Source organism: Vombatus ursinus, unplaced genomic scaffold (genome assembly GCF_900497805.2).
Source record: "Vombatus ursinus unplaced genomic scaffold, bare-nosed wombat genome assembly UNPS02014770.1, whole genome shotgun sequence".
Lineage (NCBI taxonomy): Eukaryota > Metazoa > Chordata > Mammalia > Diprotodontia > Vombatidae > Vombatus > Vombatus ursinus.
The window spans coordinates 25,671,363-25,728,500 of NW_020954548.1; the positions used below are offsets into that span (position 1 = coordinate 25,671,363).

At 38.1% G+C, this 57,138-nt stretch overlaps 1 long non-coding RNA gene across 1 annotated transcript; it reads left to right on the forward strand.

The window, feature by feature from the left end:
* Positions 1 to 17,099: 17,099 nt before the first annotated feature.
* LOC114043989 lies at positions 17,100 to 45,159 on the forward strand. Its single transcript, XR_003569159.1, has 4 exons — positions 17,100 to 17,405; positions 39,861 to 39,927; positions 40,812 to 40,951; positions 44,909 to 45,159. It is a non-coding gene; the product is annotated as an uncharacterized LOC114043989 (long non-coding RNA).
* The last annotated feature ends 11,979 nt before the right edge of the window (positions 45,160 to 57,138 follow it).

Sequence of the window (57,138 nt, forward strand, 5' to 3'; positions counted from 1 at the left end):
GCATTCAAGAGCCTTCACAATCTGGCACCTTCTTATTTTTCCAGTCATATCTCAGGTTTCTTCTCCCCATGCTTTTACCAAAATGATCTCTTCCTCTTGAATGCAAAATTTACCCTCCAATTTTCATGGTTTTGTTCACCCAGTTCCCTCAACTTAGATTATTCCTCCCTCCTCTTTATCTTTTGAATTTCTTGGTTGCCTCTGGCCAAACTAACATGCCCCCCACCTAGGCAATGACTTCTCAGGGGGATTAGCTAGAACTCCCTCTTGCTACTTGCTAGAATCTGAATCTTTCCAATAAGTTGGGTTCCAAAATAATCTTTTTTATAGAAGACCTACAAGCCATAACTATTTCCTCAGACAATCCAAACACTCTACTTGTCAATGTCATTCTATTTCATCCAAGGCACAAACCCCAGAGAGAACAGGCAGAAAACATCTACAAGCAAAGCCTCAAAGAAAAATACAGTTTGGCCATAAGATAAACTAGAATGACCTGAAGAAATGAAGTAAGATTAAAAATAAAACCTTAGAAATGATATAAATTAAATGAGATGAAAAAATTGGAAAATAAATGAGGGAACTGGAAAAAATTTTTAATCAATACTCAGTCAGTAAACATTTACTAAATACCTATTCTGTAATAGGCACCATGATTAAGTACTAGGGATACAAAGAAAGGCAAAAGATGGTCTTTGCCCTTGTGGAGCTCACTATCTAATGGAGTCAACAACAAGTAAACAAATATGTACAAAAAAGCTATGTACAGGATAAATAGGAAACAACTTACAGTGAAGGCACTAGAATTAGAAGGAATTAGAAAAAGTCTTCTGTAGAAGAGATTTTAGCTGGGATTTGAAGGAAGTCAGGGTAGCCAGGAGGAGGAAATAAGGAGGGAGAGCATTCCATGAGAGACATGGTGGATGGAGGATGGCCTGGAGTAGGGAGAGACTTGTGGCTGGTAGACTAACCAGCAGGTTATGTAGTAGTCCAGAAGTGAGATGATGAAGGCTTTCACCAGAATAGCAGCAGTATCAAAGGAGAGAAGAGGGCTTATCAAGAGATATTAGAAAGGTGAAGTTGACAGGCCTTGGAAATAGATTAGATATAGGGGGTGAGAGATAGTGAGAAATCTAGGATGACACTTAGGTTGGGAGGTTGGGAGCCTGGGAGCCTGAGGAAATGGTGGTGTTCTCAACAGTAATTGCTTTGTATATATTGTATTCACTTGTCTGTGACCATGTTTTATTGTCCTAATAAAATGGGAGCTCCTTGAAGGCAGAAATTGTCCTGGTTTTGTATTTGTACCTGCAGCCTGTTATGAATTAGACATTTAACAAATGCTTCTCAATTCACTGATGGATTGAAAAAATGAGCTGCACCAGAAGTGAGTTTTCTTTTTCTTTTTTTTTGCAGATAAAGTGTATAATAGAGGTTACTTCCTTTACACAAATTGAAAATCCAAATAAATAATAGAACATTAATGCTACTGATTACTCTAGCAACTGTTTACTGCAACAGTTTTCCTAAATGAAGTTTGACTACAAAGTCATTTTGTTGTCCTGTACTGAAAAATACTAAAATTAAAACTGTCCTAGACAAAGTAAGTGAGAAGGTAGTTGTTTTTGTTGCTGGGTTTTGTTGTTATTATTTATCTGTTTTTTTTCTAACAGCAATAGCTTTGCAGATCATAATATCTTTATCTTCACACACAAAGCTCAGAATTTGGCAATTTCTTATCAGTAGTTCAAACTGATGGGGTTTAATTATGTAACTGTCATTTTTATAGCTATGCTTCAAGAGCGTTTGATTATAAGATAGTCTTATCTTAATGAGAGGGAAGAATTGCCAGATGAATCCTCTCAAATTGGCTCATTTCCTTATTTTGAAATGCATTTTCTCTTTTGAGGTCATTGTCATAAAAATTCCTGGTCCATATTAAATTGAAAAGTAAGAGGTAAGGACCCAACACTAAATCTGAGTCCTATACACCAATTACCTTAGCTCTATTCAGGACCAAGGACAGCTAAGTGGTACAGCTATAGAAAGTGGGGCCTGGAGTCAGGATGACTGAATTCAAATCTGGCCTCAGATACTCATTAGCTGTGTGACCCTGGGCAAGTCACTTAGGCCTGTTTGCTTCAGTTTCCTTTACTGTAAAATGAGCTGGAGAAGGAAATGGCAAATGACTTTAAGTATCTTTGCCAAGAAAACCCCAAATGGGGTCATGAAGAGTTGGACCCTCCTGAAAAATGAACAAATTTGCAGCCAACCTTTCAGGAAGACAGAATAGGCAGATGAAGAAGTCAACTAAGAAAAGTCAATCTGAGGCCCATGACACCATTGTCCCCTTAAACCAGATCTGAAACTTAGTCACTCTTTTGTACTAGGCTGGGACATTATTTCTAGAATAATCCCTTTTATCCCTAAATCCCATGATACCCAAACATACTCTTAGGAAAGGTTTTGATGATTTTGTTTACACTGATGTACAACTGAATTAAAATTATCTGACTCAGAATTACAAAATGCTAGAGCCAGAAGGGAAATTAGATATCATATAGTCTAACCTTCTAATTTTACAGATCAGAAAACTGAAGGACAGTGACTTGTCCAAGGTCACACAGGTAGTAAGTACCAAAGCCAGGGCTGAAGTGAAACCTTTTAACTGCAGTGGCCTTTCTAGTATGCCAAGCAGCAGCTCATCAAAAGTTTAAGTTGGGAAATTTCTGGCACCAGAAGGCTGAGGGTTAGGGGAAGGTGGACATCAGTGCCTTTAAAATCACATCCATTAAGTGGCTGCTTCCTCCACCTTCTCAAGGATGGTATAGACAGGTGTCAGTGTTTGGGACAATGGCAAAGCCTGAGCGGTATAGAAGAGAGGAGAAAGAGAAGGCAGGGGAAGATAGGTCTGGTTTGGAGCCTTGTGATGGTCCTGATGAGCTAGCATGCTTCATTACTGTGTGCACCATGAACATCCGGTCCCTTATTACCTTGGACAATGAGACTTTTGGAATAGACAGTAAGAGAGAGGGCAAAAAGAGGAGCTCAAGAGAAACTTTGCTTGCTCCATATTTGTCTTTTTTCCAAGATAGAGATTGGGGATGGCTAACACCAGTCCTCCTGATCTATGTTTTGTCACTGGACTCCAAGTAACTATGAAAGAGAGAGTGAGGCTGATGAGTTTGCACAGCCCTGTCTCACTTAAATCCAATTCACTTGCAAGTCAAGACATCACTCTTCTGATGTCATTGGTCTTCTTCAAGAACAAAGGATGAACAACAATAACATTTTCAGAATGGACAAGTATAGCAGGAAAGTATACCCCTCCTAACATTTTTTGATGGGAATCTATCAGTGAGACCCAAGACAATGTGGAAAGTAAGAAAACCCAGATCCCCAATTTCCCGTTCTTTGCCCTTGAGGAGACTTCCAGCCCCAAGCTTTACAATCCACAAAGGAAATAGCTAACATGGGGAAGGTGGGGGTAGATGTTGAATCCTGCACCAGAAACCTAAGCTGGCACAGAGAATGGATAACCATTACATTTAGATTGACACTTCTAGCATTGCCCCTACTGTAGCACTTGCTAGAGTCTTTACCTATGGTATTTAGGGATGGAGGCAGTACCAGCAAAAACTGAGGCCTATACCTACAGTAGAGATGCAAGCTGGAGTCAACACTATTGGGGCAAGTCAGGTCTAGAGATAAGATGGCTCCTGAGGCATTTGAAAACCACATCCCTTGCTGAGACAGATGAATGACAAACTCTCTTACCACAAAGGATCCTTGCTCCAGTTGACATAGTTCCCTGACTTGTGACAAGAAGATTCCATGAATATAATTCTTCCTCCTATTGGAAAAGTGGAAAGAGCAGTTAAAGGAGGGCTCTATTTTAATATACTGTTGGAAAACATTTTTCTGTCTATTTTGCCTTGTACAATAAAATTTGTGTAATTTCTAGGTTGGTTGAATGCTTAATAACAGCATAAGGCATATATATATATATATATATATATATATATATATATATATATATATATGTTGTTACCTATTTATTGTTCTTGCCCAGTTTTCCATAAGGTACAGCAGCTTTTTAGTCTTTCATAATTTTTCTTGACTACAGTCACATCCATGTCAGATTAGTATAAAATTGAGCAAGCATCCTTTTCAAAAAGATTTCTGGCTTTGTCTTCGCAAACTGCGGGGTTGAGAAAGAGTTGCTTTCTTCACTTGTGCATTGGAAGGAATGAGTTGATTTCCAAATTATTCATATATTCATATGGGTTTGTCTAAATGCAGCTTGTAGGGAGGCATGAATAAATATCTTTGGAAACTTTTCCATTCCTCTCCAAGGAAGATTTTGTCTGGAAGGCAGGCTCCTAAGAGATCTCTCCCTAAAGCAATCCTAGAACAATAGTGGGAAACCTGTGGCCTCAATGGCCACCTTATCGATGTTGCATTGATAAGGTTCATCCCCGTGACCTAAAACTTTGTATGTCTTCTCTGAAGATGAACAATTCTCCCTTCCCAAGATCTCACCAACTCCACCTCTCTTGGAGTCATGGAGTGTTGAGAAATCATTCTCTCTACCAATGAGGAGTTTCACGCAAATATACCAGGTTTGAATTCCAGCTTACAAAAATTTTAATATTACTTATGAATGAGAAAAGATATGCCCAAAGTGGGGAATTCAAGAGCCAAATTGGTAATTATTTTATATTGCTATTATTTTATGCCAGGTCTTGAAATTCCAAACCTCCTTCTCACCCAACCCACCCAAGTCCTAGGCTTTGCAAGATTGAGTAGCTTGTAGACAGGCATAAAGAAAAATCTCTATTACTGTACAATTTATTAATTAGTATGACACTCTGTTGTCTGTAGGCTTATAGAAAGTAGGGACACAAACTTGGTGGGTTGGTGTTGCTTCTGCAGCACCTCAAGTGTCATCTGAGAAACTCACCAAGTATATGCTCTGCTGGCACTCATACATCAACAACAAAAAGAAAAGGCAGTGGTGGGTGTGCAAGGAAAAGAATGACAAGCTTAAAGTAAAAAGTTTGTAGTATTACTAATACACTTTTGTAATTCTGTGGAATTCTATGGAAACCACAATCTCAATTCAAAATGAGCATTTTTGTTGTTGTAATTATCCAAAAACCTGAGGGAAAGGAAAGAATTCAGCCTTTGCAGAAAATGAACTTGGCTTTTAAGTTACACAGCTTGGCTCTTTTTCTGTTTCATTTCTCAGAAATAAAGATTATCTGTTTCAACTATTCCCACTTTCCAAATGACATTATGAATCATTTCTGGCTCATTACTTTCTATCCTGCATTGACTGCACCCTATTATTTATTTATTTAACAAACATCAACTTAAAGAATTCATCCTTCCTTTGCTGTTTCAGACCCTTAAAAAAAAAAAGAATAGCTAGGTCCTGGTCAGTGCAAATAATGAATCTCCTGAAGTGGTCACATGTATTCTAATTCACACTATTTGAAGTTATAACTATGTAAAATATGGTAATTGGTTCCAGCCCAATGGAAATATGCAGTGTACTTTTGAACAATGCAACCATTTCAGAGGATTCATTGTTCATGCTAATCATGTATTTTAATGTGATCTACTAAGACTATCATGACATTACCACTTTCATCTTAACATCCATGGGTCATTAGATCTATGATCTCATAAGTGGGGGTATTTTCTCCCATCTCTAGCTACTGACTGTCTTCGATGCCTGCAATGCATTCCATCTTCACCTCCACATCTTAGAGGCTCTGGTGTCCCTCTAGACTCAGCTCAAGCAAGTACCACTTTCTATCTGACCCTTTTCCTGATCCCTTCCCAGCAGCTGCCTGTGCCTCCCTCCCCAAAATTATATTAGCTATTTAATGTATATTTTGTATATATTCATTTATGTGTATGTTGTCTCCTCTAGAAAGATTATAAAATCTTCAAAGACAGCAACAATTTCATTTTTATCATTGTAATCCCAGCAGTATCTGGAACATGGTATGTTTTAAATAAATGCTTATTGGTTACTTGGATGATTGGCATACATTAAGATGAAAAACTTACAGTGGTATTCATTGTGTATATATTTCCATTTTTTTGGATGTGGAAACTGAGGTTAAGAGACTTGTCTAGGGTCACACAGCTAGTAAGTATCTGAGACTGGATTGAACTCAGGTGTTCCTGACTCTAGGCCCAGCTGTCTATCCACTGTGCCATCTAGCTGCTTTGCAGCATGCAAAGAGCTATGTACATATAAGATTTAAACATGGTAAATGGGAGGTATATGAACAATTTGATTGTTAAAACGTCCAAGAAAAGATTATGTATGAAAAACTGATAAAATCCACTTGTGAAGAAAAGATTTTACAGATAAAATGTGAAGGGAAAAAACAAACTATTCAGAGAATAGGAAAAGAATTGATTGAAGCATCATGGCATTGTAATTTATCAGGTCATTTGCATGTAACTGTTTTTAGAGTTTTAGAGGTTAAAACTGACAAGATTGCAAATGAAATAACTGAAAACTATGGGATGATTAAATAAGGACTATTAAATTCATATCTGATTTTTTTAAAAGGTAGATTTTTGTGAGTTTTACCTCTTAAGGAAAAGATGAGTCATTGACCACCATGAGGCTCTGATCTGAGGTTTTGAGAGTAGTGAAAAAACCAGCTGTGAAGGAGAGCAGTGTGAAGAAGTCAGCAGTAAAGTTTAAGCTGTTATGATGGGAGCATGAGGATTGAAAGAGATGTATTGTTTTTATGATTGCCTGGGGTAGGAGGAGGGGAAGGAGGGAAGGCTGGAGCTGCTTCTGGAAAGTTCATTGGAAAAGAGCTAAATTTTCCTGATATTTGAATTTATTGCCCTCCAGCACCATCGCAGTTTGAGAGTCTTTAAAACTCTGGAAAGTACTTAGTTGCTGTCTACTACCCTCACTGGATTGAGAGGAAGAAATAGAGGGGAAAAGAAAGGCTTCATATCTGCTTTACTTTAAGAAGTGTGGGGTATACAGAGTGTTCACACCTCTGGTGTGAGGGCTTGCTGAGCCCTTTACAGGATAGCTCATCCATCTTTGGTGTTCACCTATAACCCAACTCTCACCTCTGGCCCTAAGAAGCTGTAGCATGTGTGGCAGCCACACACTCTGGTAAAACCACCCAGGCAGACAGGCTAAACCAGGTTGAGGGTAACTGATAAGCCTCAGACCCTGGGTGAGTTGGGGGATGTCTATTCCAAGCACATGAAGATTTCCCCCAGCAAAATAGGTAGATGAGAACAATTTGTTTCAACAGCCATGAAAGTGCCTGAAGTAGGTGCTATGAGGGCTTAGAGCTTGGTCTGACACAGAAGATGCCATGGTCATCCACTGCATTGACTTTTGTCTTGCCACTGGACTTCAATGACTCTGGAAGAGAGAATAAGGCTGACAACTTTGTGCAACTCTGCCTTGCTTAAATCCAATTCATGAGTATGTCAAGAAATCACCCTTGTGATGTCATTGGTCATCTTCGAAATAAAGGAAAAACAACACTTTAAGAAGAGGTTTGGAACCAACTGGACAAAGCAGAATCCTCTTGAGTAAAGAGCTGGATGGCTTTATCTGCATTTTCTAAAGAGCCAACCTGAGGAGTTTTGTGGTTCTCTGGTTTAAGTCATTAACATAGCATGGCACCTTTTTCACACCCTGTTAAGGAGGAAGATGTTAGCTTAAAAACCTTGTCATTCCTTCGGATTGTCTCATGAGAAGAAGGAAAGAAGGAGGAAAAATAGATACATATAACATCAGAATGGTTAGGACCAGAAAGGGAGCAGGTAGTAGAAAAATAGCTTTTTGTGGTGCAGATTGTTCCTGAAGGCACTAAGGCCTTGCAGTCCAGAGTTGTGAATTGTCCTAAGCACGTGGATTTTTACTGCTCACATGTTTCCCTACTCATTTTCTCTAAGGGTGTACTCAATCTCCTCTACAGACACTGGGTACATTGAGGGGAGAGTATGACCAGAGTTGTGCTGTAGACAGTTCATACTGACTCACAAAAGCTGATTGTTAAAATTTTCAGTGTGAGGCCTTATACCTTGGAAATTGGCAAATGCTACAAATAGGGGCTTCTTTTATTGTCTAGACTTGAGAAAATGATGGAGGAAATGTTAATAGTGCAGATTAAATTTAAAAGTGTATCATGCATGTGAAGAGTAGATAGTTAAACATTTACAAGCATATCCTTTTATACTTTTACTTTTATATACTACACTATACACTTTTAACTTAGGTTTATAGGTGGACCGTGATGTTTTGGTTACTTCTGCATCTGCTTTATATTGAGTAATTATGATATTAAGATTATTCTTGCTTTTGCCTATTGTTAAGTAAATGTATTTAAGAGTTAATGGTGTCATGATGACAGATTTTGTGTAAATTTGAAGCATAATGATGTCAACTCAAGAGCTACAATGTCGAATAGTAGGAGTATATCCTCTCCCCTTCCCCATCCACAACAGGTACCCTTTAGCATAATTCCTTAGTGCTTTCCAGAGTGGTTAGACCAATTCACAGCTACACTACTGTGTTTGAGGCATTTTGAGTCACAGTAATAATTCCTCTTTGGGAGTCCCAGACTACCAGTGTGAGGTGAGGCTAGGGTAAATAAACCAGCTCAGAGAGGTCTGTGATATTTGTTGTGTCAAGACAAAATTTATCAGTAATTAAGTCAAAGAGAAATACTTGGTGTAATTAAATGAGTCAGAAGACCTGAGTTTGAGTCCCAGTTCTAATCTTTTTTTTTTGCTTGTTTTTGTTTTAAATTTTGGCTATCTCATGTTTATGTCACCTTCATTTTAAAAAACATATCCCTCCCTTCTTCCTACCTAGTAAGCTAATAAAAGTAATAAAAGTAAAAAAAGAGGGGAAAAGAACATAGTTCAGAAAACTAACCAACTCATCTACCAAGTCTGACATTATATGCCATGTTGCCTATTTTCTGTGAAGAAAAGAGGGACTTTTTCTCATCTTTTCTTCAGAGTCAAGCTTGGTCAATATTATTACCCTGAATTTGGTTTCTTTAAAAATTTTTTCTATTAATATTCTATACATTGTTTTCCTGGCATTCAGTATCAATTCATAAAAGTCATCCTATGCATCTCTGAATTTTTCTATTCAATTTTTTAGAACAGTAGAATTCCACTATATTAATGTATCATAATTTGTATAGTTCATAACTGAGGAGCATCTACATTGTTTTTGGTTCTTTGGTACCACAAAAAGTGCTGCTACAAATACCTTGAGAAATATGGAATCTTTTAGTCTCTGACCTCTCTTGGGGTATGTTCTTAGTAAAAGGATCTCTGGGTCAAATAGTATGGACATTTTAGTAAATTTTTTTAAAGCATAATTCTTTAGTGCTTTCCAGAATGGTTACATTAGACCAAATCAAAGCTAGACTGATAGTACACTACTATGTATGTCTTTCTAGAGCCTCTCTCAAGATGACTACTTACTTTTTTTGTCAACTTTGCCAATTTATTGGGTGAGTAGTGAAAGCCCAGAATTGTTTCAATTTGTGCTTCTCTTATTATTAGAGTTGGGGAAATCTTTCATATGATTGTCATTAGTTTGCAATTCTTCAAGAACTTTTCATATTTTACACTTTCTAATTGTGTAACTGTAGGTGAGTCACTGCTTCCTGTATACCTCAGTTTCCTCAACTGTAAAATGAGAGTGTTGAACAAAATTATCTTAAAGACCCCTTCTAGCTCTAATCTTGTTTTCTATGATTTTGATCTTTTACCTTATCTTTGAAGGACTATGAATCAGAAAAACAAATTTAGGCTTTCGATAATAACAACCAGATTGTCATGGAACAAAGTTATCTCCGTTGTTTCATTTTTAAAGGAATATTAACTGATTTTGATATGCATAGTAGATATCTTTTTGAAGGAGATATTTGCTTTACTGAATAAAAAAAACAAAAAATAATCAATAAACAAAAGCAAAGTGGATTTTGTATTCTCTTCAATCTTTCATTCAATTGTCATTTAGATAGTCATATGGCATACTGGATAGAACACTGGATTTATGGTCAGGAAGACCAGAGATAGAACGGTCAAATGCTTTCTGTTGTATGACACTGGGCAAGTTATTTAACCTCTCTCAGACTCTGTTTTCTCCTCTGTAATATGGGGATAACAACAACACCTACAACACAGGGTTGTAGTGATTTTCAAAGGAGATGTGTACAAGGCAATTTGCAATTCTTAAATCACTATGTAAATGCTATTATAAAGCTGTATGATGTAAAGACATGGTCTACTGTTGAATGAATATTGTTTGGAAAAGACTGCTTGTTTCCTTCTTGTAACTTCAGTAAGAATATCCTTTGTGAAGGTATGGTTTATTCTTTTAATAGATTATGTAAAGGTGGGAAAGTAGGTTTTTGGGTTGATGATACTTAATAGTCTCTTGCTCACCTTTTAATAACAACAGTAAGGTCTGGGTTTTTTTCCTAAGCCTTTGATTTCAGATATCTTGAAAATCCATCTTTAAACATCACTAAAATTATGTGATCTCTAATGTGCACCTTCCGTGTACTCTCTAATCCACCTTCTTGGTTTGGTTTTGTTCAATGTGAGCTCTACTCAGATTGCTTTTGGGAAATCACATAGAGTTTTTAATGATCCCAAGCTTTTCTCTGAAAAAAAAAAAGGCCCATATTTTACATGCCAAAAGTATACAATAGTGATGATGGGTCACCCAAAGGAAAAAAGAAAGGTATGTGGTCGATGTGAGTAGGCTGTAACACATTACTAACCAAGGATTATGCAAGAGGACCAGTACAAAAGAGAAGATAATTACTGCTTTGCAACACAGTTTGTGAGCTGGTAACCAACCCCCATTTTTTACTAGATGTTTTTGAAATTCCGTGTGAATTTTGTTTTTGTTATGACTGATGCTATGATGTATCACCTTGGTAATCTGATTGGTGTGATGGTGAATATATAAATTAATGTATATAATGTCATCTTTGCTGTTTTGCATGACCTCTTCATGAACATTGAATCTCTCTTCACTTATTTAGGTCTTCTTTTATTTCCGTAAAATTTTTCTTGTAGGGTGTTTCATAAGATCTTAAATCTAGATCTTGAAGGGGCCTCGGAGACCATCTAGTCTGATCTTCACATTTTACAAATAAGGAAGCTGAGGACTGAGGAGGAAAGTGACTTGCCCAAGGTCTTGCTGGTGAGTAAGCATCAGAGGCAGGATTTGAACAGAGGCCCTCTAATTACAAAGTCATTGTACTTTCAACTGTACTGAACACAGTCTTGTGTATTTGATAAGTTAATTAAATTCAATGCTTTTTGTCATTTTATACCACAAAAATACTATGCCATTATTTTAAATTGTATTTCTCTTATTATCTCTTCCTAGACTTCTCTCCCTCCTCATCTTTGCCTTCTGGCTTCCCCGGATTCTTTCAAAGTCCCAGTTAAAATCTTAATTTCTACAAAAATTCTTTCCCAGTCTCCATTATACTAGTGCCTTCCCTCTGTTGATTATCTCCAATTTATCCTGTATTGCTAGTACTTAGCACAGTGCCTGATACATAATAAGTGCTTAATACATGCTTGTTGGCTAACTGATTCATGGTTTTTATTAGTAACACAGAAACGATGATTTTTTAAAATGTGTGTTTATTTTATATCCTACTACTTTACTAAAGCTCTTAACTTGATTAATTTTTGTCTGATTCTCTAGGGTTTTCTAAGAATACCATCATGCTATGGTAAAAAAAGACAGAAATTTTCCTCTGCTTTGATAAAGCTTATTCTTTTAATTTGTCTAGCTTTACTGTTGTAGCACACATTTCTAGTACTATGTCAAATAATATATGTGATATTGGGGAATTTTGCTCTACTAGCTATACTGTTCTCAAAGTATTCTTAAATACTTCTAAAATTCCTCCATTATGAATGTAACCCATCTTTGTTCTGCCCACGGTCATTGTCATGGAAATATAGTGATAGAAAAATATATCTGTGGGCTTGGTAGACTGCACCAAAGTTCATGAGATTCCTATGTTCTTGTTCTTGATCTTAAATGAACTTCTTGGGGAAAAAAAAAGAATACGGTGGCTACAAAGAAAGAAGTCTTTGGGAGCTAATGGAGAGACAAGATGAGACATTCCTGGGGCTCCATTTTGGGTCTTTCATGCAGGGAGAAGAGCAATGGCCTGCAGTAAAGATCATTGGAGGCTATTGGATTAGGAACTGAGGATATTTAGTCCTGACTTTCTGACCAGTTGAAGAATGCAACACAAGCCTTGGAGCTAGTGAGGATCATCAATGCAGTCAATACCTTTCTTTTTCTTCATCAAGGTCCATCCAAGAAGTGGTCTTTCCCCCTACCATTTGCCAGGCAATCCCATCACTTTCTGCTTTCCCCAATGTCACTTCTTGATTACTAAACCAAGCAACAAACATTGGATACTTTTGGTTCCCCTAACTGTTCAATTTCATCTCTGTGGTATTTGAACTATTATTATTAAACTTGTTGACTATCAAACTTGGGCTAATTTAATTTATTTCTGAAGGCAAAGAGCAAGATGGGGAGTGGAGGGGTGACCAGTGGAGATGTTCCTTGCCCCATCTCTCACTGAGATTTCTCTTATAAGGAAAAAAAAGAAAATAGTCCAGGCACATCAATATATATGTAACATTTCATGCCAGCTCTTGGATTTAGATAAATAATTTTGATTATGTTAGGAAAAATTCTTAAATTCCTATACCTTTCAGTATTCTTTTCTTTTTTAAAACTAACTTTTTTTATTCTGAACTTAAACACCAATAAGAGAGAGCATTTCTATATACACAGCAGAACATAGAGAGGATTTTATATGAAATCATGAATTTCCCATTTCACAACATTGACTTTTAAAATATTACACACACACACACACACACACACACACAGTGTAAACTCTGTACATTACTTTAAAAACTGTCCAACTTCTCTGTACTTCCTTCTGAACTTCCTTTTCTTTTTTTCTGCACATTTTTGAAAAGTGTTGTTATAGTTCTCTTTGTCTCTGTCTCTCTGTCTTTCAGTATCAATATTCTCTCAGTATCACTATTACTATTACTAATCCCTCTAATAGTGGTTGGAAACAATCACTGGCGGCTTAAGTGATAGCATCAGATAACAGACACCCCAACTATTCAGGGTACCCATAAAACTCTAAGGTAGAAGTCTTGATCTGAGATAATGAGTCCAGAAAATATTCATTACACATTTTGTATACCCCAGTTGGTTCATCCATCCTCCAATTATCTGAGAGATAATCTAAGGTAACCTCCTTATATTCTAGTTCTTTTTTTTCCCACACATTCTCCCCTCCTGTTAAACCCCACTTCAGGATCCAGAAGTTTGTTTTGCTTATGACTATTCCTGGTTTCTTGTTATCCTGTCTCTAATGCACCTCTCTCTGTTTCTGATTATTTCCCTGTTAAATCTGATATGTTGCTACAACAAATTCCTTTGACTATTTCAAATGAGTGAGGTTCATCTGATGCCTACTACTCCCTCCATGTTTATATACATTTCACCTCATGCACACCAATTATGAGAAATAGGAAGTTCCACCACCTTCTTTCTCTTTGCTATTCTATTGTATTTAACCTTTTATTCTCTTTCCCCATTTCAAATCCTCAGAATAGAACCAATTTACCCTCAGGACCTCCATTTTTCTTATTTAACTTCCTTAATACCCTTTGAAAAGATTCTGAAGGAACACTTGGTTCTTCTCCCCCCATTAACATTATTATATTATCATCATACAGGTGTTTCTAGTTGCTCAAATAAATTTAACTTTCTAGGTTTATCTGTACTTGTATCTATATTTCAAAGTTCTTACTTAGCTCTGGTCTTTCCATCAGAAGTGCTTGAGGGTCTCTTATTTTAATAAAAATCTAATTTTTACCCAGTAGGATTATACTCAGTTTTACAGAGTAAGTTGCTTTTGGTTGTAAGCTTATACTTTTAACCTTTTGGAATATTGTTTTCCAAGATCTCCTCTGCTTTAAAATAAAAGCTGAAAAGTCTTGTGTGATCCTGACTATATAGTTCCTTGGTAAATATTTAAACTCCTTCTTTCTGGCTATTTTCTAGACTGTTTTAAGTTTCAAGAAGCTTTGGGTTTTGAATATAGCATTCATGACACGTTTATTTTGGGGTTTCTTTTCAGGAGGGATTCTTTCTATCTTTGCCCTGTGGTTCTAATTGATTTGGGCAGTTTTCACTTATGATTTTTAAAATAGCATCCAGGCTTGTTTTTTTTTCTTAAATCATGGTTTTCAGGGATTTCAATAATTTTTAAATTCTCTATCTCTGATCTGTTTTTCCAAGCCAGTCATTTTTAATATCAGATTTCTCATGTTTTGTTCTATTTTTTCAGTCTTTTGGTTTTGTTCTACTATTTCTTGTTGTCTCATGGAATCACTGATTTCTGTTTGGTCATTTCTAGCTTTCAAAAGACCATTAAGTGGGTAAGGTTTACCACTTTCTCTACTAAGCTATTTATTCTCCTTCTAACTCTTTTTTCAAGATTTTTTATTTCACTGTTCAGCTCTTGCTTCATTTCTTCCAGGTATTCATACAGTCCTTGTATAAAAAGCCCTTTTCTCCCTTTGAATCTCTGCTTGTAGTTGCTATATAGTTAACTTTGCAATAATTTTTTGATACTGATTAGTTTTTCCTTTGTTTATATCTCCAGCTTTAGTGCCTCAATTAGAGCTTTGTGTTACTATTAGGCTCCAGCCTCTGCTGCACTTTCAGATGAGATGGTCAGCCCTCTTTGGTGAAACACTGGGACCTTAGGTGTTTTCCACCTCCTGAGGTTTAGCCCTTCAGGATCATTGCAGTTCTGAGTGCTGGATCTTAGGAGCCTGGGCTATCAGGGTCCAGAGTACAGCTGCACTGTGCTATGCAGCACAGTTGAATTCTCCTCCTTGGGACTTTCTGACACGTCCTGGGCTTTTTCATAGAAACCCTGTGCTCTTAAAAAAAAAAAAGGAGAGAGAGGGTGAAGGGCCCAGATGATTTTTTCTATGTTTCCGGGGTTGAAGAAGTAACTTGCTATTATTTTTCATTGTATTTCTTGATCATTATTCAGTCTGGTGTGAACTTGAGGGTTTTGTTTGAGTAGGTATATGAAAACTAGGCAGCTTACCTCCTACTCAGATCTTAGCAGGAAGTCAGTGTTTTTGTTTTTAACATGAGTGCTGTATTTTATCTTCCTTTTCTTAAAAACAACTATATTTTTTATGCCTTTTGTATTTATATCATAGTTATTTCCACACTTCTCTTACAGATTCAATCTTCCTTTGTAACAAAGAAAAACAATTTAAAAAAACAAACAATATAGAACTTGTGTCTGACACTGGATACAATTTTCTGTCCTATTAGTACCTCATCTCTCTGCCATGAGAGAGGAAGTATACTTTGTTATTTCTTCTCTGGGATCTTCATTGGTTTTTCTATTGCTCAAAGTACAACTTCCTTTTAGTAATCTTTTCATTTATATTCTTGTTGTTATTATGTAGATTTTTCTTTTGGTTTTATTTATGTCACTAATAGTAATGTATTATATCAATCACTTTTTCTACACTTATTGACATAATCATTTGCTTTTTGTGTTGTTGTTCTTGACATTAATACAATTATGGTTTTCTAATGTTAAATCATTCTTGCATTTCTAGTGTAAATCCAACTTGGTCATAATGATTTTTTAAAAATATGTTGCTATAATCTCTTTTCCGGTATTTTATTGATATCATCTGAAACAATAATTATTTGTGATACTTGTCTATAATTCTCTTTCTGCACTTTATCGTTCGTGGTGTAGGGATAACAATCATATTTGTCTCATAGAAAAAGTTTAGTGTATGCCTAATTTTTCTGTATTTTAAAAAATGTATGTAGCAGAGAATTTTGTTCTTTAAATGTTTGATAAAAATATCATTCATTCATAAATCTGTCTAGATCTGGATTTTTTAATCAGAATTTATTTATGGCTCACCCAATTTTACATTCTGAAATTATGTTATTTAGTTAACCTATTTTCTGTTACTTTAATTTTAGCATGTTATAATTTGGTAGATCTCTATTTAATTTAGATTTTAATTTTATTGCCATGTAATTTTTAAAGTTTTATTTATTTATGTTTAGTTTTCAACATTCACTTCTATAAGATTTTGAGTTATAAATTTTCTCTCCCTTTCTCCTCCTCTCTCCCCAAGAAGGCATGCAATCTGATATAGGCTATACATATGTATTCATATTAAATATATTTTCACATTAGTCATGTTGTAAAGAAGAATTAGAACCAATGGGAGAAACCACAAGAAAGAAGAAACAAAAAGAGAGAGAGAGAGCAAATGATATGCTTTGATCTGCATTCAGACTCCATAGTTCTTTTTCTGGATGTGGATAGCATTTTCCATCATGAGTCTTTTGGAGTTGTCTGAGATCCTTGTATTGCTGAGAAGAGCTAAGTCTATCAAAGTTAGTTTTCACACAATGTTGCTGTTACTGTGTACAATGTTCTCCTGGTTCTGCTCACTTCACTCAGCATCAGTTCTTGTAAGTCTTTCCAGGTTTTTCTGAAGTCCACCCACTCATCATTTTTTACAGCACAATAGTATTCCATTATATTCATATACCACAACTTGTTCAGTTACTCCTTAATTGATGTGCATCAGTTTGGTATAGTTTCTGATAATTTTCTTTATTTCCTTTCCATTTGTTATAAATTATACCTTTCTTATTTTTCATTCTTTTTGTTTGGGTTACTTTCTCGTTTTTTAAGATCAATTTTAAAAAATCAAACTACAATTTATTGATTTTGTTGCTCTTTTAAAAACAGCTCTTTATTTTACTGTTAATTTTTTTGTTCTGCTTATCCCACCTTTACACTTAAAATTTTTCTTTTATCAAGAGATCAATTTGTTGGTGTTCTAGGTTTTTTTTTTAATTATGAACTCAATTCATTAGTGTTCTCTTTTTCTCTTTTGTTAATCTAACAGATTCTCTCCACCCCCCCTTGAAGCATGTGCAGATATGCTCTGCTTTCAGCTCTATATGACTCATCAACGGATTGAATCTTCCTGAAAGGTTGCTGAACAAGAAGTTTCAATGATGCAGGGTGCTACACCTAGAAAAGAAAGATTTGGTTCTTGCCTGACACGTCTCTGGAAGATAGCTTTGGAGAAGATGAGATGCGACTCCAATCAGAGTTGGAAGAAGGAAGGCGCTTTCCTTACCTTGGCATAAAGGGGGGAGAGAGACCTTTTAACCACCACTCCTGATATGAAGCATGGACTCAGCTGGGCTTGGATCAGAGGTTCCTAGATATTTTGCTTCTTCTTCTGTTACTCCTTTGCGTTAGCACTGACCTTGTAAAGCTAGAAAGGTCCTGGACCCATTTAGCACTAACAGGTTTAGGCTTGTAATAAGGAAAGCATTGGCATAGGAAGTGTCAACATTAGAACAGGAGGCTGTCCAAAAGAAAATGCCACTTGGCTGTTTGACCAGACAATGCCAGTACAGAGGTGAAATCTAAAAGTGCTACTTAATAGCCTTGGAAATACTACTGTGTTCAAATGAGGCTTAAGTATTCACCTCTGAAGTGAAGGTACTAGCAGTAATAAGTTAGCCTGTTCTCTTTTAACAAATCTATGAATCTTTATTAGCTAATATTTCCTTTTCTGGGTGGGAACAAACTGCCTATCCATACATGAATCATGTTTGTACTTTTGGTACCATTTTTACTTTCCTCTCCTCCTTGCTAGAGAAAATCTTAGCATCTGAGGCCATAACCACAACAACTTCGTAACTGGCACCTTTCCCTAGAGTTGCCGGGATTGAGTGAATGTGAAATTGAGTCTTCTTCCCCTGTAGAAAAATCAGGCAACCCCAGAGCAGTGAATGCAATACACAACTGCAAGGCTGGGTACAGAGCTTTAAAGGAAAAGGTATCCTTAATCCCTGTGAGTTCTAGTAGTAGTTACCTCTAGCCTCTAAGCTAGATTAATACAAATGTTTTGAGATATTAAATGTCCTATAAGACCACTTTAGCCATGTCCCACATGTTTTGTATGTTAACTCATTGTTATAATTTCCTCTAATACAATTTTAAGTTTATTGTTTCTATGATTTGCTTTTTGATCAATTCATTACTTAGGATATCATTGTTTAGTCTACATGTTAGTCTGCACTTTTTGTTCTTATTTCTTTTATTAATTATTATTTTTAATACACTATAGTCTATAAAGAGAAAGCTTTCTCCATTTGTGCATGTGTTCACATGTTTTTGTTCCTTAACATGTAGTCAATTAACAGGTCTAAATTATACTAATGTAATTTTGGGTTTTTCAGTTCCAACCTAGTCTCTACTGGATATGTCAAATTGAAGATAAATAGAGTTCAATGAAGTTTTCAAATTTTTAAATAAGTAGTCATATTTCATTTTTATTAGGTTTTGAGATCTTTATTTCTAATGTAATTTTATTTCAAAATGCCTAAAACTTTGAATCTCTGTGGAGATTATTTCTCAAGTTTAAATTTGAATTAAAGCTGTCAGCAGCCAGCAAAAGGAATCTTTTACTAACATTTTAATTATTAAGTCATCCATCTTTAACCCCTGGACACTAGAGACTTGGAAGGGACTTGTCTCTGATACGTGTGTAGATGCAGAGGAGGGGGGTGGGGAGAGAAGGAAGAAAGGAAGCATCAATAGGGGAAAAAAAACAAAGACTGAGGATATGGAATCAACTCTCAAGGCCAGAATTAGAATCCAACATTTGCACTAAAATAGACATCTGAGATTCTTAACCTTCCCTACCCAAAACAGACTCAGTTCTTAGTGGGAAATAACTAAGGGAAAGTACAACCAAACTCTGCATTCCTAAGGGTACATAGATATTAATTTCTGTAATTGGACTACTTCCAAGATATACTATAACATGAATGTTTTCCATATAGTTTATTTTTAGGACTTATGGCTAAGATCACTGCTTGAATAGTGGCAGGAAGCCCACTTTCCAAACACCTATTGCAGAAAAAACTAAAAATATCATCGGAACAAATAATAATCAAGAAATTCAATGAGAAACTCTAGTAAATTATTTCAGCTATCTCAGAATTATACAAAAAGTCATCTGCAAGACCACAGGCAATAGGAAAGGAGACTCAGCCAAAAAACCAGCAAAGTATAGACAAACAAGATGGTAGTTTCTTAGAGTGAGCAGAGACAGGTCTGAGACCCTTACAGCCTGCAAGGTTCTGTATCCAGAGCTTACAAATGTGGATCACATTGGTCAGACACCCATAATATCATCCTTGGAAATAGCAAACAACACTCAGCCTGGGACACCCAAGGCCCAGAAACTCTGAGATCTACCTATAGCACTCTGTCCAGAGGAACTCCAGAGGGTCCTGAAGAACTAGAACTCTGAACCTCCAAAATCAAGGTGGGATTGGTTATAACTACCAGTGCTCTTAGCTTAAACGCGCCATGAGAGTTGGAAGAACCCAGGCAACCCAGATGGAGACCAGGCAGGGTTGACCACCCCACCCAAAGTTCACTGGAAAGTAGAACCTGACCCAGACACAAAGTCCCAATTCAGGAACTAGAGCTGGACATATGAGTAAACAGAAGAATATTATAAAGAATTATTATAGATCCTGAGAGAGCCAAATATCCAACCAAGATGAGAGTAATTATAAAAATGCAGGCAAAGAGTCAAAGAAAAAAATGATTTTCCACAAGTACTACTTTAATACCTGGAAGATATGTTACAAAATATAAAAAATGAAATAAAAGCTTTGAAGGAAATAATTATAAGGAGAATAGCTTAGAACAGGAACTTCATATGGTTACAGAATGATCGATTTAGAGCTAGAAGAGACCTTTGTGTTGTTTTTCAGTTGTTTCAATTGTGTCCAATTCTTTGTGACCCCATTTGGGGTTTTCTTGGCAAAGATACTAAAATGGTTTGTCATTTCCTTCTCCAGCTGATTTTATAGATGAGGAAACTGAGGCAAACAGAGTTAAGTGACTTGCCCGGGGTCACACAACTAGTAAGTGTCTAAAACCAGATTTGAACTCAGGAAGAAGAGTCTTCCTGACTCTAGGCCTGGCATTCTATTCATTGCACCACTAGATGTCCCTCCTTGATCATCTTTTTTTTTTTTTGGGGGTGAGGCAATTGGGGTTAAGTGACTTGCCCAGAGTCACACAGCTAGTGAATGTTATGTGTCTGAGGTCGGATTTGAACTCAGGTCCTCCTGACTTCAGGTGCTCTATCTACTGCACCACCTACCTGCCCCCTTGATCATCTTTATATGGTTCCTTATAAGGGTATTGAGATGCTGAAGCTTCTCTTCTAGAGAATTGAGTCTGAGTTATGGTAATTTCTCTCCTCCTTCTCCTCCAGCGTCTTTTAGCTTTCTGAATGTTTATCTCCATTTTAAAGGCCAAGTCCAAATGTGTAACCCAAGACCATGAACTGGCCTTATGGGCCTGGATATATCACAGTATCTTCAGTCACAAAAAAAAAAGTTTCATCCTTTGACCTCGCTAACCTGGTTAACAAGGAGTTAACCTTGACCAAGGTCCTCCTGGGCACACCCCCTATGTTTCTAGTTGTGCAAAGCTTGAAACAGTATATGTATCCAATGACTGGAGAATGACTGAGCAAATTGTGGTTCAATCCCCAGTTTCCCTCTGACAGTTGGGAGGGTCCTAAACTTCAAAGAAAGTAGTCTGTTTTTTTTCCCCTTAAACACTCTGATTCATTATGTCCCAACCCTGGAGTCTGAAGGAAAATCTCTTAAAGTTTAGTTTGGAATCATGTCTAGGCTTTCACTTAAAGGGATTAACAAGTTTCCTACCAGGAAAGTTATGCAATGTAAGAAAGTAATAGATGTCAGACATACATTATGAGAACTATTTATTTTCTCTGCTACAAAGGAAATACTTAAGATACAAAAGGCTCAAATGAAAAATTGACAAATACTTATATTATAAAACAGTTACTTATCATTGCTACTATATAGCACTCTTCTGGGAGATAAAGACTCCTGGGAGACCTGTGTGAGTACTGAACAGATGTTTTATTTTTATGTCAGACCTTTGAGGTCTATGCAGATCATAAGTTGGGATCTCCTAGGCAGCTATGTGGCCAAGTAGATAAAGCGCTGGGCCTGGAGTCAGGAAGATGTGAGTTCAAATTTGACTTCATACACTTATTAGCTATGTGACCCTGGGCTAGTCACTTAACCTCTATCTGCCTCAGTTTCATCATCTGTAAAATGGGGATAATAATAGGACCTATCTTCCAGGGTTGTTGTGAGGATCAATTGAGATAATATTTGTGAAGTGCTTAGCAGAGTGCCTGGCATGTAGTAGGTACTTAATGAATATTTCCTTCCTTCCTCCTGGCAAGGCAATTCATGGCTCAGGCTTTTTAAGTGCTATCATCTTAGTCCTAGTATCATTCTGGTGGAGTTCATCTCCTCCAAGAAAGTTGTTGCAGAGATCATCCCCTGAAGAGCAATTGGCACCTGGATCCAAGATCCAAGACCTGTTGTTCTCACAAGATTGCCATTTAGGAAAGAAATACTCATCACAGGATTGTAATATGACTACCTTGGCTCAGGAAAAGAAATGCAAAGAAGAAGCAGCAGCAGAAGTTGTTTTGCCTTTGAAGCCTACTGGATGAATAATTCCTCCTGACTCTGACCAATTGCCTTTGGTACAATCCTCCCTCTTCCTACCAGTCACAGGGTCCAAGGATCAGCCAGGAACCTCTGTTTATGCTTGTTCTGCAGCAAGAGGTCAGAGCGTGTGTGTATATCACCAGAACTGGTGAATTCTTAGCTCTCTCTCTACCCACCCACCACCAGCACAGGGATCCAGAAACCAGCTGAGATCCTCTGGTCACTCAAGACCCTTAACCAGAGGCCAAAGCACATACATCTGTCATCAGAAGTAACCTAGAAACATGCTTAGTCTCATAACCTCTCTCACATGAGCAGAGGACAGTAACCAGGTTCATGAAGGGCCTTGTGTTCATGGGTTAAGGATTGGTTGAAGGATAATGTTGTTAATATTAGAAGAGGTTGTTTGTACTTCATTTTCAAAGGAGACCAATGACATCACTGGGTGATGTCTTGACTTCGCATGAATGAGATTTAAGTGAGGCGTAGGTGTGCAAAGTCATCAGCTTCACTCTTTCTTCCTGAGTCATCAAAGTCCAAAGGCAGGACAAAAGTCAAGATAACTGACAATGGCCCAGGATGCAGCGGGTGACCTTGGCATCTTCTATGTCTGACCAAGCTCTAAGCACTCCACAGCACCTGCTTCAGCCACCTTCATGGTTTTGGAACAAATTGTTCTCTTCTGCCCATTCTGCTGGGAGAAGTCTTCACATGCTTGGAGCAGACACTTTATTAACTCACTGACAGATCTGAGGCCTACTGGTTACTGTCAACCTGGTTTCACCTGTCAGCCAAGATGATTTTACCCAGGTGTGGCTGCTGCGTGCTATCACTACTTAGAGCCACAGGTAAGCATTGGGTGACAAGTGGACACCAAAGGTGGATAAGCACCACTGAGAAGAGCTCAGCAAGTTCTCACTCCAGAGGTGCTTACTCCTTCTTGAATACCCCATACACCCCAGACATTAGGTACTTGGGATACAAAGGCAGACATGAAATAGTCACTGCCTTGAAGTAGCTTATGGGAGTAAGACATGCAAACAAATATGTGAATATAAGTGTGGCCTGGTTTCCAAGCTTAAGCTGTTTTGAATATTGCATATGCAGGAGACTCCTAATTCTCCTAAAGAGAATGCTGACATTTTGCTATGTGGTTGTGTGAGGGCCAAGTTGGTTAAGTTGCTTGGAAGAGAGATACATGTAGCTCTAGATTTTCACCAAAGGCAACTCCAGAGACCAAAGAGAAACATTTTGGAAGCTGCAGATATGTAGAAGCTAACTCATTAACATGTACCTGATTTCTAACCTGTCTCCCTAGAAACTTTGGAGACTTTTCCTTTGGATAAGATTGAGGCATCTCTCTTGGTTTGAACAATATTTCCGGGAGGTAGATGGAAATAATTCTATCCTGTTACCCCTCTCAAGACTGAAGAAAAGAAGTCCTAACTTATAGGATTCCTGGGACCTACCTGACTCTTCCTGGCATGTGGGAAGGAGTACAGGCACTACTCTCAGACTCTCCTCTTCTCCTCATGGGAATCTTGACCTCAGATCATATCTATCCATGTCTCCTGAGAGCCATGCTTCTATACATTGAGATAATCCATATGGACATGCATAGCCTACATAGGTATCACACATTTTACTATACATAATACACACAATTATATATGTGTACATATATGCAAAATTACATATATATATATATATATACACACACAAAATAATAGTTAAGGATGACAGTATTCTCCTTTTAAATTTTTTTTTGCTTTTTTGATGAGCAATCGGGGTTAAGTGACTTACCCAGGGTCACACAGCTAGTAAGTGTCAAGTGTCTGAGGCCAGATTTGAACTCAGGTCCTCCTGACTCCAAGGCCAGAGCTTTATCCACTGCACCACCTAGCTGCCCCTCTCCTTTTAAATTTAAATAGAAATAGTAAAGCTTAGTAAAGGAGCGGTTTTAGGGGAAATACAATGAGATCTCTTATGGATATGTTGAATTTGAGCTGTCTATGGAACCTCCAGATGGAGAGGTCCAGTACGCAGTTGATGGTTAGGACTAGAGATCAAGAGACAGGAGAGGGTTGGATGTATAGTGATAGGAGTTATCAACATAGAGATGATAGTTTAACCCATGGGAACCATTATATTACTGAAAGAGAATGTAGGGACAGAAGAGAAGATCCAGTAGAGAGTCATGAGACATACCCACACACAGGGAGCTGGACACTGATGATCATCCATTAATGTACCCTAAGGAATGGTAGAGTAAACAACAATGACAAATTTGGGGTGATAGATGTGACTGTGAAAACCACAGTATTTCCAAAAGAAATAACAGAGATAGGACCAGACCCCAAAACAGACAAGTAGTTACAATATCCTTCTCCTAATATAAAAAAGCTTATACTGATCTCCTTACATAAAAGATTTTATTAAAAGATCATAATAATACCTAATGTAAGCATAGCACTTTGTGGTTTGTCAAGTGCTTCCTCAGATATTATTTCATTTGATTCTCACAACAACTCTGTGAAGTACTGAAGGAAGATATGATTTCTCCCACTTTATAAATGAAACAGTAAAGAACTTTGTTGTTGTTCAGTCATTTTTCAGTTGTGTACGACTCTCCATGACCCCATTTGGAGTTTTCTTGACAAAGATATTGGAGTGGTTTGCCACTTCCTTCTCCTGATCATTTTACAGATGAGGAAACTGAGGCAAACAGGGTGAAGCGACTTGACCAGGGTCACACAGCTATTAAGTGTCTGAGGCCAGATTTGAACTCAAAAAGGTGAGTCTTTCTGACTCCAGGCCTGGCACTCTATCCACTGTACCACCTAGCTTCCCTTAAGAACAAGAGAGATTAAATGACTAACCCAGGGTAACACAGATACTTAATGGCAGATATAGGACTAAGACCATGGTCTCCTGATATTTAGGATAATACTATTTCTATCACATCTACTTTTTCTACAATTCAATTCAATAAACATTTATTAAACATTTATTAAGTATTTATCATGTACCAGGTACTATGCTAAGAGCTGGATGGCAAGTGTGTGTGTGTGTGTGTGTGTGTGGAGCAACACACAAAAAGAAGCTAGAAAACCAGGGGTGGGGAGGGAAGATACCAGGAGATACTCAGTGAGGGGGCATCTTGTCCTGTGTAGTTGAAACCAAGCAGAGATGCAAACGGAAAGTGGAGGGAACTGCAAAATTCAGATTCTGCCTTCTGTAAAGGAAGACTTTTCCTCCAGCTCTCCAATCAGAGTGGGGAGGAAGTTCAGGGAGGTGGGAAGGTGCTGAGAACATACAAAGCCTGGGACCTTAAGGCCACATATGGCCTTCTAGATCCTTGGTGTGGCCTTTTAACTGAGTCCCAGTTTTACAGAACAAATCTTTTTATTAAGGGGATTTGTTCTGTGAAGTTTGGATTCAGTCAAAGGGCTACACTTGAGGGCCTATACCTGGTCTAGACAATTAACAAAACAAGAAACCAAGCCCTGATTTGTAGTATTTGCTAATTTCCAGGGTGTAAATGCTGACATTGAAAAATGTAATAATTAGTTCTTGGGAATCAGTATGAACAGGCTCAAGTACACCCCTGCAAGAGATCCTGGTAATATAGTTCTCCTAGGCTATTTGGTATGGAAGACAAACACTGTATTTGGAGTCAGGGGACTTGGGTTTGAATCCTGACTACTTTTTGTCCTCTGTCACTTTCCTGATGACTGGACAGTTTGTCCAGAATTCCCATGTCTCTCAAGGCACTCTTCCCTATGAGCAGAGCCAAAGATGGATCACATACAAAATGAGGGGGCTGGACTAGTTAATCTCCTAGGTCCCTTCCAGCTCTAAATGTGATGATCCTAAGATAATAGTTGGAAAAACAGCCTCTCTGTACACCTATGTTTTTTAGCCTAGTTCATCTGCCATTGTCTTCCTTTATAATGTGAAATATTTTAATATTTTTTAAAAATTCTAATTTCCCAGCAAAGAAAAACATTCTGTACAAGACTGAGGGGGGAGTGTATATGGGTGGGAGGAGTGTAGAGTTGATCCCTTGAATAAGGAGAAACCTTCCTTCAAGGACATAATCATATGGGAACATTTGGTGGGTCACTGACCTATATGGGGACCCCCTTTACCTTGACTGAAAGTTACTTCCACCTAGTTATTTACAAGGTAGAGAGGAGACAGCATTTATGAAGCAATATCTTCTGACTGCTGCCTCTAGGGAGGGAAGGGGGACTCATTTTCTACTGAGGGGAGAAAGAAGTCCTTAGATATACCTGCATTCCTATATCATGGCTGACTGAGCTGTCATCTAGTATCAGTCTAGCCAGCAATCTCACATAACAACAACATTGAGTGTCAAAAGGGAACACTCAGTGAAATGTTAGAAAATTTGAAAAGGTCTTAGCTTTGGTAATCCATTTCCTCCTACTGCTCCCTACTCTTTTGTTAACTCGGTTTATCATTGTATGGTAGAAAGAAAATTTAATTTGGAGTCAGAAGGGGAGGGAGGAGGGTTTAAGAATTTATTACTCACCTACTATGTGCCAGGCACTGTGCTAAGTGCTTTATAAACATCATCTCACTTGATTCTCACAACTCTGTGAGGTGCTATTATTATTCCCATTTTACAGTTGAGGAAACTGAGTCAGATAGAGGTTAAATGACTTGTCTATGGTCATGCATCTAGTAAATGTCTGAGGGTGGATTTGAACTCAAGTTCCTGACTCAGTCCCAGTAGTCTATTCACCTTCTAGGTTCCAATCCCAGCTCTGCTGATATATGAAATATATCATAGGAAATATATGACATAGGAAAATGCATAGCATCTAGGCAGATGTTACCTTATTATATCTGTCTCTAACTTCAAGCCTCTTTATGGTTGAGGCAAAATTCACTTTACTGGAAACATTTGGGTAACAAAGCTGATTATATTACAATTTCTGCACTGGATGGATGGATAGGTATTGAAAAAGGAAGTTGAGGAAAGAGTTGACTTTTTGGTGGGATTTCCAATAGCCTGGGTCCTGTGTTCCAAAATGCCTGTACAGCCAATGACTTCTCGATATCATCCTCTGCCACAACTCAATCCTCCCTGTGCTCCTGAAAAGCATGCTAGAAATGTCATTCTTACTCTAACCTCTGAAATGCAGACACTCAGAATTTCATCTCCCAATTTTGAGACAGCTTCTTCCTTTCAAACAAATTGCTTAGAGTGTGACTCAGTCTTTAACACAATGGATTTGATTGATCCAACAAGTGCAGTATGTCCTATTGACATGTAGTTCTAACTGAATGATTCAATCAAAAGTGTTCTCATCGAGTCAAGTCACCAGTCAAAATAGGTTTGTTTCAACCTAGTTCTTAAAACATGTTCCCTTTGTAATAGGGAAATGAGCATTTGCTAGCCCAACAAAATTGCTAACAGCAGCCAGTAGTTAACAGTAGTAATATCCTTTCATTTCTAGTGTTTCTGGTGATAACCCAAAGTATCTCTGAGTTTCAGGGTAATTTGCCATGGTACCAGCAAGAGCTAGGGATCTGGGGATGAACAGTAGGAAAGATAAATGGGAATATGGAGTGTTTTCCCCAGCCTCAAAATGACTCAGTGAGAAGTAGTGGGTTCTTGCTACTACTAGGCAATCCTACTATACTTTGCTTATCAACTCACTATCACACTCTCCACAGGGGCTCTTCCAAACCTTTTCATCCTCCAACCTCTCATGGCTCCTTCTCCCAACACTCTCTCAGATGAGAACCTTGCCTCATATTTTACAGAAACAAATTGAGGACATTCACTGTGAACTCTCTCTTCTCTCCTCTTCCTTATCTCCTATCACTCAGGTGTCTTCTGACACTCTCTCCTCCTTCACCCCTGTCTCACATGATAAAGTGGCCTTACTCCTTACCAAGGCTAACCCCTCTACTTGTACAAGTGATCCTATTCTATCTCATCTCCTCCAACAGATCATCCCCTCTGTAATCCCCACTCTCACTTATTTTCGATCCCTCCCTCCTACCAGCTTATTTCCTATTGCCCACAAACATGTCTCTTCCATCCTGAAAAAACTCTCACTTGGACTTTCCATCCTTGCTAACTCTCATTCAATATCTCTTCCACCCTTTGCAAGCTAAAATCCTCTAACTCATTACAATCTGGATTTCTCATCATTCCACTGAAACTGCCTCTCCAAAGCTACTGATGATCTTTTAGTTGCTAAATCCAGTGGCCTTTTCTCAATCCTCATTCTCCTTGACTTCTCTACAGCCTTTGACACTGTTAATCATTCTGTCCTCCTTGATACTCTCTTCTCTCTAGGTTTCGGGTACATTGCTATCTTCTGGTTTTTTTCCTACCTGACTGCTCCTTTTCTATCTCCTTTGTTGGATCCTCCTCCAAATCATGCTCACTAATCATGGGAGTCCCTCAGGGGTCTGTCCTGGGCCCTCTTCTCTTTTCCTTCTATCCTACTTCACTTGGTGATCTTATCAGCTCCATGGGTTTAATTATCATCTTTATGCTGATGACCCTTAAATTTACCTTTCCTAACTCAGTTGTTCTGCTGACCTCCAAACTTACATCTCCAATTGCCTCCCAGATATCTCAAACTGGATAACCAATAGACATCTTAACTCAGTATGTTCTAAATAGAATTCATTATCTTTTGCCCTAACTTCCCACCCCTCTCCTTCCTTCCTTTTTATTGTAGATGGCAACACCATCCTCAAGCTCACAACCTTGGAGTCATCTAGGATTCTTCATTATCCCTCACCTTTCTTATCCAAGCTGTTGCTAAGGAAGGCTTGTGGATTTACGTTTGCAACAGCATCTCTAGAATATGCCCCCTTCTTTCCTCTGACACTGCCACCACTGTAATGTCCTCATCACTTCAAGCCTGGATTGCTGCAATAGCCTGATGGTGTCTGCTTTTCAACTCCAATCCATTCTCCATTGAGCCATTAAAGTGGTTTTTTCCAAAGTGCAGTTCTGACCACATCCTCAATAAACTCCAGTGGCTTCCTGTTGCCTCCAGGAGCAAATACAAAATGCTCTATTTGGCATTCAAAATCCTTCATAACCTAGTCCTCTACTACTGGTCCAGTCTTCTCATATCTTACTTCCCCTCGTTTACTAGTCAGTCCAGTGGCATTGGCCTCCTGGTTGTTTCATGAACAAGACACCTCATTTCTTGGCTCTAGGCATTCTCTCTGACTATGCCCTATGCCTGGAATCTTCTCTTCTCAATTCTGCCTATTGACTTCCCTGGCTTCCTTAAGTCCCAACTAAAATTCCACCTTCTACAGGAAGCCTTCCCTCACCCCTCTTAAGTCCAGTGCTTTTCCTCTTTTAATTATTTCCTATTTATCCTGTATATAGCTTGCTTTATATATATTTGTTTACCTGTTGTTTCCCCCTTTAGATGGTAAGCTACTTGAGGACAGGCACTTTTGCCTCTTTTTTTATCCCCTATATGTGCCTGGTATATAGTAAGTGCTTAATAAATGCTGATTCATTGATCGACTGATTATGGGAAATACCTGAGCTCTGAGGCAAGGAAGAGGTCAATAAAACCAAGCCACCCTAAATTAGTTAGGTATGAGAACCAGCGACCTCTGATTGAGATGGATGAGTCATTAGACCTACAAAGCTGCCTTGAAGGTCTTTTAGGTACTATCCTGTTAAAGTCACTGATGTAACTAACAAAGAAGTAGACATATCCTGAACAGTCTCATTCTAAAAGACTTGTAGCAGTCTGCCAAGCAAGCAGCAATAGGGAGAAAGATCTCAACTATGAGAGGGAAAGATCAGGCAACACTAAATTTCATGCTGGGAAGAGAGAGCTCTTTAGGTAAAAGAGGGGGACTCAGTCTTTTCTGACACTGTAAGTCCCCTGGACATAAAGGACTGAGGGGAGGACTTTGACTTTTCTCTTTCCTCAGTCCTAGGTAGAGTAGTATGAATATAGTTAATTCAGAATTGGGCAGAGGCTTTGTATTAGTAGCAAACACACACACACACACACACACACACACACACACATACACACAAACCCATGTAGGGCTTACCTCTAACATCAGGCTTACTGAACTTTCAGAGCCCTCAAGTAACTCTCTAAGACTGTAAGTGATAGAGAAAGTTCTAATCTGCTTGGAAGAGGAAGTTCCTCTCCATCACCTCTCTGTACCAATGAAATCATAGGCTGTAGGTAGTCAAAAGCAATATGGAAGCCATCTCTTAATTGCCTATAGCCATGAGCTATATCAAGGTATTAGGAAGGATAGGTTCAAAAACGACCTGAGTGGTCTGGAATGGACTATCCAAAAAGTCTGGGCCCTTACAAAAAAATATGTTATATTTGAGGACATTGTGGAGATTCAGTGCATAGCACTGGGAGAGTCAATGAAGAACTATGGGTAGAGCGCAGGGCCTGGAGTCAGGAGGATTTATCTTCCTGAGTTCAAATCTGGCCTCAGACACTTATTAGTGTAATCCTGGGCAAGTCACGTCACCCTGTTTACCTCAGTTTCTTCATCTGTAAAATGAGTTGGAGAAGGAAATGGTAAACCACTCCAGGATCTCTGTCAAGAAAAACCCCAAATGGGGTCATAGTCATACATGATTGAAAAATGACTTAACAACATCAAGATTAGACCTTACATAACATTTTGTTTTGTGCTTCTCTAATGCATTAATCCTATAAAATGGTATATTAACATTATCTGTGTATACATCTTATCCACCAATCAAATTGTAAATGTCAGAGGCAGAGATCAAGTTAACTAAACTGCACCTCTCACCATTTCTAGTAAGGTGACCTGCACACAAGAAGCATGAAACTGTTTGTTGAACGGATGCCTCACAAAGTTACAGAAATCAAATGCTTCCTTCCTTGTTCAAAATGTAAAGGAGAGTTGCACATTTTGTGGATCTCCCTCTCACTGTCTGTTTATTTCATCTTCTTTTATTCCCTCTGGCTAAACTGGAAAGTCAAAATGCTTTCTCCCCATACCTCACCCCCATTAACTAGTGTGTTGATTTTTCTCTTGCTATCTAGTTTTAACCAAGCCTGGGCCCAATAAATTACAAGGGATGCAAGTTCTGCTATGATTCACCGACGGCATTTTAAAGATTTGACTCACACCATGAAAAGTTCCCTATGTCTTAGAAATGAAGAGGCAAATGGACCTTAAAAAAAAAAAAAAGCAGAATTCAGTGTCAAGAACTCTGAGCTGTGAATCATGAGACAAAACTTCTCTGACTTCCATCAAGTCTCAACTAATATTCCACCTTCTGCAAGAAGTCTTTCCCAATCTCTTTAATACTAGTGCCTTCCCTCTGTGCATCATTTCCTATTTATCTTGTACATACTTTGTTTTTACAGAGCTGTTCGCATGTTTTCTCCCTGCTTAGACCATAAGCTCTTGGTGACCAAGGGCTATCTTTTGCTATCAAATGAGATAATATTTATAAATCACTTTGTTAATCTTTTTTCTTTTTTTGGCAATTAGGCTTAAGTGACTTGCCCAGGGTCACATACCTAATAAGCGTCAAGTGTTTGGTCTGAGGCCAGATTTGAACTCAGGTCCTCCTGACTCCGGGGCCAGTGCTCTATCCACTGCGCCACCTAGTTGCCCCCACTTTGCTAATCTTGAAGGGCTATATGAATACTAGCTATTATCATTGTTTTTATTATTACTATTATTTTGTTTCTCTAAGTGGTTAGCATGAATCCTGGAACACAGAAGGTGCTTAATAAATACTATTTATTCTGGTGCTAACACTAACTTAGTATGTGGCTTTGGGCAGGTAGTTTTCCCTCTCTGGGCCTTAGGTTCTTCTATAAAACAAGCGAATAGGTTTAGATCATTGCTAAGGTTCCTTCCAGCTCTAGTGTTCTATGATTCTCTTGCCCGGTTAGGCCCCATGACTCATACTCAAGATCTGGAGCCTGAAAGGCCCACGAATAGTTTTCTGATGCATAGACAGAAAGAACTCTCCTAAGAACCTCAGGGAAGAAAAATGTGAAGAGGGTAAGAGAAATAGTGCATCAAATGGGGGCTGAATGAGCCTTATAAAAATTCATTAGCTATGGTTTTTATTCTCTGTGTCTGTCCCCAGCAGCTAGAAAATTAAGCTATGAATTTAAATTTTAAAAAATACCAGCCCTGCAGGACTCTGCTTGCTGGATGATTATTTGCTCTTTGATTCGTGACTATGATTCAGTTTCTGCCCTTCTTTTCTCCTCCTTCTGTTGTCTTCAGATAGTGCAGCTTGAGACTGAGTCATGTTTCAGGGTCTCTCAAGTTTTATTGCTCCACAAGATGCAGTGAATGATAGGAAGTCTAGGGGTTCTATCGTGCCACAAAAGCTCTGGTCTTGATTCTGTGGAGTAATTTTTATCCCAGGGTCCTTTCCTCCCATTTGGGGTGTTGCCCCTAGGACTTCAGTTTACTTCATTGCCTATATTCCAAAGGAAAGGGACATCAGTAGCTCCTTGGCTCTGCTTAATAATAATAATGATGTTAATGATAATAATAATGATAACTAACATTTATTTAAATAGCACTTGTGTGCCAGGCACTGTGATTATTGTTGTTGTTCAGTCACTTAGTTGTGTCCGACCTTTTGTGACCCCGTGGAGCACATAGAACACCAGGCCCTTCTATCCTCCGTCATGTCTCAAAGTCTGTCCAGGTTTATGTTTGTTGTTTCCATGATACTATCTAACCATCTCATTCTCTGTTGTCCCTTTTCCTTTTGCCTTCGATCTTTCCCAACATTGAGGTCTTTACTTTTGTCTTCTCATTATATGACCAAAGTATTTAAGCTTCAGCTTCAGTATTTGACCTTCCAGTGAAAGATCTGAATTAATTTCTTTAAGTATTGACCAAGTATTGATTTCTTTGCTCTCCAAGGAACTCTCAAAAGTCTTCTCTAGCACTGCAGTTCAAAAGATGAGATTTTGCTGTGCTCAGCTTTCCTTATAGTCCAACATTCATAGCCATACATTGCTACTGGAAAAACCATAGCTTTGACTATACGGACCTTGTCAGCAAAATGATGTCTCTGCTTTTTAGTATGCTGTCCAGTTTTGCCACAGCTTTCCTTCTAAGGAGCAAATGTCTTTTAATTTCACGACTGCAGTTGCCATCTGCAGTGATCTTTGAGCCCAAGAACATAATATCTGACACTGCTTCCATTTCTTCTCCCTCTATTTGCCAGAAAGTGATGGGACCAGTTGCCAAGATCTTAGTCTTTTTGATGTTAAGCTTTAAGGCAGCATTTGCACTCTCCTCTTTCACCCTCATCAAGAGGCTATCTTAATTCCTCTTCACTTTCTGCCTTCAGAGTTGTATCATCTGCATAGCTGAAATTGTTGATATTTCACCCAGCAACCTTAATTCCGTCTTTTCTCTACCCACTGCATCACCTGCCCTCTTTTGTAGGACTTCCAGGCTCATACTGCCCTTGGCATTTCTCTGCTAAGAATTTTTCCTCCCTCTTCCTTTCTGCCTCCCACTGCAACAGATCAGAACCCTTAGAGCACAAAGGCTAAAGAGTCAGGGATAATAATGCTCCATCTATTGACTTCCCACTTTACTCCTGTGTAATTAATCATCAATTCACCAACACCCACCATTAGGTATTTAAACAAGTCAGGTCCCCTTACTGAACCTCAGTTTCTTCATCTATAAAGTCAGGTGGCTGGACTAAACAATCTTTAAGGTCTATATGAATTCTAGATGGCTGTCTGTCTCACCCCAACCTGCTTATTATTTTTATTTTATTGATTTGTTTTTTGGCTGGGCAATGGGGTTAAGTGACTTGCCCAGGGTCACACAGCTAGAAAGTGTTATGTGTCTGAGGCCGGATTTGAACTCAGGTACTCCTGAATCCAGGGTCAGCGCTCTATCCACTGCACCACCTAGCTGCCCCACCCCCAACCTGCTTATTAGAAGAGGCTTCAGATTACTCCAAGAGCAATAGTTTAGGGCAACCCCATCATAGTGATGTCATTTTGGTCCTCTTCAAGAACGAAAGACAACAACCAACCAGCTTAGGGGAGAGAAAGTGATATTTGGCATAGGTTCTTGCACAGAGGAAGTACTTAATAATCTAGGAGCACTTATTAAGTACCTATGATGTGCCTATTCTAGGAATAGAAGATAGAAAGACAAAAGCAGGGACAGCTAGGTGGTGCAGTGGATAGAGTACTGGACCTGAAGTCAGGAGGACCTGAGTTCAAATCTGGCCTCAGACCAAACACTTGACACTTACTAGCTGTGTGACCCTGGGCAAGTCACTTAACCCCAGTTGCCTTTAAAAAAAAAAAGAAAAGAAAAACAAAAGCAAAACAAACCTGATCTCAAAGAGTTTACATTCTACTGAATGGAAGATCAAGCCCCTCTCATTCAAATTTGTGTCTGCCTTCTGAAAACATTAAAGGATTGATAAATAATTGGCATTTTCCTTTATTTTAGACAAAATCTGCTGCGATTCTTAATTGGTAGGTTAATTATGATAAAATTTCTGTTTTTATTTTCCTTAGCGATGAGTTTTCCTGGCATATTCCTGGTATATTAAATACCACTACAAATAAACACAATGTGCTATAGTGGAAAGGCCCTTCCCTGGCTGTGGAGTCAGAGAACATGTGTTTGAATCTTGGATCTACTTCTTACTATCTGTGTCATCTTAGGTAACTCACTCCTCCGCTTCAGGCCTAGTTTCTTCATCTGAAAAATGAGATGAGTCAATGAATAGGGATAAAAGGTCAAAATGACCATAACTCCTGAATTAACCAAACTTTCCATCTGAGTGCTGGAAAATGGTGGACAGACAAAATTGATACTTAAACAATAAGCATTTATTAAGCATAGTATATGCCTAGGTAAAGAAATTGACTTTCCCAAATTCTAACTGCTTTTTAGTGGGAGAGATGGAACTAGAATCCAGGTTTCCTGTTTCCTGGTCCAGGGTACCATTTTATTCTAAGGTGAAGTCTCAAGTTTTGTCTTCTCCAGTGGTCAGATATCTTTAATAGCTTTTGACATCTTCCCCAGATCCTTTCTGACTTACATCATCTCCCTGTAAAATCTATAAAAGGCTTCCTGTCATCCCTTCTTTTTTTCAAAGCTCAGATTCCTCCTGGAGTACCCACAAAATTCCTGGTTTTGTTTGAGGGATCCCTCTGGTTTTTAGCTTATTTGCTGAGCAAAGATGATCAGTTTACCATTCCTTCCCAATTTCCTTGGGGTTCCCTCTGATGACTCATTTTGCAGGTACTCCCAAGAGAAGGATGTTACTCTTCCCAAGTCCCCTTAATTCTTATAGTTAAAACACTGGATTACATAGCCCAAAGTACGATGAGGCAAATTCTGTCCACAAGTGAAAACATAATAATTGTTAGAATTTACATAGCTGTTTAATTCTTGAAAAGCACTTCCAAGCATTATCTCACTTGATTCCCACAACAACCCTGTGAGGTAAGTGATATTATCATCGCCATTTTACAGATGAGGAAACTAAGGCTGAGAGTGGTTAAGTGACTTGCTTAGGTTGCCAAGCTAACAAGTATTTAAGGCAGAATTTGAACTTAGGTCTCCTGATGCAAATCCAATATTCTTACTCACTATGCTACCAAGAGGCCTTTATTAAATTTTTTCTATGCCAAGAACTCAATTCAGGTCAACGAAAGGTTCCTATCAAGTGACTATTCTGTGCAAAGCACTGGGCTAAGTGCAATACACAGTTTATTAAAGACTCATCCTTTACCATCATCTCATTTACAGATGCAGTGTGGTACAAGGAGCCATCGCACAAAATTATCTCTCTCCCTCTTCTTTCGAGGATTCTTGTACGATGATGTATATGTAGGAGACACCTTGCTGGAGAGTCTTGCTTTACTGAATCAACTGCTCCCTAAAAATAACCAACAAACAATAATGGTGGTGGGATCTTGAGTCCTCTATATCATTCAGTCAGCTATTGCCTAGGCAGCTATATTGGTATAATAACTATTGCACTGGACTTATAGTGAGGAAGATCTGAGTTCAAATGTGACCTCAGACACTTGCTTAAGTGTATGACCGTGGCCAAGGCACTTAACTTCTCTCTGCCTCAATTTCCTCACCTATAAAACAGGGATAATAACAACACCTACCTTGTAGCATTGTTGTGAGGATCAAATGAGATACTATGTGTAACGTGTTTTGCAAAATTTAAAGTCTTACGTAAATGTCATTATTATTGTTACCACCTCAGTTTCCTCACCTATAAAATGGGAAAAATAATAGCCCCTATATTGCAGTGGTTTTTTGTGAGGATCAAATGAGATAATATGTATAAAGTACTTTATACTATTGCTGTTATTATTCTTATTTATTTTTATTATCTCTGAGCTTCTGTTTTCTCCTCTATAAAATAACGGCTGTAGCATTAACCTAATAGGGTAGTTTTGAAAATCAAACGAGATAGGGTATGCCAAGCAGTTCACAAACCTTAGACTATGATATGGGTGTTAGTCATTATTATTATTACTACCTAGTAATAACAGGCAGCCTTGCCTGCCATCAGGCAGATCAGGGAAGCTTCATGGAGGAGAAGACATTTGGGTTGAGCTCAAAGGATGGGTAGGAATTGGACAGGTGAAGACAGGGAAGGAAGACATTTCAGGCACAGGGAATATACTGAACAAAAGGTACTGAAGTGAGAGAGGGCAAAGTGTGGTCTGGTTTAGCGATACCTTAAGGTTTGTGATAACAGAATATCACAAGATATGTCCAGAAAGGTAGGAGGGGTCAAGAGTATAGAGGGCTTTGAATGCCAGGACTTTTGAACTTGACTCTAGAGGCAACAGGGGACGATTGAAGATGACTATATCTGAGCATAAAGATTAGTCTGGCAACAATTATGCTTTGAAGGAGAGAGAGAGGGAAAGAGAGATAGAGTAGGGATGGAGGAAAGGAAGCAGCAGAGAAACTAGAGAAGAGGACAATGATACCCTCCCGAGTCTTCTTTCGCCCATATAAATACTAGCACTTTTCAGGGCTGCTCGTCCCACTTTGGTGTCCACCTTCACTCAACTTTCACCTGTGGTTGCAAGAAGCTATAGCATGTGCAGCAGCCACACCCTAGTAAAACCATCTTGGCAGACAGGCCAAGTTGAGGGTCAATGATAGGCCTCAAAACTATCAGTGAGTTAGCGGATATCTACCCCAAGCATGTGAAGACTTCCCCTGGCAGAAGGGGCAGATGAGAACAATTCATTCCAACAGTCATGAAGGTGGCTAAAGCAGGTGTTGTAGACCGCTTAGAGTTTGGTCAAACATCAAAGATGCCAAGGGCATCCACCTCATCCCAAGCCATTGCCAGTAGTCCTGACTTTTGTCTTCCCACTGGATTTCGTTGACTCTGGAAGAGTGGGTGAGGCTGATGATATTGTGCAACTCTGCCTCACTTAAATCCAATTTATGAGTGAGTCAAGACACCCAGTGATGTCACTGGTCTTCTTCAAAAACAAAGGACAAACAACATTATCTAACATTAACAACATTATCCTTCAACCAATCTTCAACTCATGAACACAAGGCCATTCATTGACCTCATTGCCCTCCTCTGGACACTCTGCAGCTTATCCCTGCTCTTCTTAAACTTTAATGCCTACAATTAAACACAATATTCTAAATAAACTCTGCCATGGGCAGAGTACAATGGGATTATCTCCCACCTGTTCCTGGAAACTGGAAACCATCCTAATGCAGCCTAAGATTTCATTAGCTTTTTGGGCTGCCTTTCTTTGTATACCCAACACTTAGCACAATGCCTAGCACATAGAAGATGCTTAATAAATGCTTATTGACTGACTGACTTCCACATCATGTGTCTGAGTCTATGGTCTATTAAAACTCCCAGATACATTTCAGAACTGCAGTCTATCAATATCTCTCCCCACATTATATTTGTGAAATTGATTTTTTGTACTTGTGTGCAGGATTTTACGCTTATCCCTATTGAATTTCATCTTCTTAGATTCTACCCAATGCTCTAGCCTATCAAGATCCTTTAGGATCCTGACTCTATCATTGACTGTGTTAATTATTTCCCCCAGAATTGTGTCATTTGCAGATTTAATGATCACATGCACATTTGTCCAAGCCACTGATAAAAATGTTAAACAACACAAGGCCAAGTACACATGCTTGGGGTCCTCTACTGGAGATCTCCTGCTTGTTGACACTAAACGACTAGCAACTTCTATCTGAGTCCTTCCATTCAAAAACTTTTGAATCTATCTGATTGAATTACCATCTAATCCACACCTATCTCTTCTATGAAAATAGGGCGTGATACTTTACCAAAAGTTTTGCTAAAAACACGGGAATACTATACCCACAGAATTCTCCTCATTTATTGGTTTAGTAATCCTGTACCAAAAGGAAATGAGGTTAGTTTGATATAACCTGATTTTGAGAAACCCATGCTGACTTTCTGTAATCATCACTTCCTTTTTTCCCGGTTATTTGCCAATCACATCTGTAATAATCTGATGCAGAATTTTAAATCAAAATTGAGCTCACTGGTTCTTCTCTAATCTTGTAATGCCTCTCCCCTTTTCCATGAGCTTTCAAAATATTCTAACATTAGTGGGGAGGGAAGGGAATGAGCATTTGTCAGGACCCAAAGATGTGGTTCATCGATAGCTGTGAACTTGAATTCATCAAGGGAAGTATGTGCTTTTCCATGATCTCTACTCATCCAGTGTATCAACTCCCTGTTGGTCATTGTTGTTCTTTCAGTTCCAGGGTAAAGGTCATTCTCCTTTTCAGAGAAAATAAAAACAAATTAAAATTTGAGCAGTTCTATTTCTCTCTGTTGTTAGTTATCATCATCCTATCTACCCCAAGGAAGTTTGCTTCTTTGATCCTCCATTTTCTCCCAATATAACTAAAAAAGCCTCTTCTGTCCTCTTTAACCTTTATCAGCCTCAGTTCATTCATAGCTTGAGCATTCCTGACACTACCTTTTTTTATTTTACAGGATTGTGTGATGCCCTCATATTCTTCTTCTGTTACCTGTCATTGTTTCCATCTTCTGTACATTCTTTTTTAAATGTAAATTAGTTGGTGAATTCTACAAATTGCATTTTCCTCCTCATTTTAATTGTTTTCCTTTGTGTTTTCAGAATTTCATTCTTAAGTAACCCCTAGTCCTCTTGGGGTGACTTCTTATTCCTTGAATCAGTTTATTAGTTTATTAGTCAAATCAATCTTTCCCCTCACTCCACTGAAATCTACTAAATTTCTTCATTTTGAAAGATTTTCTTGTAGTTTGTCATTCATGCTTGCTATTTCCAGGTCGAGAGAGGCAGGAAATAAATATTTATGAAGTATCTACTATGTGCCAGAAACTTTGCCAAGGATTTTAATGAATATCTTATTTGATCCTCACAATAGCCCTGTGAGGTAGGTACTATTATTACCCACATTTTACAGTTGAAGAACCTGAAGCAGACCTATGTTCAGGCCTAACTGTTAAGTGACTTAACCAGGGTCATCCATTTCTTCAATGTTTAGTCATTTCAGTTGTGTCTGACTCTTCATGAGACCATTTGGGGTTTTCTTGGCAAAGGTAATGGAGTGGTTTGCCACTTCCTTTTCCAGTTCATTTTACAGATGAGGAAACAAAGGGAAACAGGGTTAGGTGACTTGCCCAGGGTCATATAACTAGTAAGTGTCTTAGGCCAGATTTGAACTCAGGAAGATGAGTCATCCTGGCTCCAGATCTAGCACTCTGGGGACTGGTATCTTGAGACACTAGGTTATGTCTTGTTGCATATTCAATAGGTACAGAATTTTATGGCCTACAGGTGCATAATTTCTAGTTTCCTTGCATAATTTTCATCAATTGCTGTCTGTACTCCTTTATGATAACTTTTGTAAGAATTAATAGAGATGACTTGAATTGGCATGATAAACCTCTCCATATCTGGAAAAAAAACCCACAAAATCTCTGTGATCAGTCATTTGTTTTTCACTTCCTTATCAACACATCTAGGTTTATGGAGATGTTACCCATGGAAAGCCTTTTGAAACCACTCATGGATCTTAAGCTCCATCTGGAGGTAAATTTTTCCTTATATTAGACAAATCCAATGGCATGTGACTATTGTCAGCATTTACTATGATTTGGTAAAATGTCATTAGCTTGCTCCAATATTATGATTATGATTATTCATTATTATAGATTATTATCATCTGATTTATCTGAGAGAGGAGAAAAAGATAATTCCTAGGGGAGGAACAAAAGAGAGAATATAGAATGGTGACAGCACAGATGGAAATGGTAAAGTGAGGAGAGGCATTTTTAATGGAAAAGCTAATAAACTGGTCTTCATAAAGTCCCTTCTACAAAGAACCTTGATGAGTTCTGGTCACCAGCCCAGATGAACTATATCCTAGAGTTCCAAAGGAATGAAGAGATATGATTACTGATCTGTCTGTGATCTCTGAAAGACTGGAAAATGGAAGAGGGATGGTAGGTAGCCCTGGAGAAGGCAAATGTCTTAGTCAAAAGGAAACATCATTGGTCTGTTACTGTTTTACTGTCCCCTGCCCTGATCAGACCACATCTGGCACATTGTGCTCAGCTCTGTATCCACCTTTTGAAGGATGTGGATAAATGAGAAAGTGCCCAGAAGAGATCAACCAAGGTGGTAGAGGGCCTCAAAATTATGATAAATAAGATTTAAGAAGCATCTGGGGAGGTTCAGCTTGGAGAAGAAATTATTTTAGGGGGACAGGATAGCTAACTTCAAGTTTTTGAAGGGTTGTGAGTTAGACCAGCTCTGGATCCCAAAGAATGGGAACATGGTCATGCCCACCTCCAGCTAGGTCATTTATTAATAGCATACAACCAGTGGAATATTCAATTGTAGGTTCATAGACTCAGAGATTTGGTGCTGGTGGGACCTCAGAGGTCATTTTGTCCAACCCTCTTATTTTTCAGATGAGGAATCTGAGGGTCATTGAAGTAAAGATATTCAGGTAATAAACATCAGAGATATTCCAACCTTTTCCATTGTACCATGGAGGCATGTGTTTCTGTTTTACCACTGCCCTTGGGTCCCAGTCTTGGTCTTGCTTCTGGTAAGTGAAACTGAACACACAGCTACAGCCAATTAATCATCTCTATCTAGACTATAGATTGATTCAGGGTGGCTTGAGACAGTTAAGGATTATAAGATTTTATCCTCAATTTGAAGGTAGTTGGAGACTTTGACAAGTACGCTAATTTAGGGTAAAGCAAACTTCAGTTACTTTAGATGCTGGGGCTGCATGTGTAGATTTATCACTTATTCTACCTGTTTCTATGAACTTTCCTTTATCTTCTTGAGGAAAGTAGTTGAATCTAATCAACATGGATAATGGATTTACCTCTAGCCTTAAGGCTAGAAGCCTTAAAGTAGAGACTGGCTGACCACTTATCAGTGTTGCAAAGGGATTTGTTTGTGGTATGGGGTGGGTAAAAATGGGTATAGGGTTCCATCCAATTTTGATATCTGTGAATTTGTAAAATAAGAAAAAATGTGCATGGCAGAGCATATCGAGTAGAATTGTGTATTTTTCTTGATTTCTTTTTGCCAAACTGTTAGGAAGATAGAGTTGTTCCAAGGGGAACAGTGGAGAAAACACATGTAATATACAAAGTGGACTGATGGCAAAACTACCTTTTAAATCTATTGCTCTCACAGTAGAATGAATGATCCTTCTTTCTGGGAAACATCTTGATGCAAGAAAAGATAAATAGGGGCATGGAAAGTAAGATGCTGTCATCTTAACCCTACAAAGAGTTTTGTCCTGTATTGTTGTTGCTGTTAACTGTTCTCATCCATAAGCATACATCTCACCATATTCAGTCCTCTACTTTAGAGACAGAGCCCAGGGCCTGGAGTCAGGAAGGCCAGAGTTCAGATCCATCCTCACACACTTCACTTATAAGCTATGTGATTCTGGGCAGGTCCCTTAAACTGTCTTCTCATGTTTCTCAGCTGTAAGATGGGAATAATAGTAGCATCTACTTCACAAGGTTGTTGTGAGGATCAGATGAGATTTTGTAAAGTGCTTAGAACAGTGCCTGGGATGTAGGAGGCACTAACTAAATGCATGTTCCCTCTTCTCTAGTGGAGAGAGCTTTGAAATGGTCCCAGCTCCATCACTAGATGGATAGATAATTTCTGAGATCCTGAGTTAAAGGACATTTGAAAATTTATTATTAGTTACTATGATTAATTTTTAGGGCAACTAGGTGGCACAGTGGCTAGATTGTCAGGCCTGGAGTCAAGAAGAGTCATTTTCCTGAGTTCAAATATGGCCTCAGACACTTACGAGTTGTGTGACCCTGGGCAAGTCACTTAACTCTGTTTGCCTTAGTTTTCTTATCTGTAAAATGAACTGGAGAAGGAGATGGCAAACCACTCCAGTATTTTTGCCAAGACAGCTCCTAATGGGGTCACAAAGAATTGGACACAAGTGAAACAACCGAACAACGACAACAAATAATTTTTTTAAATTACAGGGATAGTTTGTGTACTGGTGTAGTAAGAAGAGCAATGACTCTGGAGTCAGAAGTAGGAACTATTTTCTCCATTTTATATTTGAGGAAAATGACAGTGAAAGAAGTTAATGGATTTGCCCAGAGTCACATGGCTAGTAAAAGAGGCATCTAGGTAGCTGGACTTGGAGTAAGGAAGAACTGAGTTCAAATCTGGTCTCAGACATTTACTAGGAAGGGAGTAACTTATCCACTGGTTATTCCACATTTAAAAATGAATGTGATGAGGTGAACGCTTTGTAGCAACAGTTTGGTCCCTCTCCAGGGACCAGTTTGGTAAAAGGAGGGAGTTTTTATACTTCTATTTATACTATATCTTCTCAGTAAATACCTCTTTGTAAAAGCTAATCAATATTAATTGGTTATATTGACAGTAGGGTGCTAATCACTAGTATTAATGATATTGAGGAGATATTAACTGGCACTGGTAATTTTTATAAGGGAGGAGGGACACTCCAGAATGGTGGTTTGAAAAACATCCCATCAACACTAATGCATTGTTGGTGGAGTTATGAACTGATCCAACCATTCTGGAGAGCAAATATGCCCAAAGGGCTATATAACTATGTATACCCTTTGATCCAGCAATAGCACAACTAGATCTGTATCCCAAAGAGATCATAAGAAAGGGGAAAGGACCTACAAGTACAAAATATCTATTTTAGTTCTTCTTGTGGTGGCAAAGAATTAGAAACTGGGGGAATGCCCATCAATTGGGGAATGGCTAAACAAGTTGTGGTGTAGGCATGCAATGGAATACTATTGTTCCACAAGACATGATGAGCAGGCAGATTTCAGAAAAACCTAGAAAGCCTTATATGAACTGATGCTGAGTGAAGTGAGCAGAACCAGGAGAACATTGTACACAGTAACAGCAACATTATGAGATGATCAATTATGACTGACTTAGCTTTTCTTAGCAATACAATCATGTAAGACAATTCCAAAAGACTCATGATAGAAAATGCTATCCACATGCAGAGAAAGAACTATGAAGTCTGAATGCAGATCAAAGCATACTATTTTTTACTTTTTTTTGTTTTTTATTTTTTGTGGCTTTTCCCTTTTGTTCTGATTCTTCTTTCATAATGTGACATATGTGGAAATATGTTTAACATGATTGTACATGTATAACCTATATCAGATTGCTTGGTGTCTTGGGGAGGAGGGAGGGAGAAAAATTTGGAACACAAAATCTTACAAAAATGAATGCTGAAAACTATCTTTACAAGTAATTGGAAAAAATAAAATACTATTAAGTGAAAAAAAGAAAGAGAAACATCCCATTGCCTTCCAGGGATACCCCTTGAATCTTTATTGGGAGATATAGCCAGCCATGCTCTGGGAACTCAACCTGCTAGTATATGTGGGTTGGGATAAAGACCCCCAAAGCTTATAATTGCTACAAATGTAAAATGCTTTGTAAACTTGAAATCACTACATAAAGGTTAGTTTATTCTCACTATCATCCTCATCTTGGTAAGGATCTGAGAGGCTGGGCTACTTGTATAGAGTCACACTAACTAGTAACTATCAAAATCAGAACTTTAACTTAGAACTGACTATAAGGTCAACATTCTTTTGATTACATCTATTTACAATGAGATAGTAAAGGCCTTTGATCACCTTACATTCTAGTCTGTTCTATAGCAGGAAGGCTGCTGGGAACCAAGCAAGAATACTGAACACAGGAGCCCTTGGACTTTCCTGTGGTTTTCCAGTCAAAAGAGAAATCTCTCAGGAGAGCCAAGATGTAACTTTACTCTTAGGGGAAATCCAGAGGATTGGACATCTGGATGAGAAGCAGACTTTATTGGTGAAATAAATTTACAGAAAATCGAAAGATGGAAGACATTCCAAAAGTTGAGAAAAGAAGCACTCTCCCTAAATTTCCTTTCCCAAGACCAACATGTTAGTTGAAAGGCCCAGTTTCAGCTCTAGAAGAATGAAATAAAACAAAAATATTGAAGGTGGCTTTGAAGCCTAGAGATTTTAAGAGATATCTTAACAGTTGACTGTGAGTACAGCCCAATGTAAGATTCCAGTATCCTGAGGGCAAGGACTTTTTCCTTCATCTGTCTAGTGCCTAGCATGGTATCTTATATCTTTTTATGTTATTTGGTCCAGACTTCTGATTTCATTATTGAAGGTAATTCCCATCAGCTGATATAGATGAGAGCTCATCTGTAACTTATGGTCATGTAGAACATTGCCTGAGGCACTGAGAAGTTGTTACTTGCCCACAGTCACATAGTTAGTATGTGCCAGAGGCAAGACTTCAGCACAAATCTTCCTGATGCAACACCCCATTGGGTCATCTCTCTCAAAAATAGCACTGGGCTACAAGCTATGTGCTACCTGAGTGGTGAGAAGTGTGATTTCTAATGGCAGGAGGAATGCTGAATACTGTAGTCTATAGGATTGAATACTATAGTCTATATAACCAACACCTACGTTAGGAACTTACTGAATTGGTTCTCAACATTCTTTAGGAGAGACAAATGGAGAAAGAAGTTCCAGGGATGCAGCAAAGAAAAAAAGTCTTTGGAATAGCAGACATAAATGGCAAGTCATTCCTGTCATGGCCCTGGACTTGCTGGAAATTCTAGAAACTGCTGAGAATGGACATCCTCTGAATAAGATCACTTCTTCTCTCCTTAACTGAGCTGAAATCTTATCTCATGAGCTGAATGAACTGAAGAGCTCACTCACTCATGAACTCTTTGGTATATTCTAACCTACATAACTTCTCTGATTTCTGTTTGCTTTATTGCTTAGATAAATGGGCTTTATTCTATTCATTATTTGTGTTGTTCTTTTGTGTAATTAGTGTTTGGTGGGAAGGAGCTAAGCTGGTGAGTGTAAGGTAAGAGCTGCCCCCTCTCCTTTAAGAATAATCAGGGCTCATGCCTGTTTTGTCTCGAACTTCCTTTCACCTAAACAAAATGGATGTTTGAGGTAGAGCAGATAAATACAGTTCTAGCCCAATACCCAACTTGGAGTAAGGCAAGGGAAGGAGTAAATGCCTAGCAACAACTCTTCTTCTCCTTCACAGTCTCCCTTGAAGAGGAATGGACTAGATTCTAGAGATGTCTATCCATGCCATATGTAAGCCAGCCATATTATATACATGTATGCATACACATGCCTACGTATGTGTATAAATATATACACATCTATACGTCTATGTATATTTATGTGTTTGATGTATGCATGTGTATGCATGTATGCATGTGTGTATGAAGTATTATATATGTGTGTATGTATATTAGACATACCACATATAAATCTATCTTATCCTGACTCCAAAGCCTGCCTGTTTTTTGGACCATGGCTATAATTTCGTTAATATAAGGAACTTCCAATGAGGAATTTCCTTCTACCAATGCAGATCAGTAGCTGCTCTGCAATGTGGAGTCTTTTAAAAGTTGCCTGAAGCACTGAGAGATGAAGTTATTTGGCCAGGGTAACATAGCCTAGACATGGGGGCATGAATCCAGGTCTCCCTAGCTTCGAGGCCCATCTTTTCTATCTTCTACATCTTGCTGTGTCATATAAAATACACTTAGTAAATATTTGAGTTAAGTCTACACTTATTTAAAATCTAATCAATGGCAAAGCCAAGAAATTCCTTTCCAAAGTAACAGGATAAGGGTAGCTCTGGGGCTGTTATTTAAAACTCTCCCCACACAATGATGACAATTCCACTAAATGTATCACCTCTTTGTTCTAGAGAGAGTTCTTCCTATTGGGAACCCACTTAAAAAAGGAAACCCTCCTGACGATCCATATTGTTTAATCCAATGCCAATCTGCATTGATAGAGAAAGTCTCCTCTGCCTCCCCTTGATGGGACCATCTGCTATTTCTCAAATATCTCCACTGCCCATCTTAATAGGAATTATTGAAAGTAAGTTTTGCAAAGTGTTTTTCTCATAACAGCACATGAGGTAAATAAAATAAGCTTTATCTCTGTGTTACAGTGAAGGAAATAGAAGCTTAGCAAGTTTAACTGGCTTGCTAGGAAGAGTCAGAGCCAGGATGGAACCTAGATTTTCTGACTCCAAGTTTGTTGTCCACTCCACTCTATTCCACTGTTTTTCTGATGATTTGGCCAAGCTAATAACTTTGGGAAATCTGACCTAATTCATACCTATCCCCAATACTGTTTACCTTAGACCAGTGAGAAAATGCCTCAAACAACCAAAAAAAGTATTATTATTTTTCCTTGAGTTGAAAGTTGAGCACTAGCCTTCAAGATTTCTTAGGTACTTACAAGATATATTTTAAAACTTAAGATACTAAACCAACACAAACCCAATGGTTCCCACAATACCTGCTCAACCATGCTTGAAGTTTCTTTGTATTTGCTCAGTACATTATATCTTCGATTCAAAAATACACATCTTAGAAAGGAAACCCCCAAACTATCCATTCAAAAATTCCTTCCCAGTAATCTAAATTAAAGTCATGCTATTATTTACTTTTTCCTCTTTCTTTTTTAAAAAGAAGTTTTTATTTATGTCTTTTGGTTTTTTTCATCACCAAAATTTCCCCAAGTATTCCTTCTCCTTTCCCCAGAGAGCCATCCTATAAAACAAATATTTTAAAGTAAAAAAATTCAGTAAAACTGATTTATATATCAAAAAATCAAAAATGCATGTATATGTATTGTTTGCTTTTAAAAATTATAACCATTACCTTAGCACAGAGCTTTGTCCAATTATCAGCAATTTATCTACTACTGTATTGAAATTACTACATATCACTACTCTAACAAAACTGCTCTCAGAGGTCATTAAAATGAAGAACACAAATTACTGGGATTAGGACCTGCTATTAGATAATAATTAATGAGAAAAATGGAAAGTTTTTTTAGTCAGAAATTAGAGTCAGACCAGTATCTTCACTAGATGCCATAATAAGCACCAAAAGAATACTTGGTCTAAGTATAAAAATCCACATCATAAAAGATTCAGAGAGCAAACCTATGTACTTTTCATAGCTACGACCAGAGAAAGTTCTTAACCATACAAGACTTAGAGGCAATAGCAAAAGATTATATAGATAATTTCAATTATATCCAATTAAAAGGTTTTGCAAAAAGGAGAGAAGGAAGGAAGAAAGGAAGGGAGGGAGGGAGGAAAGGAGAGAGTGAGAAAGGAAGGAAGAAAGGAAAGAAGGGATGAAGGGATGGATGGAGGGAGGGAGAGAGGGAGGAAACAAAAGAGGGAGGAAGGAAAGAAGAAAGGAAGGAAGAAAAGAAGCGCTTATTAAGTGCTCATGACAGCCACTGTGCTAAGCCCTTTACAAATATTACATCATTTGATCCTCACAACCACCTTGGGAGATAGATGCTGTTATTACTCCTATTTTATAGCTGAGGAAACTGAGACAGACAGAGGTTAAGTGACTTGCCCAGGGTTACACAGCTAGTAAATGTATGAGGCCAGATTTTAATTCAGGCCTCCTTGGCTCCAAAACCAACCTCTAGCCACTGTACCATCTAACTGCCTTTTGAAACCATATGGAGGGGCACCTAGGAAGTGCAGTGGATAGAGCTCTGGCCTTGGAGTCAGGAAGACCTGAGTTCAAATCCAGCCTCAGGCACTTGACCCTTATTAGCTGTGTGACCCTGAGCTAGTCACTTAACCCCATTGCCTCACCAAAAACCAAAACAAAACATATGGAGAAAAGGGGAGGATCAAAGAAAGGATGGGATAGCTGATTGGGACAGATAAGACAGTGGTCATGACCTAGGGGTATTAGCAAAGCATTTGACAAAATGTCTCATGCTATTCTTATTATGGAAGTGGGATAATGACATAGTTAAATGATTTAGGAGCTTGTTGAATGTTAGGGCTCAGCAAAGTTATTAATAGATAATGCACTTGAACTCAGTCTCTAGTAGAATGTCTCAAGGGTCTGGGCTTAGCCCTGCACTATTTAACATTTTTATCAATTACTTTGATAAAATAATTACTTTGATTTTTTTTATTAGTCACTTTGATATAGGTATAAATGGCATGCTTATCAAATTTATAGATGCAATAAAATTAGGAGGGATGGCTAACTGGAATGAGAGAGAGGCAGGATTCAAAGAGACCATAAACAACTAGAACACTGAGCCAAATCTAATAAGATGAAAAGTACTGATTGACAAATAAATCAATAAACACTTCTTAACTTTGTACTATGAGCTAGGTTCTAAGCACTGGGGATACAAAGAAAAAGCAAAAACTATATTTGAAAAAAACCCTACCACACCTTTAAATGTGAAGTATTACCACTGGGTTTATTAAAAATTAATTTCACAAGCCCAAGGAAATGTGGCCAAAAGATGTTGTGGATTTAGTGAACCATAAGCTCATTATGATTCAGCAGTGTGATTTGCAACTCAGAAAGTTAATACAGTTTTAGCTTCCCCTCCTGGATCATTGCCTTGTTGTGACAAAGAGGCTTGTATAGCTCAATGAAACCATTGCAGGGTTACCCAAGACAGATATATCATAGTGGAGAATTCTGGCACAAGGTGATCTACTGGAGAAGGAAATCGTAAATCACTCCAGACCAAGAAAATGCCAGGGACAATATTGAAATGATAAAAGATACGACACCAGACGATGAACCTCTCAAATTGGAAGATGTCTAATGTGCTAATGGGGAAGAGCAGAAGACAATTGCAAGTAACTCCTGTACTAATGAAACAGCTGGGCAAAAGCTGAAAGGAAGCTCAGCTGCAGATGTTCCAAGAAAGTCCAAAGCTATAAAGATCAATATTGCATAAGAACCTGGAATGTAAGATCTATTAAGCAAGGTAAGCTGGATGTGGTCAAATAGGAGATGGAAAGATTAAACTTCAACAGACAGAGGTTATTGTCAGTTAATGGATGTCAGTGAAATTAAATGGATGGGAATGGGTGAATTTAATTCAGGTAATCATTACATATAATACTGTGGGCAAGAATCCCTTAAAAGAAATGGAGTAGCCCTCATAGTCAATAAAAGGATGAGAAAAGTCCACTGGAGTATAATTTCAAAAATGACAAAGTGATATCTGTTCAAATCCAAGGCAAAGCTTCCAACGTCACAGTAATACAAGTCTATGCTCCAACCACTGATGCTAAAGAAGCCGAAATTGATCGCTTCTATGAAGACTTGCAACATCTTCTAGAAATAACACCAAAAAAGATGCCATGTTCATCATGGGGGATTAGAATGCTAAAGGAGAAAAATCTAAAGGTGATTGGAGTAACAGTGGCCACTTGATTGGAAAAGGTCAGCTTACTGTTCCAATCCTAAAGAAGGGTAATGTCAAAGAATGTTCAAACTACCAAACAATTGCACTCATTTTACATGCTAGCAAGGTTATGCTTAAGATTCTGAAAGCCAGAATTCAGCAATATGTGAATTAAGAATCACTAGAAGGGCAGGCATTTTTGAAGAGGCAGAGGAACTAGAGACCAAATTGCCAACATTGGCTGGATCCTGGAGAAAACTAGGGAGTTTCACAAAAACATCTACTTCTACTTCATTGACTACACTAAAGCCTTGGACTGTGTGGATCACAACAAAATGTGGCAAGTCCTCAAAAAGATGAGAGTACTAGATCTTTTACTTTTCTACTGAGGAACCTGTATTCAGGCCAAGAATCAACAGTTAGAATCAAACATGGAATAACTGATTGATTTAAGATTGGAAAAGGAGTACAACAAGGTTGTATATTGTTACCTTATTTATTTAACTTACATGCAGAGCGCAACATGCAAAATGCCTAGCTGGATAAATCAAAAGCCAAATTAAGGTTGCTGGGAGAAATATCAACAATCTCAGCTAGGCAGATGATGCCACTCTGATGGCAAAAAATGAAGAATTAAGAAGCTTCTTCATGAAGGTGAAAGAGGAAAGTGTAAAAGCTGGCTTGAAACTTAACATCCAAAAAACTAAGATCATGGCAAGTGGTCCCATCACTTCCTGGCAAACAGAGGGAGAAGAAATGGAAATGGTGTAAGATTTTACATTTTTGGTCTCAAAGATCACTGCAGACAGCAACCCCAGCCATGAAATTAAAAGACACATTCCTTGGAAGAAAAGGTATAGCAAATATGGACAGCAAAAAGCAGAGATGTCACCTTGCTGACAAAGGTCCATATAGCTAAAGCTATATTTTTTCCAATAGCAATATATGGCTGTGACAGTTGGACTATAAGGAAAGCTGAGCACCACAGAATCACTGCTTTTGAATTGTGGTGCTAGAAAAGACTTTTGAGAGTCCTTTGGACAGCAAGGAGATCAAATCAGTAAATTCTTAAAGAAATTAATTCAGACTATTCACTGGAAGGTCAAATACTGAAGCTGAATACTTTAATACTTTGGCCACATAATGAGAAGACGGGACTCATTGGAAAAGGCTTATGTTGGGAAAGATTGAAGGCAAAAGGAAAAGGAATGGTAAAGGATGAGATAGATAGTGTCATGGGAGCAATGCACATGAGCTTGGACAGACTTCAGGAGATAGTGGAAGATAGGAGAGCCTGGTGTGCTATGGTCCTTGTGATCATGAAGAGTCAGACATAACTGAATGACAAAACAACAATAACAACAGCAACAAAGTTTTGGCCAGCCTCAGGCTAAAGAGCTAGAGCTAGAAGTAAGAGTATTGCTCTACTCTGCACTAGTCAGGCCACATCTGGAGAATGAATACAACACTGATGAACATTAGTTTTTGTGTACAATTACCCCTCCCCCTCAAAACGAAATAAAACAAAACCCAGTACCTTCCCAGTTCTCATTAACTGATCACACTTAAGTGTTAAGTAATTATCTGATTGGAAGTTCAAAGGAAAACACAATCTAAACAGTCTGGGAAATTACACAATTTTTTTTTAAAGATTCAAGTAGTATGTAAGGAACATTGATGGTTTCATCAATCTATCAACATTTATCAAATACCTACTATGTTTCAGGCACTCTGCTAAGCACTGGGGACACTAAAAGAGGTAAAAGACAGTCCCTGCCCTCTAGGAGCTCACAATCTAACAGGGTAGACAGCATGCAAACAAATATATACAAAGCAAGCTACATACAAGATAAATAAGAAATAATTAAGAGAAGGTACTAGAATTAAGAGGGATTGGAGGAGCTATTTTGGAAAAGGCCTTCCCTGTGCCTTACTTATCCTGCTTTGTTCTACTTAACCTCAGTTTCCTCATCTGTAAAATGGGGTGATAACCTTGATTGCAAACCTTAAAGTGTTATATAAATGTTAGCTATTATTTTTATTACTTTCCCTCTTTTACATCCTAAGCATTGAAACAGAATCCAGCAACTTGTCATTTGACATAACACTTCTGAAAGTCAACAAAGCCCTAATCTAATCATAGACATCCTCAATCTATTCCTAACTTATCTTACTAGTTTAATGTTAAGATGTCATTAGCTTTCTCAAAATCACTTCATGGAAATGATAACTTCTTTAGCTGTCAGGGGAGGTCAGAGTCAGAAACATGGAAAATTAGAGCCAAAAGAGAGACTAGAAATTATCTAGTCCAACTCTCTCATTTTAGAGATTAGGAAACTGAAGCATAGAAGGATGAACTAACTTGAAATTATTTTTCTTCTTTCAAAGACAAAAGATATGAAGATGGCCTTAGGATAGCATCTTATGCCTACTCAAACAATAGTAAAAATGATAAAAATCCAACATTAGCAGAACTGTGGGAAACCAGGTATTCTAATGGTACCACCTACTAGTGCAAGCATTTTGGAGAGTAATTTGAAAGTTTGCAGAGATACAATACCAATCACAACCTTCAACCTAGTGATTCTGTTGGAAGGATTTTATTACCAAAAAAAATTATAAAGAGGAAAAAGAGTCTCTGTGCAAAAGTATTTTATGGTTATATTTTATTTATTTATTTTTAACATTCCTTTTTTCCTCTTAGTAGTATTTAACTTTTTTTCCAAGTACATGTAAAGATAGTTTTTCAATGTTCATTTTTGTAAAATTTTGAGTTCCAACTTTTTCTCCTTCGCTCCCTTCTCTCCCCCTCTCCAAGACAGCAACCAATCTGATATAGTTTATACATGTACAATCATTTAACATTCATTTTTAAAAATTTTGAGTTTGAAATTCTCTCCTTCCATCCAGCCCTTCCCTACCACTAGAAAGGCAAGCAATATGATATCAATTATACCTGTGAAATCTTGCAAAATACATTTTCATATTAGCCATGTTGTGGGGGAAAAAAAAAACAAGAAAAATAAAGAAGGTTTAAAAAAAACACTACGCTTTAATTTGCACTCAGAGTTCATCAGTTCTCCCTCTGGAAGTGGATAGCATTATTCATCATGAGGCCTTTGGAATTGTCTTGGAGCATCGTCTTGATCAGAGTAGCTAAGTCTTTTACAGTTGACCATCATTACAATATTGCTGTTAATGCGTGCAGCATTCTCCTGGTTCTGCTCATTTCACTTATGCAAAAATATTCTTGACTGCTATTTGTAATAGGAAAAAAATGAAAACAACCTGCAAGTCCCAAAATTGGAAAATGACAATAAACTCTGGTGGGAATATTTGAATACAGATATGTATATATCTATAGTGATATTCATTCTCCCAAAGCCAAGCCTACAACATCTGCCCCATCAGGGTTCTAGGGTACCCTGAAAACTTTGTGGTTATTTTTCTCTACAGCCATTGACTTGAGCCCCCACCTGCTATATTTATATTCCCCACATTTTGGGCCACCAAATAACTAGCCCCAGTTCTATTTAACCACTTAACATCAATTAACTCTTACAAAGGGATATTTACTTTGAAGCAATAGCAAGAACAAAGACACAAATATTTCCCACACATCCCTAAGGTCTCTGGGACACACTTTTAGCTCAATTCCTATATAAATTAGTCCCAACAAGTTCATATCCAGATGTAGCTTGTCTACCCAATGGATCATTGTCTCAGTTTATCCTAGGGTGAGTCCTAAAGACCATACTCAAAGATCACTCCTTGCTTCTCAGCATTGATGCTTCATTGACTGTAAAATTCAGATTTTGGATGTCAGGATGCCAGGGTACCCTACTGACCTTTTGACACTTAGAAGATTGGGATACTCCAGCAACTTCAAATAGAATGGAAAAAAAAAAACCAGGTTGATTTCTCAGAACCACATGGCCTCAGCAGGGAGTAGGCACCAAGGCCTTTCTCCTTATGACATTATCTCTTACTGGACCCTATCAGCAAAGGAATTAAATCACCAGAGCCAGTAGAAAATAATATGGAATGCATCAAAGTTGAGGCACACCTTTTGGAAGATAACCCAGGTCCAGCCTTGCAGCCAATAGAAAAAGGCTTCTTCTAGTCTCATGGTTAGCAGACCAGAACCAGTTACAAAATGTCTACACATGTTCTACAATCTCTCCATTGTACTTCCATGACATGTCATCATGATTCTCCTGGAACAAAACTCCTCAGAGTTTCTATATGGGGAGACACAATCAGAGGCAATCCATGCATGCACCAAACATCATTTCATATCTATATGTCCCAATCTATTTTCATCCCAGTATGGAAATTCTCTCCACCAAATTGATTAGTAATTTGCAGTCTTAGAGAGTTGCCTGGGGCACTGAAAGGTCAAGTGATTTATTTGCCCATGGTTATAGAGCCAGTATTTGTCAGAGGCCACACTTAAACCCAAGTCTTCCTAATTCCTCTCTCCACTATGTCCTCATACTGCATCTGAGGACATCTCCAGTCATTTTGCCACTGGACTCAGATGGTTCTGAAGGAGAAAGTGAAGCTGGTGACTTTGCACAGCCCTTCCTCATTGTAATCTAATTCACTTGTAAGTCATGGCATCATCTTCCTGACGTCATGGGCCTCTTAAAGAACAAAGGACAAAAGGGGGCAGCTAAGTGGTGCAGTGGATAGAGCGCCAACCCTGAAGTCAGGAGGACCTGAGTTCAAATCCAGCCTCAGACCAAACACTTGACACTTACTAGCTGTGTGACCCTGGGCAAGTCACTTAACCCCAACTGCCTAAAAAAAAAAGAAAAGAACAAAGGACAAAGAACAAATGACACCCACTATGCCTCTGTATAGTGCATTAATGGAATAGAGTATCATGGTGCTATTAAAATATCAACAACAAATTATAAATATAAATCACACAGAAAATATGGAAATATTTAAGTGATATGAATCATAGTAAAAGAAGCAGAACCAGAATTATACAAACATTTACTGTTGCTGTTGCTGTTCAGTTGTTTTAGTCATGTCTGACTCTTCATGACCCCATTTGGGGTTTCCTTAACAAAGACACTGCAATGGTTTGCCGTTTCCTTCTCCAGTTTATTTTTACAGATGAGGAAACTGAGGCAAACAGGATTAAGTGACTTGCTTGGGGTCACACAGCTAGTATGTTTTTGAGACAAGATCTGAACTCAGGAAGATGAGTCTTCTCGACTCCAGATCCAACAAGCTATCTGCTGTGCCATCTAGCTGCTCTGTACAAACATAAACTACAATTGTATTTTTAAAATTAAATTAAAAAAGCAGAAACCTGGGCTAATAGCTTACTATAATTTGGTGCAGATTTAAAGGTAGCACAGAGTAAGCATTTTCTTTGCTTGTCTATTGACTTGTTGAGTTCTGCCTTGTGTAAGATTGTCTATTTTTTTGCATGTTTGATTGATTGATTGCTTTTGTGGCCAGATTATAAGTTTATAACTCTGTTGTGTTTTCCCCACATTCAAATACGTCCTGTTAGTAAAAATACACAGATATACATCTATATATAAACACATAAATACATGTGTGCATATGCATATATATAATTACATATGTACAATCTTCAACTTTTGTGAGGGTCCTAGAAAATAGTGCTAAAGTAAAAAATGGGAATGTTGACAGATCAAATATAGAAGAAATAGGGGATTAGTTTCCTGCTTCCACCCAAAACTGTAATCTTTCACTAGAAATTTCAGAAAATAAACTTCTCTGCATACAGTCCTTTATAACAAAACATTAGTTCTGATGGTATGCACTTTTTCTAACACAGTAAACAGGAAATAACCCATAAAATGCAGTACACAAAATAAAATTGGTAACATGCAAAACATTTTCCCCTCTAGTAAAGTAATTCCCTAGAATTCTGTGACCTTTTGTGTTAATATCTCTTTTTTTTTTCTTGTGAGGCAATTGGGGTTACGTGATTTGCCTAGAATCACAGGCTAGTGAGTGTTATGTGTCTGAGGCTGGACGTGAACTCAGGTCCTCCTGACTCTAGGGCGGTGCTCTATTCGCTGTGACACCTAGCTGCCCATTTGTGTTAACACCTTAATGAAAAAAAAATTGATTTCAGACAATATCCACTTCTCATGACACATGAAATCTATGGTACCATTAAAACTATACCGCAAATAAAACTCTTAAATATAAAACATTTTTTTAATCCTGAATTTTACCTTCCACTGTGTCAGATGGTAGTATGAGAGCTTGGTACTTTGCACTGAATACTATACTGATGTAAGTCTCTCTACTTTGGTCATCCTGTGAAAACTAAGGGAGAAGTTACTGGGACTTTATTTGCTGCTGTCAGAAGATGTCAACACTGGGGAGGTCTCAATTTCACCTCCTACACTGTCCTTCACAGCTGGTAGATGGCATTGAAGATTGTGAAGGTCACACCAGCTTGACATAATCCATCAGCAATGGCTGTTTCATGGGCCATTTGAGATTCTTAAGGGCTGCAGAGTATGGGAGCATAGCAGAGACAAGATGACATTAAATCAATCGTGGGATTGTCAACCTTGATGTCTTCTAGCCAGCTGGTCATTAGGCCAACAGCAGCTGCAGACATTCTGGCATGAAGTTTATCTAACACCTTTGTTTTCTCACTAAGCTGCCTAGCTGACTTTGCATGTTTGGGCTTAGAGCCCAAAGGACTTGCATTACACTTTTGGGGCATGACTACAATACAAGACTTGAGTTTTAAAGGCAGACAATGAAAATATGCAACAAATACACAGGGGACTCTTTATAATGTTAGGGTGAATAAGACCAGCAAAACACCTAGTAAGATATCTATCAGTTGCTCCAAAAACATACCCATCACCTCTCATTTTTTTTCTCTGCTGCATACATGTGTGGTTGCCAACGTGAAAGTGAAAATGAAGTTTCTAGTAAAATCACAGAAATGCTTAAAGCCATGAAAGTTAAATGTGTGAATGTTGAAGATTAATTGTAACTGTAGTGTTTAATATGTGTCTATATATATGTGTGTGTATATACACACATCTATATATATATTTTAATATATATAATATATATATATATCTTTTAAGAAGTAGATGAAAAAAAAAAGTAGATGGCAAGGCCACACTGTCTCCTTTCTCTTGTCCCCCTATACAGAATACTTGTGGAAGGATGGAGGTGATAAAACTGAGGCAGACAATCTTGTCAATTGGTACAGAATCTGAGGCTTATTTTCTAGAAGTTGATGACACACTGTCACACCATGTTATTGCAAAACTCTCTGTATTCTGTGACATGTCTCAGAGAACTCTTTTCCAAGGTCAGTGAGCTCTCTAAGACCTCTCCCTTCTTTATCATCTTTACCTACTTAAAACCCTTACCTTCTTTAGCATGTAAGTGCCTTACTTGAATGGTTGGTTGGGGGATAATGATACATAGGAACTAAAGGGGCATACTGCCCATT